The following is a 72,089-nucleotide window of genomic DNA, read 5'->3' on the forward strand; positions in this document are numbered from 1 at the left end:
AAATAACAATACTATAGATAAAACAGAAGTTCTTTTTGTTGTTCTCCACCTAAATGTATTCCCCATCCTCTACAAAAAGCAAATATTAAGGGTGCTTGTGTGGCTCAGTTGGTTAAGCATCTGACTTCAGCTCAGGTCATGATCTCACGGTTCATGAGTTCTAGCCCTGCATAGGGCTCTGGGCTGACAGCTCAGAGCCTGAAACCTGCTTTGGATTCTGTGTCTCCTTCTCGCTCTGCCCTTCACCCGCTCACGCTCTGTGTCTCTCTCTCAAAATAAATAAACATTTTTAAAAAATCTTTTTAAAAAAAGCACAAACATTACAGGAATTTATTTATAAAATATTGTACATACATATGCTCAAACAGCCTATACTATTATGTTTATTATCCAATACTTTAGCACAGATTTTTTTCTTCGCAAGAGAAGATAAAGATGACTACATCCTTGCAGTTTTGAAGGCTTTCTGGCTAAAATCGAATCATCTTATTTCTTCCCAACACAAATAAAACTTCATGAGGTGAGTAGTGATGATAATCACATGCGTGTTTATAGAAATTGTATATGTATGTATAATGTGTATACATTTATATTTATTCATATATAATATGTTATATGTTACATATTATAATAATACATTGTATTATATATTGTATATTATGTACATAAATTCAATACCCTTATTGGCTACTCATGTTTCCTGCTCCTGGAAGCACCATTTTCTCTTGTTGTCTCCATAGATCTTTGCACTTCAGGACTCCATGGCTACCTTTTGGAACTTTCCGTCCATTAAAGCAACTAGACTCCACTGCTCCTGACAGTTGAGCGCTGCATCTGGCCTCTGCTGGTCACGTATCCTTTTTCCCTCTTGCTTTTGGAGACTCTAATTCTGTGACCGTATCTCCTACCAGCAGCTCTGACCCACGTCTCCCTCTGAGCAGCTCAGCAGTGCTGGGGCTCCCGTTGAAGTCTTCATAAATCAGTCTCCTCGTCCTGCTGAGGGAGAGGTGGGACAGAATCGCAGACCCATCTAACGCACTCGGTTCTCTGGGTGTTGCTTCAGGGTCTGCCTTGGGACCTTCGTATATGTGTGCTTATTTCAAGAGGGCAATCACTTTTGGCAAGCTACCAACAGTCATATTAGAACTGGACCCAAGGAACATAGAAAAGATCTTTAAAAGGTTTCAGAGAGAGGGGTGCCTGGGTGGCTCAATCGGTTAAATGTCCGACTTCAGCTCAGGTCATGGTCTCGCTGTGAGTTCGAGCCAACATTGGGCTCTCTGTTGTCAGCACAGAACCCGCTTTGGATCCTTTGTCTCTCTCTCTCTCTCCTCCCTCTCTTTCTCTCAAAAATAAATAAACACATTTTTTTTTTAATTTTTTTTCCAACGTTTTTTTATTTATTTTTGGGACAGAGAGAGACAGAGCATGAACGGGGGAGGGGCAGAGAGAGAGGGAGACACACAATCGGAAACAGGCTCCAGGCTCCAAGCCATCAGCCCAGAGCCTGATGCGGGGCTCAAACTCACGGACCGCGAGATCGTGACCTGGCTGAAGTCGGACGCTCAACCGACTGCGCCACCCAGGTGCCCCTAAACACATTTTTTTTTAAAAGTTTTCAGACAGAAAAAACAGGCTATGTGCAGAACAGGAATCTGAATGACATCAGATTTTCCAACAGCCAAACTCTGAAAGTTAGATTACAAGCAATGCCTTTAAACTTATGAGGAAAAAAAAAAAAAATTAGTTTTTCAATATAGAATTCTAAACTCAGCAAAACCACCAGTTAAATGTGAAGACAGTTTCAGACATGGAAAATCCCAAAATTTGCCCCTTTTGAAGAAGTTACTACAATGAATTGAGTGTTAGTGTTCCACACCCAAAATTTATACGCGAAGCCCTAACTCCCCGATGCACCAGTACTTACAGGAGAGACCTTTGGGAGGTGATTAGGTTTAGATGAGATTATGAGGGTGGACCCCCCCACAATGGGATCAGTGGAAGAAGAAGAAAAAGAAGGCCAGAGTGCCCTCTCCCTTTTTCTCTGCCTCCTATGGAAGACACGGCAAGAAGGCAGCCATAGGCAAACCAAGGAGAGGACCCTCACCAAGAACCAAATTTGCCAGCCCCTTGATCTTGGACTTCCAACCTCCAGAATTGTGAGAAACGAATGTTTGTTGTTTAAGTCGCTCGGTCTGTGGTATTTTGTTACAGCAGCCTGAACTAAAACACGACCCTGGTATGCGCTCTACCATGATGAGAGACTCCCAAGAAGGAGGAAGATGTGTCATTCGCGAAACAAGGAATCCACCCCAGGAAATGAGGCAAGGAATTCCCAAAGAGCTTTGGGATCCTCCAGGAGGGACGTGTGCACAGGGTCGGACTATGTGAGAGGACTGACCATGTAGAAACTGTTTTTGAGAAGCATTTTGTTGAACTGCTCAAGCATACAGTAAGACTTAACCAAAGAGTCAAAGAAACACACGCAGTTTTTTTTAATCGACTCAATTATTAACTCCAAGAAAAACAAAAACTACATGAAAGGTTCGCTTGACTCAGACGAAATTGCCATTTTCATAGGTCAGAATGAACAGATATTGAAAGGCTTAACCTGACCTACTCAGAGGAGAATACTCAGCTAATCAGTGAGCAGGATTTACTTATTCAAAACTTGGGGGGGGAAATCAACATGTTGATTTAAACAAAAGTTGTGATATAAATGTGAAGGGGATAGAAGGGAATAGAAAAGGACTAAAATCTTCAACTATCATGATAGGAAGTCAAAGCAATGCATAATGTCTAAAATGTATGAATCAGGAAGGAAAGAGCAGAAAATAAATTCAGAGGACTCAACGTTTAAATACTATTTGACTTTTTTTTAAAGTTGATTTACTTATTTTGAAAGAGACAGAGACAGCACAAATTAGGGAAGGACAGAGAGAGGGGAAGATAGAGAATCCCAAGCAGGCTTCATTCTGCCAGCACAGAGCCCAATGTGGGGCTTGAAACCACAAAGCCATGAGATTGTGACCTGAACTGAAACCAAGAGTCAGACGCTTAACCAACTGAGCCACCCAGGTGTCCCTAATACTATTCACTTTTTAACTACGTGCAGGTATTGCTGTGATAAAAATAGACTTTCTGAAAAGACATAATCATCTCATAGTTGGGCTAAGATAAACACATCAGTTACCTCCCACCACAGGACAAAGAGCTTGCATCCCATGAACCGTGGGGCTCGTGCTGGAAGTTCAGAGCCGGGAAAGCACCCTGCAGCACCCCCACCCCACCCCGGGGCTCAGTTCCACAACAAGGTTCAAGGCTCAGCAGCTCTGCTCCCCGCGGCAGCCTGGACCCAGCAAAGTGGCTTTCTCTTGAACCGGCAGGGTTTCTCTGACACATCGGAAGGTTCGCACAAGAGCAGCATCCAATGGCAGAGGCCAAGTGATACTTAACTTTAATTCCATCTCTGCATGAAAAATGCTTCCAACCTTTGGGGGAGACCGTTTGCTGCGGTTCGGAAGATGGAAGGAGTTCATTAACACGGTAGATCCCACCCCCTGCTTGTTCATGGTTTCACTTTCCGCTGTTTCAGTTCCCGGTGGTCAACCACGGTCTGGGAGAGACGATCCTCCTTCTGGGGTGTGGTCAGAAGGTCAGTGGTAGCCTAACGCTACCTCTCCGTGCCCACGTGACTCCCCTCCCTGCACCTCATCACGTGGGCATTTTATCCGCTCGCTCCGTGGTGAGAAGGGAGGGTGTCATACACTAAGATATTTTGAGAGAGAGGGAGATGACGTTCACATGACATTTATTTCAGGGTATATTATAATTGCTCTATTTTAGTATTAGTTATGGCCGCCGATATCGGACTGTGACAAATTCATAAATTAAACTTGATCACGGGATATACGTATAGGTAAAAAACTCTCTATGGGGCTTAGTAGTATCGTCGGTTTCAGGCATCCACTGCGGGGGTTTTGGGAATGTATCCCCCACAGATAACGCGGGACTTTGGTAATGAATGATCTTCCTTTAAATAATTCATGTTGCCGGAGGCTTTGACCCTTGTATAGGAAACAAAGTTTCTGCTATTTCCTTCTGCTTCTTCTCTGAGTGTTTCACTCTCCCCGGGAGAGTTTGTAACACCGCGGCTTCAGGCTTTAGATTTTACCGGCCCTGAGTTTAGTTAGACCTACGAGAGCGAATCCCGTCATCTCCTGGAGCCTCAGTTTCCTCTTTGGTAAAAGAGGGTAAAGAAGTCGAGCTACATTTGGTTATTTCTGTTGAGCCATGTTAAGGACTGTATCCAGGAAGTGCTCCATAAACCGCAGCTGCTTTTTGTTAAAGTTTCTTCGCTTATTTTGAGAGAAAGAGAGAGACCGTGCGAGTGGGAAAGGGGCAGAGAGAGAAGGAGAGAGAGAGAATCCCACACAGGTTCTGCACTGTCAGTGCAGAGCCCGACGCGGGGCTCAAACTCACCAACTGAGATCAGGACCTGAGCGGAAACCAAGAGTCAGCCGCTTGACTGGCTGAGCCCCCCCGGGAGCCCCACGGCAGCGGCTTTTCAGCAAGTCGTACTTTATAGAATGTTGAGGGTGAGAACAAACCTTAGGGAGACCAACCTTCCTTTTGTAGATGAAGAAATTGAGGCCCAGAGGTTGAAATGATGATGGGCCCAGCACAGCCGGCCCTGGAGTCAGGTCCAATGGCACCCAGGGCAGCCTTTGCTTCTCACCAGGCTTGCAGTGCTGCTCCTTCTCCGTGAAGAAGGCTCTATTCCCTTCACGTCACAGGAGCATCCCTCCACTGAAATCTGAGGGTACCGACTACACCGTCCCGAGTAACCGAATTATTCTTCGTGTACACGTACGCGTCTTCCCAGATGGATCCAAGTTCCTTAGGACTATGATACGGCATCACGTGCACGTCTGATGTACTTTAGCATCCTCGCACAGTGCCTAGGTAAGGCTGGCAGTTAAAAGGAAACCAGTAAGTTCTTCCTGTTTCTGAGGAAGCAACGCTGTGAAGTCACTCTCAAGTTGGCTCGAGGTCAAGTCTAGGCCAACTTCTCCGTAACGGCGTGTGCCGTTTTGAAAGGTCTCTGTTCCCTCAGCACATGGGAAGCAACGTGGAGATAGTGTCTTTCTTTGGAAACTAATCTTGGTGGTTCTCTTACACGCTTTGTATTTACATTTCATGGAAGACGCCTCCGCCGCCATGATTCCTGTGTCTTTCTTCTGGCAATCGCAGTGCCGGTTATAATATTAAATCTTGCAGAGCTCGGTTTTTAGAAACTTACTGAATTCTAGTGCTACTTGTACGATGTGGGTCTCCTTATACCCACATCTTAAATTAAAAGGTTAGAAGCCTCAATAGGCATTTCCACATCTGTGCAGGAAGATAAAGCTTCAAAGGTAGGTTTGTGCCAAACACGTGCGGGCCCCATGAACAGAAACACTGTCATGGATGCTAGATAAGCTGTAGGTAATAAGCGCATGTATGCATGAGCTCCCGGTTTTACGTACTCTGTTAAAAGACAATTTTTCGGGGCACCTGGGTGGCTTGGTCAGTTAAGCGTCCGACTTTGGCTCAGGTCATGATCTCATGGTCCGTGAGTTCGAGCCCCGCGTCGGGCTCTGGGCTGACAGCTCAGAGCCTGGAGCCTGTTTCCGATTCTGTGTCTCCCTCTCTCTCTGCCCCTCTCCCGTTCATGCTCTGTCTCTCTCTGTCTCCAAAATAAATAAACGTTAAAAGAAAAAGACAATTTTTCAATAAAAATATTGAACCAGACAAAATATTCATTCCTTGACGCACACCTATAAATTTAGTCTAACGAGAGCATTACAAAGAAAATAGTTGAATGCATAAAACTATTTCCAGCCAGAGCATTTATAATCATGAAGAATTTGTAAGCAACACATAAACCCAATAATTGAAGAGGATTAAGGAAATTACAGAATATTATCCAATGGAATTGTATACAACCATGAAAATGATAAATATGAAGACTGCATAAAGGGTCACCTGGGTGGCTCAGTTGGTTAAGCATCCAACTCTTGATTTCTGTTCAAGTCATGATCTTATGGTCATGGGTTTGAGCCTGATGTTGGGCTCTGTGCTGACAGCATGGAGCCTGTTTAGGATTCCCTCTCTCTCTCTCCCTCTCTCTCTCTCTCAAAATAAATAAATAAATAGGGGCACCTGGGTGGCTCAGTCGGTTGAGCGGCCAACTTCAGCCAAGGTCATGATCTCTTGGTCCCTGAGTTCAAGCCCCGCGTTGGGCTCTGTGCTAACAGCTCAGAGCCTGGAGCCTGTTTCATATTCTGTGTCTCCCTCTCTCTGACACCCCCCCCCCCCGTTCATGCTCTGTCTCTCCCTGTCTCAAAAATAAATAAAACGTTAAAAAAATTTTTTTAAAAATAAATAAACTTTAAAAAAAGACTGCATATAAAATGGGATAGTCAGGATGCAAGATCAAGATACAAAAATCGATTGTATTTCTGTACACTTGCAATGAACAATCCAAAAATGAAACTTAAAAAAAGGAACTCCATTAGCAACAAAGAAAAAATGTCCCTTCTCACCACTCCTTTTCAACATCATATTGGAAGTCTGAGCTAAAGCAGTAAGATAAAAAAGAGAAATACAAGGTATACAGGTTAGGCAGGAAGAAATAAAACGTCCTTTGTTTGTAAATGACATGACAGTGTATATAGAAAATCCAGAAGAATCAATAGCCAAAACTCCTGAAACTCATAAATAATTATAGCAAGGTCGTAAGATATGAAAGTCAGTTGCTTTCCTTTATACCAGCAATGAACAAATGGAATTTGAAATTTAAAACAATACCATTTACATTAGCTTCCTAAAAATGAAATAATGAGATATAAATCTAACAACACATATAAGATCTACATGAGAAAAACTAGATAACTCTGATTAAGGATGTCAAAGAATAACTAAATAAATGGAGAGATGTTCCAAGTTCACGAACAAGACTCAATATTGTCAACACGTCTATTCTTTCCAACTTGATCTATCGAGTCAATGCCATCTCAGTCAAAATCTCAGTGAGTTATGTTGTGGATATTGATGAGCTGATTCTGACCTTTCTATGGACAGGCAAAAGATTCAGAATAGCCAACACAATACTGAAAGAGAACAAAGTTGGGAGATTGTCACTACCTGATTTCAAGGCTTACTAGAAAGCTACAATAATCAAGAGAGTCTAGTATTGGTGAAGGAATAGAAAAATAGATCAAGGGAACAGAAGAGAGAACCAAGAAATAGACCCATATAAATATAGTCGACTGTTCTTTGACAAAGGAGTACAGGCAATGCAATGGGGCAAGGATAGTCTTTTCAACAAATGACGCTGGACATTCAATGCAAAAAAAAAAGAGTCTAGATCTGTGACGCATCCTCACACCCTTCACAAAAACTACCTCAAAATGGATCATAGACCTAAACGTAAAATGCAAACGTGTCACACTAGGAAAAAAATCTTGGATATGGTGATGACTTTTTAGATACAACAACAAAGGCCCAGTCCATGAAAGAAATAATTCATAAGATAGACCTCATCAAAATTAAAAACCTCTTCTCTGGGAAAGACACTGTTGAGAGAATAAAAAGACAATCCACAGACTGGGAGAAAATATCTGCAAAAGACATATATGACAAAGTATATGAAAAGGTGCCCAACACCATAAGTCATCAACAAACTGGAAATTATAATAATGGTGAAACACACCTCTTAGAACAGCCAAAATTGAGAACACTAACACAAGATGCTGACAAGGATATGGAGCAACAGCAGCTCTCATTCATCGCTGATAGAAATGCAAAATGGTGCAGACACTTTGGGAGACAGCTAGGCAATTTCTTACAAAATTAAACATACTCTTACCGTACAATACAGCAGTTGAACTTCTTGGTATTCATCTAAAGGAGCAGAAAACGTATGTCTACACCAAAACCTTCACATGGATATTTCTACCACCTTTATTCATAATTTCCAAAATTTGCAAGAAATCAAGATGTCCTTCAGTTGCTGAATAAATAAACTGTGGTATATCCAAACAATAGAATATTATTTAGCAGTAAAAAGAAGTGAACTATCAAGCCCCGAAAAAGCACAGAGGAACCCTAAATGTACATTACTAAGTGAAAGAAGCTAATCTGTAACAGCTACATACCGTATGATCCTAACTCTCTGACATTCTGGAAAAGGAAAAACTAAGAAGACAGTAGAAATATCTATGGTTGCCAAGAAAGAAGGCTGGAGGGTGGGGGGGGTGGAATGCATAAGCAGAAAGAGGGCTGGGGGGCAGTGAAAATGCTCTGCATGATACTATAATGATGAATACAGGTCAGTATGTATCTGTCCAAACCCATAGAATGTGTAAGAGTGAGTCCTAATGTACTGGGCTTTGGATAATTGTGATGCATCAGTGTAGGTTCATAGATTGTAACAAATATACCACTCTGATGTGAAATGTTGTTAGTGGGGGAGGTTGTGCATATGGCAGAGTGTGGGGGGTATATTAGAACTCTCTCTATTTGTTGCTCAATTTTGTTGTGAACCTAAAAGTACTCTAAAATACAAAATCTATTCAAAACAATTTCTATGCACAATAGCACCACAAAGAATAAAATATTTAGGCATAAATCTAACAAAAGAAGTTAAAAACTTACACTCTGAAAACTGCAAAATGCCAGTGAAAGAAATTAAAGACAACCTAAATAAGTAGAAAGATGTTCCGTGTTCGTGGATTGGGAGACAATATTGTTAAGACAGCAATACTGGCCAAATTCACGTATACAATCAATGCAATTCCCAGATGCCCCCACCCCCTTTTTTTTTCAGAAACTGACAAAATGATTGATATGGAAATGGAAGGAACTCAAAAGAGCCAAAACAATTTTGAAAAAAAAGAACAAACTTGGAAGACTCATACTGCCCAATTTCAAAATTTACCACAAAGTTACAGTAATCAAGACAGCACAGGGGCGCCTGGGTGGCTCAGTCGGTTGAGCGTCTGACTTCGGCTCAGGTCATGATCTCACGGTCTGTGGGTTCGAGCCCCGTGTCGGGCTTTGTGCTGAGGCTCAGAGCCTGTGCTCAGAGCCTGGAGCCTGCTTCGGATTCTGTGTCTCCCTCTCTCTCTGACCCTCCCCTGTTCATGCTCTGTCTCTCTCTGTCTCAAAAATAACTAAACATTAAAAAAAAAAAAAAAGCACAGTACTGGAATAAGGACAGATATATAGATGACTGGAATAGAATTGAAAGTACGGGAATAACCCAAACATCTGTGGTCAACTGGTTTTTGATAAAAGCTCCAACACAATTCAATGGGGGAAGAAACAGTCTTTTAAACAAATAGCGCTTCAAACAAAAGAATGAAATCAGACTACTTCCTTATACCATACCCAAACTTAACTCCAATCAAATCATAAGCCTGGATATGAGAGCTAGAACTCTGAGACTCTAAGAGAAAACATAGCAGCAAATCTTCATGACCTTCTATCAAACAATGATTTCTAAAATAACAACACCAAAGAGGGGAGCCTGAGTGGCTCAACGGTTAAACATCCAACTCTTGATGTTAGCTCAGGTCATGTTTTCACAGTTGTGAGAATGAGTCCCGTGTGGGACTCACGTTGGGCTCAGATAGGCTCAGGATGGGTTTGTGTTGGGCTCCATGATGAAGCCTGCTTAAGATCCTCTCCGTCTCTCTCGCTTTGCCTCTCCTCCACTTGCCTGTGCTTGCTTATACATGCATGTGCACTTGCTTTCTCTTGTTCTCTCTCACTCTCTCTCTCTTTCTCAAAAAAAAAAAAAAAAAAAAAAAAGATACAGCACCAAAGAAAAAAATAGATAGATTAGACTTCATCAAAATTAAAAATTTTTGTGTTTCAAGGGATACCATCCAGAAAGTGCTAGGATAACCCAGAGAATGGGAGAAAATATTTGCAAATCCTACATCTGCTAAGGGACTTGTATCCAGAGCACCGGAAGAACTCTTAGAGCTCAATTACAAAAAAAAGATACACCTAATAAAAAATGAATATTGGGGCGCCTGGGTGGCTCAGTTGGTTAAGCGTCCGATTTTGGCTCAGGTCATGATCTCCCAGTTCCTGGGTTCGAGCCCCGCATCGGCTCTGTGCTGACAACTTAGAGCCTGAAGCCTGCTTTGGATTCTGTGTCTCCCTCTCTCTCTCTGCCCCTCCCCCCACTTTTGCTCTGTCTCTCTCTCTCTCTCTCTCTCAAAAATAAATGAACATAAATAAAATTTTTTAAATGAACAAAGACTCCAAACAGACATTTCTCCAAAGTAGATACACAAATGGCCAATAAGAACATAAAAAGAGACTCAACATCAGTAGCCATCAGGTAAATGCAAATCAAAACTACAGTGAAGTACCATTGCACACAGCTGGGATGACTAGACTCAAAAAGATAAGTAGTAACATGTGTTGGCAAAGATGTGGAGAAAGTGGGCCCCTCATACACTGCTGGTAGGGATAAAAATGGTGCAGTGGCTTTGGAAAACAGATTAAAAAGAGTTACTACGTGGCCCAGCAATTACATCACTAGGTGCGTACCCAACAGGAATGAAAACACATGTTCATATAAAAACGTGTGGGCCAGTATTCAGAAAGACGTTATTCATATTAGCCAAAAAGCGTGACGAACCCAAATGTCCATCAACTGATGAATGGATAATACATTGTGGTATATCCATGCAGTGGAATAGTATTCAACACTAACAAGAAATGAAGCACTGATACATGCTCCAACATGGATGAGGCTTACAAACTGGTGCCAGGTGAGAGAAGCCAGGCACAAAAGGCCATGGCGTGCATGACTCCATTTGTATGAAGTGTCCAGAAGAGGCAAATCTATAAGGACAGAAAGTAGATTCATGGTCACCTAGACCTGGAGGAACAGGGGAAAGTGGGAATGAATGCTAATGTAATGTGTACGGGGTTTCTTTTGGAGTGATGAAAATACTCTAAAATCGATTGTGGTGATGGCTGCACAACTCTGATGGTACAAAGAAACATTTAAAGTGTACATTTAAAACCACGTGAAATGGAATTGTACGCCAATAAAGCTGTTGTTAAATGAGCTGTATCACAAGTTTAAAAAATATATAAATTATACCAACAATACAACAATTATGTACAAATTCAGCCAAGCATGTAAGATAGACAAAGAATGGAACTCATGGTCAAATCTGACCATTTTATATTATTCAAGGGGAAGATTATGGGTGTAGTTACTTTCAAGATGTTGTAGGATTTTTTGTGGGTTTTTTTAAGGTTTATTTATTTTTGAGAGAGAGACAGAGCGCAAGTGGGGGAGGAGCCGAGAGAGAGCGGGGACAGAGGATCCGAAGCAGGCTCCACACTGAAGTAGTCAGTCTGATGCGGGGCTCGAACTCACAAACCAAGAGATCATGACCTGAGCTGGTCAGAAGCTCAACAGACTGGGCCACCCAGGCACCCCAAGGTGTTGTAGTTTTTTTTAATAAATGCTATCTTCAGATGGTCAAGGGGTGGGGGGAGATGGGATAATATTTCTTTCTTTTTATTGGTCCAGTAAAAATGGGGAGCACCGGGGAGGCAGAAAAAGGGCCACCTGCTGACCCACTTCCTGATTACTCCTTTCCGGTACTCATAACCCACCTGGGACATCTGTATACCAGACCTTGCTCAAGTGGGCCTTCCTTCTTCCTTCACTCCTTCTCCGTTCTTTTCTTTCTGCCTGCCTGCCTCCCCTCCTTCAAAAACCAATTATTGAGCCTCTGCCACTAGGCGGGCCCGGTGGAGTTGGACATTCCCAGACCCACACCCTCTACATGAACCCACAGCCAAATGCTACAACTATGCACAGTCATAACATGATCTCATTTGTGTGCTTTGGGTATGCCAGTGTCTTCGCTTGAGATGCACTTTTTTTCCTGTCTCAGTCTACCAAAGTCTTTCAAGGCATGGCTTACAACTCACCTCTTCCATGAAGTCTGCCCTGATTTCCCCGATCAAAATTACACCTTCCCGTGTTTACATTCCTCAGTCACGTTGCTGGTATCATTTGCTCTATCATTTTATTTTATTTTTTTGATGAATATGTGTTCACAAAACTTTATTAAGTCACATATATTTAGGTCCTAATTTTTCTGGTTTTGATTTTACCACGGTACACGTACCAAATTTCTTAAGCAATGTACAATCTTTTGAGATCTAGTCATCAGTTTGCTGTGACATATCCAAGTTTATTTTCTCAATTTGAGTGCGGAGTTTCTATGACCCAGAATATTGTCTATCTTGGTGAGTATTCCATGTACACCTTCATCTGATTTTTATCATTTATTTTATTCTTTTTGGTATCATAATTGGTCATTGTGCAAATGCCATCGACTCTCATTAGGTATTGAGTTCCTTGAGAGCAGTTACCTCATTTAATTCATTTATTTCCCAAAACCTAGCATAGGGCCAGACACACAGGAGCTGCCCAATAAATGTTTGTAGAATCGCCCTGCTGTTTAATCCTTAATACTTTTTGCATGATTATTAAACATGCCTAGTGTCAGCAGATTTATGCCTGTTAAAAGCTATATGAACTGTGCTCTTAGTTTTCAACTTTTTTAAAAAGTTGAGGGGTGTCTGGGTGTCTGGGTGGCTCAGTCGGTTGAGCATCTGACTCTTGATTTCAGCTGGGGTCATGATGCCAGGACCATGGGATCAAGCCCCGTGTAGGGCTCCACACTCAGCATGGAGCCTGCTTCAGATCCTCTCTCTCTCTCTTCCCCTGGGCCCCCTCTCCCGCTAGCAATCTCTCTCTTTCTTTCTCTCTAAAAAAAAAAAAAAAAAAAAAAAAAAGAACTTGACACATGAAAATGCCAAAAGGAAATTCTGATTTCTCAAAATTGTCTGCACATGAAAAAGAGTTATTTTCTTTAGCTCGGAAAACAATTGACAAAGACATGTGTTTGGGAATTAGGGGGAGGGGAAGATATTTGAATAATTACGATGAAGAAACAACCTAAGATAAATGAAAATACCCTCCAAGAATTTCTTGCAGGTAATTTCAGTGTATACTTAGCCAGGTATCATAGTCTGTAGTGAAGCATTATTACCAATTGGTTCTGATTTCCCCAGGGGAAGGAAAAAGAGCTGGAACATAGCTTTTCGTTTGGTCTCTGGACAAGTCGTTCGGCACGAGAGTGACAGAATTCTCTCTCTTCCTAGCGGCGGGCAGTCCTGGGCTAGGTCACTGGTCCCATAGATCTCCTGGGTGGCTCAGTACCCCATCACAGGTCCGCAGAGTGAAATCAGGGAAGTCCAAAGCTCCTGCTGAGTGAGCACACCGCCACCTCCTGGTCGGAAGAGATAATGCAGCCATCTGGCCCTGACCAAGGTCGCCAGGAAGAAATGCCAGAGCCCCAGGTGACTGCCTGTGGGTTAGGCCTCTTTCCAGTGCACACAGCCAGCAACCAACCGGGAAGCCTGGGCATGCAGCTCTGAGGGGAGTCTTACTAGCCACCCTTTGTGTGCTCTGAGGCACCATTCGAGACCCCGAGACTTAGCAGGGAACCAACCAGACCAAGTTTCCTGCCCCCAAGGAGCTTAAAGTGTAATGGGGAGACGGACAGCAAACAAAATATATGCAAATTATTTATAGGGAAGAAGGTACTAGCGCTTAGGGCAAAACAAAACCCGAGAAGGGGTAACAGGGGACGCTGGAGGTGCAGCAAGGAGGGCTGCAATTTTAGCAAGAGGTCAAAGGCCTCCCTGCAGCCTGCAGGAAGGTGTCCCCATCAGAGGTGCTGTGAAGAAAAGACCCTGCAGAAGAGCAAGGCCCGTGGGTGGCGTCCTCAGAGAACAGCCAGGAGCTTGGGGGGATGGGGGGGAGGGGCGGCACCGGGGAGACTTGGCTAGGTGAGATCCGCCTGGCATTACAGTAAGGATTTTTTACCTGGCTGAGTGAGTTGGGCCTCACTCAGTTGGAGGGTCTCCTAGAGAGGGGCACGGTCTGACCTGCCTTCTAAAGATTCACTCTGTGCGCTGAAAATAAACTCTGGAGGGAATTAAGAGTGCAAGCGGGAGGCGACTCTGGTAACACAGAGAAGGCATCATGGCGGCTTGGGCCTGGGTGCAGCAGCGGGTCAGGAGGAGGCCTGGAGGGTCGGGGAGCTGGTCCTCCAAGGCAGCCCCGGATGTCTCGTGGAGCTCCAGAAAGCCGTGAGCAGGGGAATCAGGACCCAGTTTAAGGCGGCAGTCCCCCAGACTGGGACAAGAGGCCCCGCTCGTGTTCTGACAAGCACATAATCTCGACAAGTACTGGGCCTCTCTAAGCTTCATTTTCTTTATCCTCAAAAAGGGATCAGAGTTCCCATCACCATGGTGTTTTTAAGATAAGTAGGTTAAATAAAAGCACATGGGTCCGTGCTCAGTCAATCATAGCTTTCTTTCGAGTGAAATCTCTATTCACCAAGCATGGCCTCATCGCGTTCTCTCTCCTTCTTCCAGGGAAGGCAGGTGAAGGCCACCTCTAGGATTCAAATCTTCAGATCGATGGGGACTCCAGAAACATCGGTTCACAGCCTTCCAGCTGCACAAGCTCGCAAGCCAGTTCCCCCCGGGGAAACTTCTGTGAAGGAAAGAGCCTACTAAATCAAACGTCCGTGCCAACCAGAAGCAGAAAGGATGCTGAGCTCTGGCTGGTGGGTGATCACACGAGATGTCGTGTGTGACTTGTGTTTGGGGCTCAGTCTTCCCGAGTCACACTCGGGGCCCACGCTTGTGGCCTGGCGGTCTGCTACACGTTCCCCACACTTACTTCAAATCGAGTTTCGCTAGCTTGTGTCTATTTTCCATTACGCATTCTACAGACGCTGACATAATTTCCTACTTCAGAGACACCGATTTTACACAGCTGGTGGCAACATTGGACTTCTTCTGTTCTGTGCTCCCTCGCACGGGCCGAGCGGTATTGTGACAAGCCACGGTGCCAAACCTCCTTCAGTAGGCTGCTCAAATCCAGTTCACAAGCCTCCTCTCAAGCAAGGGGAACTCTAGGTCTCACGTTTGCGTTGGTAAGGCACTCTGATGTCTCCTTCCTAAACAAAAAGACTCCCGCGTGGGTTTTGCTACTGTCCTCTTCACAGAAAGTTACAATGAGTTCTCACACTGAAATCGGAACTGCCGTCTCCCCGTTCGGATGCTCCGTTAACAGGAACAGGAGGCTGCATTATCTGATAATTTGGGGGAGAAAGGTCCACTCCAGGTGAATCTCCTTTAACACGAGATCAAAATGTCTTAGCGGCTCGGTCGGTTGAGCATCCAAGTGTTGACTTCGGCTCACGTCATGACCCCGGGGTTGTGGGATCAAGCCCCGCATCAGGCTCTACACCAATCGTGGAGCCTGCTTAAGATTCTCTCACTCTCTCCTGCTCCTCTCCCCAGATCACGCACTCTGTCTCTGTCTCTCTCTCTCTCTCTCTCTCTCTCTTAAAAAAAAAAAAAAAAAAAGTCCTAATAAAAATGGAGTAAAGCACAAGAGATCACTAGATCACTTAAAAAGGAATAAAACCTCAGTAGTCATTTCTTGAGGCTTCTAGGGAACTAACTCACTTTTATTTAACTATGAATAAAGGGAAATAATTGAGTATTGATTTTGTAGTCATCTATACTGTCCCCCGAGGTGACCAAACTGTTGATGAGGGAAGTTTCTCTTTCTAGAAGTATTGTGTCTATGTATGAATAAGCAATGACAACACACTGTCACATTGCAAACCCGTAATGACTCTAATGGATCTAAGCACTCAGTATCCATGGCTCACGAGAGTCACCCGGGCAGACGTGCTCATGAGGGTTTCACCCCACCTATGAAGTGTTCTTGCCGAAATATCAAACCTGAGTCTGATCAGACTTCTGGATCTAACTGTCAATTTACAGAATACACGGGAGACAAAAAGATGTGATAACCATGTCCCCAGCAAGCAGGGAGGAAAATCAGGCTCTGAGGAGTTCTGCAGGACAAATCCGGTTCCTTCATCCACGGCAAGTTTGCAGTGAGGGAGAGAGGGGAGGAGGAGGCGGGGGAGAAGGAGGAGGAGGAGGGCGAGGAGGTTTCCGGGGGCAGGGTGGGGGACAGGCAAAGACAGAAAGGGAGAGAGGAGGGAACCTACAGATTAAAAGAAGTTTAAGGCATCCTGTTATTTAGATCATGATTCAAACAACCTGCAAAATTTTAAACTTGTAAAACAGAGAAATGTATGCATGAAGCTATTTGCCGCACTCAGGCACTATAGCTAATTTTTAAAGTGTGATTATGGCATTATTATTTTTTTCATCTCTATCTTGTAGACTTACATTCTGAAATATTTTCAGATGCAATGATAGGCTATAGAGTTGAGGGAAGGGTGGGCATGGAGAAAACAGGCTGTGTGTGTCTAGTACGTGACGTTAAAAGCCAGGACGGTCACTACTTTGGGGAAAAATAGTGGCCTCAAGGGAGCTGGTGACACGGTATCTCTTGACCCCTCTGCTGACTAAATTGAATGTTTTATTTTAGTTTAGTTTATTTTTTTTTTTAGCTTATTTTTTGAGAGAGAGAGAGAGAGAGAACAGGGAGGAGCAGAGAGAGAGGGAGAGAGAGAATCCCAGGCAGGCTCCACACCGGCAGTGTAAAATCCAATGAGGGGCTCGAAATCCACAAACCTCGAGATCGTGACCTCAGCTGCAAACAGGAGTGGGACACTTAACCGACTGAGCCACCCAAGTGCCCCCAATTGATTTTTTAAATTTGAGAAAATTTACAGGCCGTATGTCTTATGACTTAATGCATTCTCCTATATATGTTTCTGTGTTTATTCAAAAAAGCTTGGCCAAAGTTAAAAAAAAAAAAAAAAGCTGGCCAAAAACTGACCCAAAAAATTGGCCATGAGTTGAGAAATTGTTCAAGCCTGGTAACAGATACAGAGGCGTTGATGAAAGAATTACCTATGTTTCTGTTTTGGATTTCCCATCATAAACCAAAATCGTTATAGTCAAGAGTCCAAACATAAGATTCAACTCAAGCTTTGTCTTGAGAAACCACACTAAGCAAGCCAAAGACAAGTTCGTTTGAAGTTTGACAGGATGCAGGTTAAAACTGTATCCACGCGCCAATTCTTAGAAGGAACAAAGTGAATCCTGGGCAGTGACATCTTTTGCAGCACTCAGTTTCACAATGAATCCAGTAAAGTGGGTGGTGTTTTGCTCCATGACGCTGCTTCTGCCATTTCCCCGGGGACCTCCCCTAGTCAGTCCTTTGATGGTAAAATCACACCCTGATCCAGCGTGTGGCATCGTTCTCGACGAGTTTCTCTCCTTCTCGCATGGACTGCTTGAATTCTGTCAGATCCTCACCCGTCCGTGACTCTGCAGATGTTCTGAGCCATTCTCAAGCACCTATTTCAACGCTTGCATGAAATCCCAACTCTTTTGCAAGATCTGAAACTCACTGCTCAGTAATATGCAGTCTTGTTTGGGCTGTGGCTATTCAGAGGCTTACAGGTCAGTCAACACAGACAGGGTGACCAAGAAAACAATGGCCAGAGACCAGTTCTGCTTCTTTGTGTCCCCCCACACGAAAGCGAGTGAGAGTGAGGGAGGGGCAGAGGTAGAGAGAGAATCTTAAGCAGACTCCACATCAGTGTGGCTTGATCTCATGACATTGAGATCATGGCCTGAGCCGAAATCAGGAGTCGGACGCTCAACCGACTGAGATACCCCAAGGCACCCCTTCATTTTAGATAAAGAGAAAAAGTCTACTTAAAACACAATACATAATATACTATAATTTAGGAGGAGGAAATAGAGATGATTTAGCAATGGCTGAGTTTGCATGTGGTCGGTGCATTCATGAATGTTTTCCTGCCAGTTGGCTTGGGCTTCCCTCAATTGGTTCCCTCAATAAATTCCTTCCTCAAATAAATAAATTCCCTCAATAAAACTGAGGGCAAGTGGGGGCTATCAGATAAGGAGTAGTCCGGCAGCAAGGACTTCTATGGCTAACGGGTGAGAATCTATCGCTCCTGACATTAGTGAGTGTTGAAAAATGTCCTGACAGTTTCTGAAGCATGACAGAAGACGCTTACCTCCATCACATACCCCCTCATTAAACAGAGTAAGAGGTCCTTCCCAGACCCTGCAGCCCCGAGAGTTATTATCACCCCCCTGTCCCTCATGCCATGTCCGCCTCTCTTGATCCCCTCCCCCATCCCCGGCTTAGCATCTCGCCTCTTCCCCAAATGAAACGCAAAACCCTCTCCCCTCTTTTATATAGAGGGGTTCAGCTTGGCCCCCGCCCTGGTCTTCAAACTGCCTTCCCATTTCTCACAACTCAAAGCACAAGAGGACTTCACAGCCACCGACGTGTCTCTCCTTCGAGGGTCATTCAGCAGACTGGACTTTTTATCTGAGTTTATCTTCTGGGGCCTCCGCTGACCAAACATCCGTACATTCCTTCCAGACGCAGAGAGTGCTCTGCTCATGACAGACTCTGGCCAATACCGTTCTCTTCACCCTGGGTGTAAGGAGAGAAAACGGAAAAGCTATTTTAACATGAGTTCTCTCAGAATGGCGTCATTGTGAGACCCTTGTACTTTATTCTCTTTTTGCTTATCTGCATTGTTAAGTGATCTGTAGTATAAACATCTATTTAAAACATTTCACCTTTTGTAAAAGATTGTATCGAGCATGAAAGGTTATCATGTGTGTCATGTCAGTGAAACTGACTTTTTACCTAAAAGTTATAGCTTATAGAGAAAGACGTATACTTTTTCTCTTTATCTCAAAGGGAAGAAGCATAAATGGTTTGATATTTATTTTGTTTTTCCCTATCTATCAACTATTGTGGCTCCATTGTTTGATTTTCTCACATCATTTATGGGAAAATGTGATTGAACAAGAATTCTGGTAAATGTAGCAGGATTGGCCAAGGGGCAGTTTGTAATCAGCCCATTGCTTATACAATCAGCAGGGTTTTAACCACTCAGGAAGGAACTTCCTGCCCTTTGTTTAATTAAGACAAGTTCTCTTGAAAAAAAAATTCCCTTTCCTGACTAGTATTTACATGAAGAATTGCCCACATTAAAAGCGGCCGCAGTCTATGAAGAGGCATCGTGAAGCCAGCTATGAGTTTTCACGGTGCCAATGACCACTGTCAACAGGGGGCATGAGAGGTATCTTAACCTTGAAAAAAATAGAAAAGCCTGTCTTGGCTACGATGATAAGGAAGTGAGGCTTAGATCTCCCCACAGTGTGATAACAGCTTCTGGGAAATTGACTCTGGGCTGTGTATCTATCGCTTGTTCCCGATCCACACATTTGCAAACGATCGTGTCACATTGCTGCTGTACCCGGCAAGGTTTGATTCTCTTCCTCATCCTCCAGCCCAAATCCTCACCTGGCACAAAGGGTTAAGAGGATAGGGCAAAGAAGGCAAGTTCTCATGAGATTAATTTCACCAGTCATAGGGGCACCTAGATGGCTCAGTGAGTTAAGCGTCCAGCTTCGGCTCAGGTCATGATCTCGTGGTCCGTGAGTTCGAGCCCTGCACGGGGCTCTGTGCTGACAGCTCAGAGCCTGGAGCCTGTTTTGGATTCTGTGTTTCCCTCTCTCTCTGTCCCTCCCCCTCCCACACTCAGTTTCTCTCTGTCTCTCCAAAATGAATAAACATTAAAAAAAAATTTTTTTTTTAAGTTTAACCAGTCATCTGTCCAGCAAACCTAGCCAAGGACTAATGGTTCTACTAATGGAAGTCCCTTCTGCTGCTGGTGGTTGCCTGTGTCTCTTCCTGAGCCCCAGCGTCAGGGCTCCACCAGCCACTCTCTCACCAAACCAGATGCCCAGAAGTTACCCTTGACTCTTTCTCCTTTACTTCCCACACCCAATTAATTGTAAGTCCTGCCAGCTTAGCCTACTAAACTTTTCTTAGGTGGTCTCTTCCTCCTGTCCTTGCCCCTTGGACATTACCACGCTTCAGTTTTTACTTATGGATAGTTCATTCTTTGCAGCTAGGTAAGCTGAAGAAACCCGGGAATAAAGTTTGAAACAAAGGTTAACCAAGTTCTTTGCCCAGTAACAAAACCAGAAAACTGGCATGCCCTATTTTAGTCCCTCATTCTCTGCTAGGCATATCCTCCACTGGTCTTACCCTTTCAAATCCGCCATCAGATCTTCAGCATTGTCCCCTTAATGAAATCTGCCGCTGGCTCACTGTGCATGACAAACGAAGTCGGCTCCTCGGTGGGGGGCTCGAGGGCCACCTGCCCCTGGCCAGGCACTCTGGCCGCCCCTCTTCTCCTTTCTGCCTCACACCTCATGCTCCCTATGTGCAGCTGCCCGGGGAGCTGTGTCTCAGCCCATGTGCCCCCCTCCAACACCCCATCCACATCCCACATGCTTCTCATGCGATTTACATGAGAACTCCTACCTGCAACTGACAACCAAACCCCAATATCTTCTCCTTTCTTTATTGCACACCTCCAAACACACTCACGGGCCTATGAATCCCTAGATGGCCTATGTGTGTCTACTATGATACTTAGCATATTGTATTCATGTTATTCTTCAGTCCTCATGCTTTTCCTTATGGGGTATTTAGTGATTAAATTCACAAGGGTCGAAGAAGAGCCACAGTGGTGTTAAAGTTTTGGCCAACGGGTTCAAGATCTTTCAGGTAGAAAAGATGAATCAGGGAGACGCTTCCAGATGGCAGCGTAGGGAGATCCTAAACTTACCTCCTCCCAAGACAAACCTACGGCCACATACGGAATAGTTTCCTCTGAAGCAGTCCTGAAAATTAGATGAACAGTGCCTCCACAACAAAGAATAAAGAGTCACACTGAGATGACTAAAAGGAGCAAAAATAGCCTCCTCTGTACGGTGACCCTCAGTTGGAGGTATCCTGAAACTATGAAGCTTTTCCCAAAGGAGCAAGGAGTTTGTGCCCCACATCAGGCACCCTAGCCTTGAGCCACCAAGGTGGGCCCCCGAAACGTACAACCAATGAGGATTAGGTCCAGAGGAACCGTAGAACTGTGGGGAACAGAGAACCCGTCCTGAAAGGGCTCGAGCACAGACCCAGAGCACCGCCCTGGGACCCAAGTTTGGAAAGCACCCAGGCCATTTGTGAAGAAGACTCACTTACTAATTACAGTGATTGCCAGAGAGGCAGGAACCTGCTAGGACTCCCTGCAGAGAAGGAAGTGTTACGAGGCGCCCCTTTTGCGATCTCACTCTACCCTGCTAATGTTGGGGATGGTAGGTGTCACTTGGAGATCTTCCTCTAACCTGCTAGTGCAGGTGGGCGTGCCTCACTTCTCCCACAGCCTGTGGCCACAGCCACAGCCGCATCACAGCCAGCCAGGCACGCGCCTCCCCTCCAACGCACCGCAGTCGCGCCACAGCCCGGCGATCGGCCTGTTCCGACACACACACCCCGCAGCTCTGGACCCACCACAGGCAGCAGGCGTGTCCAGCCCACACGGGGGACACCTTTGCAGTGCCTGGTGGCCAGGGGATTGTGACTCTGAGTCCCATGGGTCATCTTCTATACAAGGCCACTCTTTCAATCCAGGGAGAGGTAGCTGTTTCACTTAACACAGAGACTCGGGCAAAATGAGGACACAGTGGAATAAGTTCCTAACTAAAGATTAAGACAAAAACCTCAGAAAAAGACCTTAAGGGAATCGAGATAAGTAATCTACTTCATAGAGAGTTCAAAGTAATAATGCTGAGCTATGGAGAAGAATGGAGGAAAACACAGTAAGAACTCCAAGAAAAGGATAGAAAACATAAGAAAGTGCCCGACAGAAGTCACAGAGCTGAAGAATACAGTCGCTAAACTCAAAAATACACTAGAGGCTTTCAACAGCAGAATGGATGAAGCACAAGAACAGACCAATAAGCCGGAAGACAAAGCAAGGGAACTCATCCAAGGAGAGCAGAAAAAATAAAAAAATTAAAAAAGAAGAAAGATTTTAAAGTGCAGCTACCTTAAGGGACTTGTAGGACAACATCAAGCTGAATACCGTCTGCATTGTTGGGGCTGCAGAAGGAGAGAGAAAGAAGAGGCCGGAAAACTTATTTGAAGAAATAATGGTTGAACACCTATCTAATCTGGGCAAGGAAACAGACAAGCAGATCGAGGAATCCCAAAACACTCCAAACAAGATGAACCAAAAGGGACTCTCACCAACACACATTATCATTAAAATGTCAAAAGCTACAGACAGAATCTTAAAAGCAGCAAGAAAACAACCTGGTACGTACAAAGGAAGCCCCATAAGGCTATCAGCAGATTTTTTGGCAGAAACTTCGTAGGCCAGAGGGAGTGGCATGGTGCATTCAAAGTGCTGAAAGGAAAAAAAAGAAAACCAAAAACTTCCAACCAAGAACATTCTCCCCAGCAACATTAGCAAGCAAAATAGGAGAGATTAAAAATATTTTTTTTTGGATAAGCCAAAGCTAATGGACTTTACCACAACACTGACCTTACAAAAAAATGTTAAAGGGGTTCCTTTAAGCTGAAAAGAAATGGCTGTAATTAATGATGAGAAAATAGGGGCACCTGGTTGGCTCAGTCAGTCAAGCGTCTGACTCTTGGTTTCCACTCAGGTCATAATCTCAAGGTTCATGAGTTCAAGCCCCACGCGGGACTCTGCACTGATAGTGCACAGCCTGCTTGGGATTCTGCCCCTCCCACACGCTCTCTCTCAAAATAAATAAATAACCTTAAGAAAATGATGAGAAAATATGCATTAGTAAAAATCTCACTGGGAAAGGTAGATATATGGTACAGTTCATGGATGAATCACTTATAAAGCTAGTATAAAGATTGAAAGACAAAAGTAATAAAATTAAAACTGCAATAATCTGTTAAAAGAGACATAAAATAAAAAGATGTAAAATGTGACATCAAAAACCTAAAACATGGCCGCGGATTAATTTTTTTTAAAAAAAGAAAAGTTGAATCTTCCCTGAGGGATCCATTCTTATGATGACATTTAAAGGCTAATCAGGGGTTCCTGGGTCCTCAGTAGGTTAAGTGTCTGACTCTTGATTTCAGCTCAGGCCACGCTTTCACGGTTCATGGGATCGAGCCCCATGTCAGGCTGTATGTTGACAGCATGGAGGCTGCTTGGGATTCTCTCTCTCTCTCCCTCTACCCCTCCCCCACTTGTGCTCTCTCTCTCTCTCTCTCTCTCAAAGAAAAGGCTAATCAATGAGCAAGTTATAGCTACCAAATTTTCCTATCAGGCACTTCTGTGTTTTTTTTTTTTCCATATTGCCAATTCCTGTTATACAGAAGACAGGGATCGATGCAGAGATTTATATAAATGGTATTTATAATTTCAGACAATTATGATAAATATTATATATTTAATTCTTGGGAGGAAATCGGGATAAATATTAAGAAATCTAGAGAAGGTTCTTCTTTCCTAATTAAGGGATATCTTTAAGAAATTAAAAAGAAGAAGTCATAGAGATACATATGGAAGAACTACAAGAGTGTCCACAAAGCAAAGGAAATGTCAACATTCTGGTATTACCCCACGTGAAGAGAAGAAATTGTGCAGAGTTAAAATATCTAAGAAGTAGAAGTCACTGAAAGAGGAACTAAAAAGAAGAGAAGGGACAAAATGGACAGACAAGAAATGTTGGAAACCACACTGGAGGGACTAGAGTCCAAGCTCATCCAGTTTTATAAAAAAACAAATCCATGCGTTCAAACAGGATATTAGCATCTGCTCTGTTGAGTCTTTGAGCGTTTTGAGTGGATGGGGGGTTGGTTCTGATTCTACTGCTGATTTCTTCCACACGGGCACCAACTGTGATCTTCTCAACAGCAAGATGCCCCATTAGTCGTATCATGTATCTAGTGTCATGCAACAAAATACCCCAGAACTTAGTCGGTTATTGTCCAAGATTCTCTGGTTGTCAGTTTGGGCTGGGCTCAACGAGGCAGGTCTTCTGTTGGTCCCACATGGGGTCACGCGTGAGAGAGAATCCCAGGCAGGTTCCATGCTGTCAGTGCAGAGCCTGACTCAGGGCTCCAACTCAGGAACCATGAGATCATGACGTGAGCCGAAACCAAGAGCTGGTCACTTAACTGACTGAGCCACCCAGGTGCCCCAAGTGGGTGTATTATTAAAAGTACCGATTAACTTAACTAGATCATAAGGTCTTCCCAGGTAGGTGGATGCGATATTCACCATCGTACAGGGAATGCACAGCTTAGCGTCTAGATAAAGTACAAAATTGTTGAGCGAATGAATGTAGCTGTAGTTTCCAATGCAGGTCTTCAGGAAAATCATAACAGCTCCTCCTTTGGCTATGTTCCCAGTCAATGCTCTTCCAGACTATCTTGAGTCACCCTGTGGAGTGATCACGGAAGGGGTGAAACTACCATTTCTGCATGATGGCAAAATTATACCCGACACCTTTTCTTCGTGCTTTTTCATATCCGACAGACCCTAAAGATCTAGAAGAGAAGGGGAACTCTGTAATAGCCACACCATGGTTCAGTAGTGAGCCTGAGACCAGAGAACCACTTGACTTGTACTCATTCCCCCATCAAAAAAGAAGCAAAAATGGGGCACCTAGGTGGATCTCTCAGTTAGGCGTCCAACTCTTGGTTTCAACTCAGGTCATGATCTCACGGTTTCATGGGTTCAAGTCCCGCATTGTGCTCTGCGCTGACAGTGGGAGCCCGCCTGGAATTCTCTCTCTCTACCTCTCTCCCTGCCCCTCCCCTGCTCACGCGGTCTCTGTCTCTCTCAAAATGAATAAATACTTTTAAAAAAATTGTTTTAAAGAAGCAAAAATATGTACCTTCACTGATCTTGGATGAGACCTTGCAACAGAAGAGACATTGGGTAAAAACTAGGAACAGATGAATGAAGCACAACCTTTAGCGAATAATAATGTGTCAATGTTCATTCGTTAATTATAACAAATGTACCATATTAATGTAGGATGCTCACAACAGGGAAGATTTTGTACAGGGTGTATGGGAACTCTCGGTACTACCCTCTCAATTTTTCTGTAAATCTAAGACTGTTCTAAAGAATAAAGTGTAGAGGTATCTCATTGGTTAAGCGTCAGACTCTTGGTTTTGGCTCAGGTCATGATCTCGCGATTGTGAAATCAAGTCCCACATCTAGCTGACATTAGGGAGCCTGCTTGGGATTCTCTCTCTCCCTCTCTCTCTGCCCCTCCCCCACTCCCATTCTATTTCTCTCTCTCAAAATAAACAAATAAACACTAAAAATTGTTATGTTTATTTATTTTTGAAAGAGAGAGATAGAGAGACAGAACACGAGGGAGGAGGGGCAGAGAGAGAGGGAGACACAGGATCCGAAGCAGCTCCAGACTCTGAGCTGTCAGCACAGAGCCTGACACGGAGCTGGAACTCACAAGCCACGAGGTCATGACCTGAGCTGAAATCGGACACTTAACTCCCTGAGCCACCCAGACGCCCCTCAAAATAAATAAATAAATAAACTTAAAAAAATAAGAAATAAAGTCTATCTTTAAAAATGTATTGAGGCGCCTGGGTGGCTCAGTCAACTGAACGTCTGACTTCGGCTCAGGTCATGATCTCACGGTTCGTGAGTTCGAGCCCCGCATCGGGCTCTGTGCCGGACAGCCCAGAGCCTGGAGCCTGCTTCGGATTCTGTGTCTGCTTCTCTCTCTGCCCCTCTCCCCCCTCAAAAATAAATAATCGTTAAAACTATTTTTTAATAGAAATTCTAAAAATGTATTACAAACACGCAGAATGGCGCATAATTAATATGCAGTCTAATGTGTGGACTAAGGTCACATCTCTTTTAGTATTCAAATTCAGTGACTCCTAGTGTCCGTGGGGATAGCACAAAATGATCTTTTCCTTCCTTCTCTTCTCCTCCTAGAAAGAAACACCGGCAAAATCTGAGCAGCTCAGAGGGCCACGTCGGCTGAAGGGTCCTGCCGCAGCCACACGGGATCTTTGCTGGCGGGGGCTGGTGCCACGGCCCAGTGCCCTAAGCAATGTTGTCCTGGGCACCACCACCAGCAGCCCGCTGTGTGTGGATGTTACGGTTCCTGGGCTGCCTTCCTTGTGTGTGAAGAGGTTGTGGTGCAGCCGAGTAACGTTGGTAACGACAGTAATGATCATTGCTAACATGTCTTCAGTGCCAGGCACTGTTTTAAGCACTTTGTGTATATTAACTCACTTAATCCTCACAACCCTGCCGAGTAAAGTCCCGTTTTACTGCATGCCTGTTATGACGTTTGGCAGTTTCTTATAGCATTAAACCTACACTGTTGGACCCGGCATTCCTGCTCGGGCTTGTTTCCCCAAGGGAAATGAACATTTACGTTGACATCGAAACACGTGCGTGAATGCTTAAAACAGAATTATCCATCCTAGTGAGAAACCGGAGACAACCAAATTTCCTTCCAATTGGACAGATGGAAGGACATCACACAACGGAATACGCTCGGCAATACAGAGAAACCAACGAGATTTCACGTACCGTTTGCCCGCGATGTTGTTTCACGTGCTCCTCCGTGCCCCGTGTTTCCCAGAAACAGGTACTTCAATTCGTTGTTGAGACTTTGAAGAGATTCAAGTTCACTTTTTTTAACAAGACTACTTCAGAAGTTCTTCTGTTAGGAACATAACGTCCAGTGGTCTCTCTTTTGTGAGGTTAACGCCATCGACGATCGTTGCTTAGATATATTAATTCACTAAGGATTTGCAAAATGAGGAGATTCTAATTCTGTCATCCCTTCTGGCAGCCTTCTGCAAAGAGAAACTTCCCTTCATCCATGTCTGATTAACCACAGGCGTCTAACCTCCTCCCAAGGTAATTGACAAAAAAAAAATGTTTCGTCGCTATGAACTTGTAAATGGGAATATAGTTGCTGTGTTTCAGTGCCCTGCTATTGGTATTCTCACTGATGCTCGAATTGTGTGGTATTTGACCACAGGGAACCTCCTCGAGCTGTTTCCAAGGTCACTGTGACATGGCCATTGTGTGTGTGTGTGTGTGTGTGTGTGTGTGTGTTTCATTGAGAAATAATTGATGTGTAACCTCATGTTGGTTTCAGGTATACAATATAATGATTTGATATTTGGAGATTTTGTAAAATGATCACCACAATCAGTCTAGTTCCAGCGGTTTTCACGGCTTCCTTCCCTCAGTTAGAACAAGATGTCCCAGATTCATCGTGTGGATTTCCTGTTCCAGACTTGGGTTCCCTCATTTCTCCAAGGAGCTGTTATTCCTTTTAGTGGGAAAGAATATTCAGAGACCACAATCGGGGTGCTAAAAGTCATGTTTTATTTCTTAATATGACAGGGGTCTCAATAAACTGATGTGGCCTGGGCCTCTCAGTGCATTTAAGAGACCCTCTGCTGAGTGCTATACGCATGCGCGCGCGCGCGCACACACACACACACACACACACACACACACACCACAGAATAGAGATCTAGGGCCCGCAGTTTGGGGAAAAATTCTTTCTCTCATCCACTCAAGGTCTGTACTATTTTGTCTTACCTTGTCATAAGAATATTATGTAATCACACACAAAAAATGCTTTTAAGAAAATGGAAGAGTAAACTGTATATGGTGTAATCCCATTAACATAATATATAAATATGTGTGTGTGATTAAGTGAATATACAGAATACAAGACTAAAAATATGTTGCCATTTGAAACTCTGAACTTTAGTCCTATGAAGCCACATGTTGTCCAGCTTCTCCCCACCATTCCACCTTCATTTTCCTCATTTTCTTCTCTCTTGCCTGAGAACCTTGAGCCACACTGACTTTCTTCCGGTTCCCAGAATGCACTATGTCTCCATGCTTTGGTCTCCCTTCCTAGATGCTGCTTCTCCTTCCGGCCTAATCCTTCCAGTTCCTGCTCCTGTGCCGTGTCCCTCCCAGTGATGCCCTGAGAAGGTAGGTGGCTCTTTTCTGCCAAAGCACCTTGTTTCTTCGTAGAGCTCAACATTTTGTAATTATGTATTTGTTCATCTATTTATCACCTGATTCCCCCATTAATCCCTTAGCTTCTTGAGGGCAGAGGCCATGCTTCCCTCACTATTCTATACTCTGCAAGTATTTTTTGATACATGAAATAGTGAATATATATATAGTATATACATAGTGTATTGTATCTAGAAAGAGCTATCAAACTAGTAGTAGTAATTCTGTCTGAACAGGGATAACATTTGTCTTCTGTTTGCTTTCCAGTACTTTCCAAAATAAATTTGAGCGCAAATATACATTGCTTTCGTAGTAAGAGGAACAACGCATATTTTTTTGACTTTTGCTTTTTGAGAGAGAGAGCGCGAGCACGCACGTGCGTGCACTCAAGTTGGGGAGGGGCAGAGGGAGAGGGAGAGAGAGAATCTCAAGCGGATGCCACGTCCAGCGCCGAGCCCAACTGTAACACCGTGAGATCGTGACCTTGGTACCAGTGGCCGTGAGATCATGACCTGAGCTGAAATCGAGAGTGGGACGCTTAACCAACTAACTCATTCAGGAGCCCTAATAATGCATATATGTTTAAACCCTGAAGGCAGAAATGATGCTTCAACACTTTCTTGAAGGTAAGGCCTTGCGCCAGACTGGGTATCCCAGCCTCCATCCTGGGCCCCTAGCGTGATGTGAACTGCTACATCACCAGGCCGGGTCTCCAGGCTGGCACATGTGACAAAGTGCCTCCTTGTTGATGATGGACGCTTGGTCCCATTTGCGGTCCAGGGGGAATATCAGGCAGGGCTGCTCAAGGCACGACATTCAGCCGCCATCATCCCTGCTGTCCCTCCCAAGCCCCCGATCATTAAAAGCCTGTGGACTTCTCCACCAGGCTCCCGGTCTTTTTCAGAGGACCAAGCTCTCCTGCCTGTCCCAGAAGCCTGACCACCATGAGGCCTACTGTTTCTGGAGCCACACGTCTGAATAAAGGAGGAGTATTCTGTAGGTGGTCCCACTTCCACGAGTAGGACGTGGCAGTTGAGATTCTTTTCCACAGAAGGAACAGAGAAGAGGCTGGTGAGTTTTCCAGACGTCCATGCTGGTCACAGCAGGTTTGCACCAGGAGGGTCACTAAATTCCGGTGCTCATTCTGGGAGCTGGGGCACGCTGCTTCCTGCCCACGCAGAGCTGGCAACAAACTCAGGAAAGGGCCCACACTCGTGAAGCTTTGTAAAACCCCCAACTAGGGCTCTGTGAGGTGATGTGTTTTCCCAAACAGTCCATGAGAGACACCCAGAAGTGGAGAGAAGAGCCATCCTTGGGAAGGACTGCAAAGAGTTTCATTCTGAGTTCCAGCTGGAAAACTCAAAAGGCAGTGAGGTCACCCGTGAAACTCCTGGGATTTTTTTCTAGAACTGGAGACACGGATGTTTCACCTGAAACTATCTGTGTGTTTTCCTTAGTTCACAATTTCAAAATGCCTTGGAGAACTCAAAGGGGAAGTTCCTGCAGCTCTCTGGGTCAGAAATGGAAATGTGCTAGGGGTGACTAATAACTCTCTGTGGCCTGACCTCTGGGACACGAAAATGTCTAAAAATCGTGGAAAGGCAGCAACAGGGAAAGTGTCCATAGGCTGACTGCAGTCTAGGGCAAAGGCCACAGCTCGCTCCAAAACTGCACCAAGGGAACATTCATGTTGGCTTGCCAGAGAGAAGACAGTGACTCACCAGCTTTTCAGATGAGCGCAGACACTTCCTAAGCTGATGCAGTTCGAACTTACTCACCAGGCTGAACCTAGCAGTCCATGCCGTGGCATCTGATGTAATACTCAAGACATGGAGAAGCACAGAACTGCAGAGAGCCGACAGAGCATCGCTTCTGTCTGGGGCTGTTTGTTCAGCTGGCAATGGGTGCATACAATGACCGACGTCATGGGTGGCTCAGGTAGCAAGCAAACGAAAAAGCAATGAAATGACTGTGGCAGAACATGAGGATGTCATGTACAGCGAGGCCTGGTAAACACACACAGGCACACCAAAAGGTGGGAATGGAGAGGAACAGTATATTTTTGTGCGTGTGGTTTGGACCTGAACCGGTCCTAGGACACCCAGAACTAGATTCTCTTTGTGTCCAAAGGAAAATGAGCGGTAGGCCAGGGCTTGAAATGCCAAGAAGGATGAGACCAATGTTCAGTCTGGAGAAAAGAAGACTGAGAAAGACAGAAGTCCTCAAGTGTTTGAAGAGCCATCGCGAGAAAGAGAATTTGACCGTGCTCAGAGGAGGGAGCAGGGACCACTGTGAAATGAGAGCTCCCTAAATTTTCTAATAATTAGATCTCTCTGAAGTGGAAGGAGCTGCCTGGAGAATAGAGCTTTTCTGCCAGTGGGTGTGTGTAGCAGAAGCTGGACGCACGTTACGATGACTGCAAAGGCCCCATTCAACCGCATCTGAAGTCCGGATCGAGAATTTGGCCTCGTGCCTTCCTGGATGCCAGACGTCAGACTAAGGCCTTTGGTTACATAAATTGAACCCTCACAGAGCAGGTGTCATCATTCCCCCATATTACAGATGAAGAAACCGAGGTTCAGAGAGGCAGAATAGTCTGCCTAAAGTTGCCCAACTATTACTCAAATATCGCATGCTCCCCATCACACTAAATGAGCCATTCGTCTCTAGGCCCTTAAGGCAGAAAAGGTCTTCTTTTTAAATGTTACCCAAATCCTACATTCCTGAAGTCATAAATGAAATTCTGTCAAGTGTAGAACCTAATGATTCCCCAAGCGTCCGGTGGCATGCCAATGGACCCCTCTGCTGGAAGTCCTTTGGTTTCGTAATTAACAAGAAGAAATAGAATGAACAGGCCCCTTCTGAAACTTCTACTAGGAGTCTCAGAAATTAAGTTTGTGTTCTTCATACCATAAAATCAATGCAACACTATTTCTTAAACTAGTGGTTCATATGTTTTTGTCACTACCACGCTTGTTTTGTCTTGTGACTGCGGGGGCTCTACGTCAGTCGTTTTCAAAGTGTGGTCTAGGGACTCTTGGGGTCCTCAAGATCCTTTTAGAGGGTCCACAAGCTCAAAGCTATTTTCAAACAAAGATAAGTACCTTGTTTACCCTTTTTGACTCTCGTTCTTTTCTCTCCGTGATGGTTTTTGCAGAGGTTATATGACCTAAGACACCACAACAGATTGCATAGAGAAGCAGATATGAAAATCCACACATCTTCAATGAAGCCAGATATTAAAGAGATTTGCAAAATCATAAAGCAATACCATTTTATGCAGTAGTTTTTTTTTTGTTTTGGAAAATAGTTATTTTCCGAAAAGTTACTTATGCTAACATGTAATTGTTTTATTATTTTAAATAAGTGAATAAATAAATATTTTTTTTTAATTTCTCAGTTTTAAGTTCTAATATCATGAGTATCAATAGACACAACGGCCATACACAAGAGCTTTCTGTGATCCTCAACAAATTTTTAAGAGCATAAATGTATATGTGACATGGTTTATAAACTAAGAATTAGTTTAATTAATAGCAATTTGACTTACTTTGCTTTGAATTTCACACACCGTAAAAGGTGTTTACGTGGCCTCCATTTCTAACTATTGATATCCACCCTATAGTCATGCCTCTAGTGGCTTCCGGGAATCTGAATTCTCCCTGTCTCCTGCCGGATAGGCTCAGCCAAGCACCCCAACAGAATGATAAACCAAAGGTCTGGTGGTCTAGTAACTGTACTTGTACTTCTGTTTCACAGATGATGCTAACATTTGAAGGTTGTAAGGTTGTAAGTTTATTACTTAAGAATGTATCCATCTCATCTCATTGGTGCCTCCCTCTGACTTAACTTCTTGGCCATCTGAAAAATATGTCATTTGAATCACCATGTCACTGAGTCCCTGATGTTTCTTGTTATTTTATATGCTATATTCAAGAACTTGAACAATTTGAGATTTTACCCTATTTGCAAACTAACAATTTCGTATGACCCAATTTCATGGATGCTGACAGAAGACATGAAACTCCTGAATCAGAAACAAATGACTTTATTACTCACAGTAATAGCAATAGTCTTCTCCAGGTCCAAATTCCCACAAGGCAATGAAAAAAGGCCAGGTGATGCCTGCACACACACTGAGTTGAGATACAGGAGAGGAACACTGAGCTGAAGGAACCCAAATCTTTTATAATGGGCAGTAAACCAGCCTGATTTTTGTCCCAGAAGAAGACATTATCTTTATTATACTGGATACACCCTCAATCGTCTGACACTGTTTACTATATAAACATCCTTGAATAGATAATATAAAACAGAAGCCGTTAGTACCTCTGCAGATAAGACATAGAGAAACACAAGAGGAAGTGGAGAATTGTCTCTAACAAGCACTGCTTCCATTAACGCACAGTGACCAGTCTTGAGCCCAAATTTGCATCATTTTCATTTTTATTTTTTTCTTTTCCCCAATCTTATGAACAGGCCATAAGTCCTTCTTCTCCTGTACTTATTCAGGTATGATTATCTTTTTGAAGAGTTTTCTAGTTTTTTTTTTTTCCATTTCCACCCAATTAAGGTAGATATTTGGACACCTTCTCCATGCCCACAACAAAATTCAGAAACAAATCTATAGAGATATCAAAATAAGAACTAAAAAGGGGAGGGGAAATTGCAAAGTAAACACCAAATGAGAAACTCATTCTAGAGGGGCTTGGAAGGATGTGGATAAAATGATTCCCTGCCCTTTTCAAAATGGGCATTCTTAATTTTGTGTAAAGAAACTTTTTCCTACACCAAAAAAATACGATGTTCACTCCAACATTCACCTTTTAAAATCTGCTTAAATTTCTGGTAGCATACCCAAGGAACTGTCAGTAACAACTTCTTCTGGAAAGAACAACTCTGGACCAAGGAGGAGAGAGCACTTTCACTTTATTGCATTCTACTCTGTTGACTTATATGATAATAATTTAGCATTTTTATTTGGTGTTTGCTTTATTGACCCCATTGCATAGGCTATCTGGCCATGGGCTTCCCAAACTGAAGCTGTTCTTTCTCTGCATCTTGACCCAGCAACCTGTTCCACATCTTCTACCTAGCTTAGCAATAAGCAAAGGAGATATCATAAATGTTTAGTATGAAGAACCCTAACACAACAAATCCATTGGAGCAAGCCTGCTACTCAAAGTAGGCTGAGAATTGTTTCAAACCAATTTGTCCTGGATACTTTTCTTAAACCATCTCAAAAATGCAGACAGACCTCACCAAGACCAGGGGAATGGAACGTGACAACACTGGACAAAAGTCTTTGTATTCAAGACAGAAATACTATGAATTTCACATTACCTCTTAGAACAAAGACAACAGGTACTCTAACAATCCTTGAAAGTTTCAGGAGACACTTCTCATGAAAGTCAAGACTTATCTATCTTTGTTATCTCCTGGAAATTAGCAATACATTATCATGGAAAGAAGCTAAAGTGAGGGATCATTAACAGCTGGATTTGCAACCCCAATTCACCATTAATCAGTTGTGTAACCAGGAGCAAGTTACTTGAACTCTCTGAGTTTCTATTTCTGTTCTGCAAAAATGGGAATAAACACTTCCACCTTTAGATAAAGAGCTTGGCACAGAGCCTGGCACACAGTGGGTGTTCAGTAAGGTGTTGTTGTGTTGACAGGCGAGGATTATAACTCATTTGTTCTCCACAGTGTCAGTCGCATTGTGAGTCATCAGCTCATGTTTGTTGATGACAGTTTGTGCCCTGAATCAGAGCTCAGTGTCCACTTAGAACAGGAAGCAAAGTTGGGTGTTAAGAATGTAGATTCTGAAAAAAAAAAAAACAAAAAACAAAAAAAGAATGTGGATTCTGCAGTCACGCCGCCCAGGGTCAAATCCCAAGTCCACCATTTCCTAGTTGATAATCCTGAACACGTCCGTAACCTCTCTGCTTTAGTTTCCTTGTCTACGAAGTAGGGGAAAACCAGCCTCACACAGTAAAATGTTGGCTTGCTTGCTACTCAGACAACACTAATTAATAGTACAAATAACACTACGAATTTGTATTATTAGAAGGGCAAGTCCAGGAGTAAAGCAGAATCATTCCCCAAACCTGAAATTCAAAATGAATCAGGAAATGCAGAGGTCACTTTTGGAAACAGAAGGGTCTCGATGACTCGGGTATTTAGAACTTTCTGAGAAGAGGCAGCTGCCGGAACGGAAGGGTTGAACTCCAAAAATTTCCTGTGTTCTTTTTGTGTGTGTGGGAAAAGAAACTGATTATCTTTACAGTACGTTTTCTAATAGTACCGCATATGAGCCTCACGTTTATATAGCAGGTCCTAAACAATCAAATTTGTTGATCTGCTTTTCGAAACACATCACGAGAAGAGTTTAAACCATTACCTGGTAATGCGAAGAAGCCCTTGGAAGACCTCAGTAACTTCAATTGAATCTCTCATAAAAATACTCCAGGACACCCTTGCCATTCATGAGTAATATAAGACCCACAAATCCTCAAACTGTTAACAACACAAACGACACCGGAGCAGACGATGAGCTTTTTCATGCGTCACGTTTCTTTGAGGGTCACGTTTTCTTTGCAGATCCCCAAACCACTTGTTACCTGTAATTTAGCTTGAAGTAAGTCTTGCCACATTCAGTGGAGATTTTTCACAAAGAAACATCCTTTTTCAATTCATAGAGCTACTGAATGCACCGTGAACCTGCAGCCCCGCTCCCCGCGTTCAATTCCTGCTCATACTTCTGCCGGAGGGACTGTGGGCATGCTACTCAGAGTCTCAGGACCTCAGGTCCCACATCCCACCGTAAAATAACAGCCCCTACTTCTCACGCTGGTTGTGGGATCAAAGCACATAGACCTGTGGTCACAGCCCCACCTGTGTAAAACCTGAGCCTTGGACTTAGTTTACTACATGATGCAAATGTTCTGTCAGCTCATAAAAATAAAAAGGTATCGTAAATCTGCAAATGTCATGGTCCAACCAATAGCTAGTGGAGTAGCTCATATGTTCCAGGTGCTGTGTTATTAGTTCTAATCTCTGCAGCGCTGCCCTAAGATTGTTACCTTCATGTCACAGAAAAGGCAATTGAGGTGCGGAAAGATTAATTACCTGCAAAAGGTCACCCAACCAGCAACAGCTGAAGCCGTACCGCCCCACTTCCACAGCCTGATGCCCTTTTGTTAGACCAGGTGGTCTTTCCAATAACCCTCATTCCGCAACCTGCATGGAATACCTACTTTGTAGCAGACAGACCCTGGTACCACACAGCTGCACAGACCCGGGCCCTGACCTGAAGGAGCCCCGTCCCCTCGGTCACCGTTTACTTCCCTTTCCTAATAATTCACGGAGGGCGCAGGTGACAGAGTTTTTCATACCCTTGATTCGTATGCTCTACAATTTGCCTCGTTCGCTGTTGCCATGCAAGATACGTCGCCACCCGCCTGGATGAATTCACAATGGCGTAGGGTGTCTGATAAGGAATAAGCTTTATTGGGGAAAGGGAAAATTAAACAGGTCAAGGGTCAACAAGAGAGAAGGCATGAGAGTTTACTTCAAGAAATAGGCACCAAACAAAAATAGAACCAACACAAGCAGATTTCACAGAGAATATAAGAAAGCCAAGGGTTTTGGAGGTTGGGATTTCCAAGAGCTTGTTAAACAACACAGATTATTAAGTCCAGTCACCTCCACATCAACTCTCTTCCCCAGAAGTGCTCCAAATCAGTGATTTTTGCCAAGGGATCCAAGAACAAAGAATTCACACTGGCAGGGTTTGATATTCGCAAAACAATCAACATGACACGTCACATCAATAAGAGAAAGGACAAGAACATCAGATCATTTCAATAGATGCAGAAAAAGCATCTGACAAGGTACAACATTCATTCATGATAAAAAAAAAACCCTCTGCAAAGTAGGTCTAGAGGGAGCACACCTGAAGACAGCGGAAGCCTTCTATAAAAAACGCACAGCCAGCATCATCCTCAATGGGGAAAAGCTGAGAACTTTCTCCCTCAGGTCAGGACCATGACAGGAATGACCACTCTCACCACTCTTATTCAACATAGTATTGGAAGTCCGGGACACAACAATCAGACAACAAAAAGAAACAGAAGGCATCCAAATCAGTAAGACATCGGGCTCTGTGCAGACAGTGCGCAGTCTGCTTGGGATTCTCTCTCTCCCTCTCTCTCTGCCCCTCCCCTGCTTGTGCTCTGCCTTTCTCTCTCTCGCTCTCACAAATAAACAAATAAGTCAAAGAGAAGGCAAATTTCACCCCTACGTGGATCAAAACTGGGTTTGGGGGGCAAATTCTTTTTTGTTTCATCCGGTACAGTAAAAATGAAGAAATAAAACTCGATGTTGGTCTTCCACTCTCCATTACCTTCCCATTCGCCCACTTCCCCAAAAGAGTTTTGGGTGGAGAATTAGGATACCCAAGGCTAATAATCACAACATTCACCCATCTCAAAACAGAGTATATCGATCAACTTGTTAAGGTGCCAAGTAGAACACAAAACAAATTAAGACTTCCAAGTAAAACTATCACGGACGCTCTGTGCTTGGGTTGGTCACGATGTGCTCAGGCCATGAGACAGAGGGGAGTGCGCCGCATGGCTTCTTCAGAAGCTTCTGGTTCTATGAGGTTCTGTAGCACAAGTTCTGCCTAGCCAGGGTGGCTCCTTATATTCCTAGCCTTTCCAGGATTGTGTTGGAGAGAAAGACCTGGAAAGTCTGACAGTGAGCCTGAGTTTTGAACACTCAGCACTAGATGGCACCAAATATTTGTCGAGGACCTGGTTTTTCTATGTTTGTAACTCATCTCTAACCAGCAAGATGCCATTGAACTTTTTGGCGCAATATTTTTTTTAACTCGTTGGTATCCCATCGTGACTTTTTTTTTTTAAGGGTAATTCTATCATCGGCACCATCTAAGCCTGAAGCGGATGCAGGAGAAGGCTGTGAGAGCCCAGTGTGGAAACACGATCTCCAGGTATGTGACCTGGCTGAGGAGCAGCTCTCCGTAAACCCTGGTTATCAAATGTACAAATAACCCAGTTTCATACTTCAGACTTCAAAGGCCAAGAGCAGAAGGATGTATACAAGTAAAAGAAGCAACACAATTCAGTTCAGAGTAACACCGTTCTGTGTTCAGAATTTGTGAAATTTCCAAGGTTGAGTCTACGCCTTTCTGACGATAGAAGAAAGTCAGGTTTTAACTGGATCACAATATGATGCACGGGTTATTGCTTCTCTTGTGTTTTCTCCTCCTCCTCCCCAAAGACCTTTTCTGAACGGCCAGTTACAAGTGCATGAGTCAAGCCTAAACACATGGGGCCCTGGTGGCCAACCAAACTTGGCCTCTTTCATTTACTTTGGGTGCTAAGAATGACACTCGCCAGATAAGTGTGCGGCCAAAACTATCTATAACTCTCCAAGTCTCTTGCCTGAGCCCAAATGCCCTCCACGCGAAAAATAGTAACAGCTAACATTTCCTGAACACCTTACTGCATGCCGGGTGATGTGTTAAGTCCTCTGAACGCGCGCTTCATCCTATAAGAAGCCTTTGAAGAAGGTAATATCACACCCATTTTATGGTAAGTGAAGAGAGGCTTATTTACATAACTTTCCCAAACTCACACGGCCAGGACGTAGAGGGTCTGGGTTCAAATCCAGGTTTAATGACCGCTCCCCCCCACCCCAGACCAATAAACTGCCAAGAATTTTTTTAAATTCTTCATGGAATTTTCCAGCAACACAGCAAGTGAGGTTAATAAGGGCTAACGCTCAGGGCTGATCTTGGACTTTTTCTATAGTCTGTCTGCTCTGTGGCCTCCAAGGGGCCCAATCATGTGGCCCTTTATAAAGACCGTTATAGTACCTTAGATAAGCTGTTCCCAGAGAGCTGGGAAATGGAATATTTGCTGTTGGGATGTGGGGCCCCTTCCACATGCGTGTGCATCACATGAAGCCTATGTGAGCACATGATTCCTATGTGAGAAAGTAGACTTGAGTAATGGAGTGCCTTAGTAACTGAAATGGTTGCCAATTTGCTCTTTGAATTTGCGTGTTGTGAGGGGAGTCTGGCAAGATGGTGGAACCTGGGCTCCGGTTGGAGTCTCCCCCACAGTCCTGCCCCCTGCTGGCTCCTTGCCTCCAGGTCCTTGGCTGCCACTTCTCCCTGCTGTCCCAGCCCCCCACCCCCCCCCCCCCACGGTGGAGGCCTGGCAGGGGCAAAGGCGGAAGATATACGTGATTTATGCGCCTAGTCACACAGCGGGGCCCTGGGCGTCTGGGAGGGCCTGTGTTCACCCTGCAAGTATCCAGTGCCTGAGGGAATGAGATATTAAAGAGAAAATAAAAAGCACCATGACAGGTTGAGAGAAAGACTACAGAAGGAAGGAAACCACTCCCCCCCACACATTTATTTTGTAATGTTTATTTATTTTTGAGAGGGGGGCGGTTAGAGGCAGAAAGAGAGGGAGACACAGAATCCCAAGCAGGCTGTCAGCACAGAGCCCAACGCGGGGCTCAAACTCACGAACCATGAGATCATGACCTGAGTTGAAGTTGGATGCTTCACCGACTGAGCCACCCAGGCGCCCCTCCCCTCCCTGCTCTTAGGCCAAGAGGCCCCGCATTTTCATTTTGCACCTCACCCCGTCTCCTTGAGTTGCTCAAGTTTCCAAAAGCAGCGCAGAGCCAGATGGGCCTTTGAACGGGGCCATTGCACCAGGCCAGGAAAGAGCTGTTGTCTTACAACAGAATTCAGTCAGGCTTCCTCAAGCAACAGCCTCCCTTGGGGCATTTAGGAACGGGGTCTGGTTAAGAAACACATTTGTGCCCATCTAGAACGAACGTTTCTCATGACCGGGATCTCAGCCTCTTTTAGTCACTGCTGTATCCCCAGTGCCCACAGCAGTGCCTGGCACATAGTTGGTGCTCAAAAAAATACTTGTGGAAGAAATGAATGAATGACTGCTCAGGAATCGCTCTATGGAGAGGTGTTCTTCCAGAAGGCAAGGCCCATATCTTTGTTCCTATTCCCCTTCGAGCTGAGCGCTTGGCTGAGCACCGGGGAGGGAACCAGGTTCGTCCTCGCTGGTGGCTCAGCTGGCCCTCTGATCAAACAGGCAAAAGTCAGCCATCTTTTCACCCAGGGAAGTCTCACGCACTGGATCTTTATGGGCACCCCCTGCACATCCGGTGGGTGCAGAGGGCCCCACACAGTGCTGTGATTGTCGTGCAGATGCTCACTGATGAATGACCAGGAAATAAGTTGCGGGGGCGGGGAGCCTCCTCCAGAAGGAACGAGAATTGCTGGCTCTTCCCTCCACCTCTGTGTGGCCAAGTTCCTATTCGCCCTGGGGGGAGGAGTTGGGGGGCCAGGCGCGCCCAGCCACGTGAGGCCTCCAAGAAGAGCAGCCAAGGGCAGGAAGGGAGGAAGTTACAGTGGTGAGCCACAGGAGTCACAGATTTCACAGAACATGGATGCAGCTCTCGTCAAGGGCTGACCACAGAGCCATGGGGGCTTGTGCTCTTTGCCCAGGTTACCTGAAATGTTGTGCCCAGAGGGCAGTGACGCACGGAGGAGTTTCAGCAAGCGTGTCTGGGGGGCCAGCCACCTGTCGGACTAATCCATTTCTATTGGAATAACGTTCAGTTACCTAGAACTGTCAGCACAAAGCCTTAACTGTGCCACCCCCAACTTCATACAGAACTAGATTTCCCTACCGCTGGGGGGATGAGTCCGCCTGCTCTGGAAGACAGATAGGAAGGCCCCGTGCTAATGCCATTTAGGTGTCCACAAACTTAATCATTTTCCAAATGAGAACATGCCCATCAATTGTTCTCCATATTCACTGGGGGGCAAAACAGAAGGAAATAGGTTAACAATTTTGAAAAGAGACCTTTTTAACGTAAGAGACCTTTTTTTAAAAATTTTTTTTTTCAACATTTTTATTTATTTTTGGGACAGAGAGAGACAGAGCGTGAACGGGGGAGGGGCAGAGAGAGAGGGAGACACAGAATCGGAAACAGGCTCCAGGCTCCGAGCCGTCGGCCCAGAGCCCGACGCGGGGCTCGAACTCCCGGACCGCGAGATCGTGACCTGGCTGAAGTCGGACGCTTAACCGACTGCGCCACCCAGGCGCCCCGTAAGAGACCTTTTTTTAACGTAAAGATGACTAATACATGGAACAGGTTTCCAAGAAAATTACAAAACCCCCCTCACGAGACAGACAAGGCAAGGCGCTTGTCTATTCATTCAACAAGCCCCTAACAAGTGCATAGCGCCAAGCTAGGTGCTAGGGCAGACATAAAGGAGTGTGAAACAGGGACAAAAGGAGAGATGGAATTCACAGGCGACACCGTGGAGAAAAGCAATCACGCCTTCACTCAACGTACGTGTAAGTGCATGCCATGCAAAATATACATGCAAGGCTCGAGAGCAGGTTATGAAATTGAGTAAGAGTCCTGCTTCTAGGTGGACTGGAAGTCCTGAAACCCTTGTGCTACAAAACCTAGAAATTTTAGATAAAATACAAAGTCTAAAATTTTAAATGAGTGGATAAGCTCGTAAGAAAACTAAGGGAGCTCACACAAGAACAAGATAGGAGAAGCACAAGTTCAAGGAGGCAAGACGACAATGCCGCTGGCTGATCCAGCCTAACCTCTAAACAGTTTCGTTTCGGGACGCAGGAGACAAGCCTTGTGCACCACTGAAAAGGAGTCAAATGCTCACTGATGAATGACCAGGAAATAAGTTGCGGGGGCGGGGAGCCTCCTCCAGAAGGAACGAGAATTGCTGGCTCTTCCCTCCACCTCTGTGTGGCCAAGTTCCTATTCGCCCTGGGGGGAGGAGTTGGGGGGTAATGAACACCCCCCGCCCAAACCTGAACACACACATGCACGCACACACACACACAGCCCACACCCAGGGAAAGGCCGGATCCTCAGGAAAGGGTGAAGTGAGAAAAAAGGAAATCTACCTCCCAGAAGCACAAAGCAGAGACTAGGTCGATCTCTGCATTGGTTCTAGGGTAAGGTTTTAAAATTCTCCCTGGGTACTCATAGCCACTGGTAAGCCTTCAGGTCAGAAGGGTTTGCACAGCCTGGAAAAGCCACAGATGGAGACTTTTTTTAATTGAAGGACAGTTGGCACGCAAGCTCGTATTAGTTTCAGGTGCACAGCATAGCGATTGGGCAACTCCATTCATTACTCAATGCTCGTCACGGTAAGTGTAGTCACCATCTGTCACCATACAACATGATTACAATATTGTTGACCATATTCCCTATGCTTTTCATCTCTGTGACTTATTTATTTTATCACTGGAAGTTTGTACCCCTTAAGCCCCTTCGCCTATGTCGCCCATCCCCCCCCCCCACTCTCTGGCAACAATCAATTCTCTGTATTTAAGATTCTTTGTTTTGTTTTTTAGATTTCGCATATAAGTGAAATGATATGGTATCTGTGTTCGATTGACGTATTTCGCTTAGCATAACAACCTCTAGGCCCATCCATGTTGTCAAAAATGGTGAGAGACTTCTGATTTATTTTATTTTATACTGTTTATTTATTTTTGAGAGGGAGACAGAGTGCAAGCTGGGGAGGCGCAGAGAGAGAGAGGAGACACAGAATCCGAAGCAGGCTCCAGACTCTGAGCTGTCAGCACAGAGCCCGATGTGGGGCTTGAACTCGTGAACCTTGAGATCATGACCTGAGCCCAAGTTGGATGCTCAACTGACTGAGCTACCCAGGGGCCCCAAGACTACTGATTTTAAGTGGACATAATTTGAAAAAGTCTTCAGTGCCAGGAAGATACAAACACAAATCCTTTCTGATAATGAATTTACTCAAATTAATTAGGCATTAAGTAACTCCCATAGTGCAATGACAAATATCATGGGCTCACACTCAAAAATGATGACATACCCGAGGAAACAAGACACCATGAGTAAGAATGAGCAGAAAGAAGAACAGAACATCTCCAAAAGCACTTTAACATTGCAGTTAACTAAAAATACTAATTGCCATAATGAAAAATTGAACAGCAAACACCAGACTAGACACAAATAAACTGGAAGATAGTTCTAAATAAAATACCCACAATATACCTTAGAGGGACAAAAAATGAAAAAAGAAAAATATTAAAAAAAGACTAAGTGACATAGCAGAGTGAAAGGGCAGTCTGTAGAGTCAGGATTTAGAAAGCAAAATAGAAAAGAAAAGAAAAGAAAAGAAAAGAAAAGAAAAGAAAAGAAAAGAAAAGAAAAGAAAAGAAAAGAAAAGAAAAGAAAAGAAAAGAAAAGAAAAGGAGAAAAAGAAAAAAAAGAGAAAGAAAAAGAAAAAAAGCAAAAATAAAGAAAGTAGGAGTGAAGCGATCTTGGAAAAGTTAAGTCTGAGAATTTCAAAAATTGATATCACATATTCAATAAATCCAGCAAATCCCAAGCAGAATAATTTTTAAATGCATGCCTGTAGAGATTTTATGCTAAACAAAACGAAAACGAAAAGGCCTTAGAAGAAGCCAGAGAGAAAAGACAGATAATGTACAAGGGAATGAAAATAAAATGAATAGCTGTTTCTCAATAGCAAAAGTAGAAGCCAGAAAACTGTACGTTAATATCCTCAGTATTAATGCTCAAAAAAGTGAATATCAACTGAGAATTGCCTGCCCAGTGAAACGATCTTTCAAGAAAAAGAGTGAAAAAAAAAAAAAAGTCAAATGGAGACATTTTCAGAAAAAAACAAAACAAAACAAAACAAAACAAAAAAACCACACCTGAGAATGATTACCATTAACAGATCCTCAAAACCAGCTCTTAAATAGACTTTAAGAAAAAAGGTATGATTACAGAGAGAAGGTCTGATATACAAAATTTTTGTGAGTAAATAAAGTGTAGGGAAATTAAGTGGGGAAATGTTACACAAGCATAGACTATATGAACCAATACGATATTTAATATGCAAAGTCCAAAATGACTGAATAGCTTTGGCATGTGAACTAGGAGTAAATAGACTGGTGTTAAAGCATGCCAAGGTTCTTTGATTTGGGAGGAGAATAAAGTTGGTTAACTAACTTTGGGTTCTGTAAGGTATTCATGTTAAATCATCAAAGGCGACCAATAAAAGCAAAGATAACTTACCAATGGAGGGGAGAAATGAATGAAAAAATGCCCTACTCCACACGGACGAGTCTCAAAAACATAATTCTGCACCAAACCAAGCTCATACAGTAGAAGCTGATTTATATAAAGTTAAAAAAATAAAGTAATACATTTCTTGTTTAGGGATACATGAAAATTGGGAAAATTACAAAGAGAGGCAAAGAAGTGGTTAACAAAAATTAGGATTATAGTTAGCTCTGGGAAAGGAATGTGGAACGATATTTGGTAATGTTTATTTCTTAACTTGGGGTAATACATGCATGTTCTTTTTTTTATGGATTCGTAGTATTATTTAAAACAGTTTAAATAATTTAAACAATTAAATATTTATTTATTAAATATTTATTAAATATTTAAATATTTAAATAATTAAACAGTTTAAATAATTTATTATTTAAAACAGTTTAAAACACAGGCATTCTAGATCTGGTTCTAAAATTCAAAATGTGTTCCCACTTCAATGAGCTTGCCAACTGCTGAAAGCCACACCACACCAAAACTCAATGGTTTTAAACACGAATCATTTATAATTGCTCTCATGCATCTGCAGATTCTAGGGGCTCAGCTAAACCCTTGGGTTTGACAAGGGACAGAGAAATATGCCCTGTTGCTTGGCAGGAACTGTAAAGTCAGATGACAAAAGTTATTAATAAAGATGGAAGTGAAAACTTGAGGTCAATAACGCACCGTATCACAGCTCTTAAGAAATTAAGAAGTTCAATAACTCAACACATTTATGTCCTTCTTTACTGTGGTAAAATACACATAAAATTACCACCGTTCACCATTTTTAAGTGTGCGGTTCAGCGTATTAAGCGCACTTACACTGTTGTGTGGCCATCACCACCAACCATCTCCAGGAGTCCTTCCAACTTGAAAAACGGAAACTCTCTACCCATCATACACGAATTCCTCATTCGTCCAGCCCTCCGGTCCCTGGAGACCACCATTCCACTTTGTGTCTTCACCAACTGGATTACACTAGCAAGGCACGTCCTATAAGCGGGATCATACGTTTGTGTGAGTTTTTTGTCTTTTTGTGACTGGCTCACTTCACTTAGCATAATGTCTTCCAGATTGATCTACGTTGGAGAGTGTGTTGGCATTTACTTCATTTTTTAGGTCCACATTTCATTCCATTCACCTGTCAGTGGACATTTAGGTTGCTTCTATCTTTTGGCTACCATGCTGCTCTGAATGAGGATGTACAAATATTTCTTCAAATCCCTAATTGTATTTCTTGGGGACATATACCCAGAAGTGGAACTGCTGGATCAGATAGTACTTCTATTTTTAATTTTTGGAGGAATCCCCGTTTTGTTTCCCATTGTAGCTGCACCATTTTACATTCCAACCAAGGGGGCACAAAGGTTCCAATTTCTCCCCATGCTCACCAACACCTGTTAACTCTTTGTTTGTTTGTTGGTGGTGGTGTTTTTATAGTTGCCATATAATGAGTGTGAGGTAATATCTCACCGTGGCTTTAATTTTCCCGTATCCAGTGATTAGTGATTTTGAGCATTTTTTTATTTGTTTCTTGGACATTTGTATATTTTCTTTGGAGAAATGTCTATTCACATCCTTTGTGCATTTTTAAATCAGGCTTGGGGTTTTTTGTTGTTGTTGAATGGTAAGAGTTCTTTATATATGCTGGATATTAGTCCCTTATCAAATAAATGATTTCCAAATATTGCCTCCCATTTTGTGGGTTGCCTTTTCATTGTGTTGTGTTCTTTGATGCACAGAAGTTCTTAGTTATGTGGTTAACTTGACAAAATTATTGCCGAATCTAATGCTGTGAAGATTTTCCACTATTTTCTTCTAAGAGTTTTATAGTTTTAATTCTTATGTTCAGGTCTTACATTTAGGTTTTTATTTTTTGTATATGGCATAAAGATCCAATTTTATTCTTTTGAATGTAGATATCCAGTTTTCCCAACATCATTTGTTGAAAAGACTGTCCTTTCACCCCTTGAATGGTCTTGGTATCCTTGTTAAAAGTAATTTGACCGTATGTAAGGGTTTATTTCTAGGATCTCTATTCTATTCCATTGATCTATATAACTTTCTGTAAGCCAATACCAGTTTACTTTTAATGTTCTGATTCCTGTATTTTTGTAGTAAGTTTTCAAATCAGGAAGTGTAGGCCTCAAACTCTGTTTTGTTTCTTTTTTTTCCCAAACCTGTTTTGGCTATTCAGGGATTAGCCAAAATCTCTCTTGAGATTCCATATGAAGTTTAGGATATAGTTTTTTTCTTTTTCTGCAAAAATGTCGTTAGAGTTTTGATATAGATTGCATTGAATAAGTAGGTCTCTTTGGGTACTATTGAACTCTTAACAATATTTTGTCTTCTGATTCATGAATATCGCATGTCTTTCCATATACTGGTATCTTTCATTTCTTTCAGCAATATTTTGTAGTTTTTAGTGTACAAGCATTTTGCCTCCTTGGTTAAGTTAATTCCTAAGTATTTTATCCTTTTTGATGCTGTTGTAAACGAAACTGTTTTCTTAACTTCCTTTTTGGTTTGTTCATTGATACGTTTACTTCCTTTTTTTTTTTTAAGCATGGTGACTTAAACATATGCCCAAGTGGGTCATTCACCCATGTACCAATTATTTCTTAAGTAAAAAAAAATGTTAATATTGAAAGTAGATATATTGTATAGCTATAGACCACTTGAAGAAAAATAATCTATAATTAGGTATCTTAACCACAATGAAAATTCAGGCCCCCAAATTTTACAGGCACGTTTTACCAATTATTCAATTATTCAAGGATTCAAAAGGTTGAACATACCAATTGTTTCAGAGAATATAAAATCAGGAAAACTCCCTAACATATTCTATGAGTTTAGTATAACCTCATCATTACCAAATCACACATAAGAAAGAAAATATGACTCCTGAACACAGATGCAAATTTGTATGCAAAATATGTGCAAAATGAATACAAGAGCATATTTTTTTTTTGAGAGAGAGAGAGGGAGAGAGAGAAGGGAGAGGGGAGGGGCAGAGGAAGAGAGAATAGTAAGTAGATTCCACACCCAGTGGGGAGCCCAACGAGGGGCTCAATTCCACAGCCACGGGATCATGAACTGAGCCCAAATCAAGAGTCAGACACTTAACTGACTGAGCCATGCAGGTGCCCATAATATATTTTTAAAACATACCATGACCACTGAGTTTATTCCAGGAATGCAGCAAGATGGCTTAATTTTTAAAAAACATTCAAATCGCTTCTCGGCCTTTTGGCTAAGATCAAGTGTAATTTTTAAAAAACATTCATATATTTCACTACGAAATACATTAAAGGAAAAAATTGTATGTTTATCTCATAAAAAGCCTTTGATCTTATAAAAACGTTTGATAAAATTCACCAGCAATGCATTAAAAAAAAAAGTCTTAGCAAATATATTAGGATCCCTGCACACTCAAATGGGGTAATTTGAGAAAAATTTAATGACTTGCAATGGCGAGGGCATAATAAAGAAAAATCAGTTGAGATATTGTATCTTTTTTTAAGTGTATTTATTTTGAGAGAGAGAAAGAGAGCGTGGAGGAGGGGCAGAGAGAGAGGGAGAGAGAGAGAATCCCAAGCAGGCTCCACGCTGTTAGCACAGAGCCTGATGCAGGGCTCAATCTCACAAACCATGAGATCATGACCTGAGCTGAAGTCAAGAGTCGGATGCTGAACCAACTGAGCCACCCAGGTTCCCCGAGATACTGTATCTTTTAGGTCAAGTTCCCTTAAAAGGCTTGAGACAGGAGTTCAGGTACATGTATTTACTGAGAGTGTTCTCAGGATGAAAGGAGTGAGGGAAGCAGGGAAAGAAGGTAGAAAAGGTGTGATTTACCTAGACTCTGGCTTCAGTCTAATCCCATAAGAAGTTCTGCAGCATCAATTGCACTGCAGTTGGTCCCACCTTTAGGCAGCCCAGGGAGTCAGATTTTTGTGCCCCTGTTTTACTCGATCTTTGGCTATAGGCTGCTCCAGCAGGGGAAGGTGGGAGTGAGAGTTTATTACATCTCTGGCAAGGCAGTTTTTCTTAGGCCAAAAGTAATTCTACCTGTTGAGGACATAAGAGTCATTGGTTGAAGGTATATCATGCATCCTGCAGCGTAGTAATCTAGCCTCACAGAGGTCCACTCCAAGTTGGAACCTTAGCTACAGCTTCAAGAGGATGGGGTGCCTGGGTGGCTCAGTCAGTTGAGCATCCGACTTCGGCTCAGGTCATGATCTCACAGTCTGTGAGTTCAAGCCCTGCATCGGGGTCTGTGCTGATGGCTCAGAGCCTGGAGCCTGCTCGGATTCTGTGTCTCCCTCTCTCTCTGCCCCTCCCCTGCACATGCTCTGTCTCTCTCTGTCTCAAAAATAAGTAAAAACATTAAGGAAAAAAAATTTTTTTAATTAAAAAAAGAGGTTATTCCATCACCCTTTTGGGCTAGCCACTTCTGAATGGTACAGAATACAGTAGGACCTAAAGTCATGTGCCCATGATCTGTGCCCGTCATCACACCTACTTTGCTGTCAAATGAATCCCTTAGTCCAAGACAATATCAAAAAGAATCCCATATCTATAGACCAGACATTCTGTGAAATATTGGATAATGGTTCTGTTCAAAGTTCTATAGACAAGGAAGGCAACCCGATGCCCCCGAAACATGACGCTCTCAGTCAGGGAGAATTATTGTCCTTTCTGGGATTAAAGGGGGTTGATTAATCAACTTGCCACCAGGGACTGGTGGTGTCTCCAAAAGCTGTTAGTATATAAGAGGCTCAGCACTGGTCTCTGTCTCTGTGAATGGCAGATCAGACACTCACCAGTGGTAGTGGCTGGGTCATCCTTGGTGACAGGGAGTCTAGGCTGCTGTACTAACGTGTAGCCTGCGTCTGTCTACCAGCTGTAGTCTGAGCCTATTTCACCACATCATTATATTGAGGACAGGAACTAGTTGGCATTTACTGGCCAGGCAATTCTGTTCACTTGGTAATTTAGTGCCTCTGCTATGGTGAATGCTCTTTTGAGACCATTAACAAATGATGCAAAGATTCTCACATTTGGTGCCCCCAACCACACATTCATCCACATTCCTCCTCTCCAGACCTGCATATCTTCAGTCTTCTAACCATGCTTCTCCAAAGCCCCTGACCAATCGGCAAAGCGCTTCAGTTCATATACATCATTTCCTCTTCGTTTTGCTCTCCTCACAGAATAGATGCCCAGGTGGACTGCTTGAAGCTCTGTCTATTCAGTGGATTTTTCCTCACCATTCTTCAGCTCCACTCCTGAGTGCTACTCCAGAACAGCAGCGGCCCACTCTCCAAGTACCCCATCCTACTGTGCCAATCCATCTATGAACTGAACCTAAGCCTTTTACTATAAGGTGAGCACAGGGAACGTCCACCCTGTGGACCACTCCCAGTGAATGCCACAGGTGTGAGCTGAGAAGAAGGTGTTTGGACCAGCCCTTAGAAAGAATGAGTATCTTTCAATTGCAATGATTAATAATAAACATGTTTCCTATAAAAAAATTTTTGAGTGGTAGATGACATGAAACTTACATGTGCCTCTGGACTTTCTCCACCTCAATACCAGATGTACCTACGCCATTTTACAAAGGATTCCTGTTGGCCTATCTGACATTAAGACTTGGTGGGTCTGACTATGCCCAACTCGGGATGGAAAGTTTTGGCTTCACGATCATTTGGGGTCACATTGTTGGACTCTGTCTTTACCAGGACCCAGAAGCACATCAGGGAGCCCCTTTTCAAATAAGTAGAAATGTCCTCTGCTCTAGATAGCGCGTGCTTGCTGCAGAATCTTAGGAATCTCTAACCTCCTTCTAAGACTTGTTAAAGGCTCCAAAAGATATCTTTATCAGTGACAAAGACTTCTGGCATACTGAAGATCTTCTGAGTCATATGTCCTAAATTTCAGGGCTGCTTATAATACATCCTAGACCTGCTACGGATTGCTTTTTGAATCTGGACTCTATTCGAAACCAGCAACATTCCACATCGTGTGGGTCAGAACAGTTTTCTCAAACGTGGAAGATGCTGACTCTAAAATTGAAGAGAACTACCAAGCACCGTGCTTCTTCTCAGTGGTAGGAAGCACAAGGCACAACAGCCTGTCCTGTCATGTTCTGGACCACAGAACCACTGAAAACTGCACCAATGTGGCTGGTCCTTGAATTTTTTGTAGGATTTTTCTTCCACCCTCTGGAGCCCATATGCCTTACCAAAGCACCCTGATTACCTACCACTCCTTGCTCATCTGATTAGCATGATGTCATCGAAGCAATGAACCAGTGAGGTTTCCTGTGCAATGTCCAAATAGTCCAGTTTCCTTGGGACAGAAAGCAGAGAAACTGATGTAGCCCTAGGGCAAGACCATGAATGAATATATCCTGTTGTCCATTCTTAAGTGGATGCAAAGTATTCCTGATCCTATTTTCCAACAAATATCAGGAAGGATGCATTTGCCAGATCAATAACTGGTATACCAGAATCTGTCCATCTGGTTTAATAGATTCCACATCTGTCCCAACAACTGCAGCTGGGATTTAAACTTGGTGAAGTTTGCATTAGGTCACTGTCATCCATGCTAACCCAACTATTTTTGTAGGGACTAGAGTGGCAAAGGAGAGGATATGATGAGGATCACTAGTCCTGCATTCTCTGTATCTGAGGATGGCAGGGATCGTCATTCCCCTCATGATGTTAGGGGATACTCATTAGCTTTTTTGGCTACAATAACTCTTCCTCTAAAATTCAAGAGACAAGTGTGAGTTCCAAATACTAGTAGGTGCTTCGTTCCTATCATACATTCAGGAGTCCAGGAAGTAACCACTAGGTGAGTCTGTGCACTTTGTGGACCCACTGTGAGATGGACCTAAACTAGGACTCCATTTACCACCTAATCTCAAGCTGCCCCTACTCTAACACAGGCCCAGGAAGGCAGGAAACAACTCAACTCGGTCTTGTCTCCAATAGTCTTCAAAAGAGGTGAGTGTGTCACTTTCCTCAGCATACGATTACCCAAGTAAATGCTTTAAGGGAAGGACTAGGCAAATCATTACTTTATTCAGATACCATGATGTTTCGGGATCCTTTAAGGAAACGTGGCTTCCCTGTCAGCTGATATTTTTTTTAAGTCTAAGGGCATTTCAAGTCCAGAAACAGAGAAAGGGGCTCTGACTTACCATTGTGGCGACTGACCTCAGCCTTCTTTTCACTTATTGTTGAGGTCCTTTGATTATATATATTGAATAACATCTATCTCTCTTGTCCTAGGACCAACATCCTCTATTAAACATCTTTATAGACCTCTGTGGATGAAGGCCATTCCAACTCTGCTCCCTTCTGGTCATTACATTCACCTGGCTTCTGAGAGTTAAATGTTGCCAGTTGGCATCACTTTGGCTCCTAGGGACCCCTATTCTAGAACAACATCTCCTCCCATCAGCCCTGGCCCAAGAAGATAACCTCCACTGAGCTTCTCAGCCATGTCTGTGCTCCCCTAACCAGCACACTCCTTATTATCTTGGTAAACAGGGTCTCCTACAGGGCCCCTCAAGAAACAGCATCAGCTGGTGGTTTCCCTGTCTTAGCAAATCTCAGCAGGAGGGCCCATGTCTCCAGGTCTTTTGGTCCCCTTCCTTCATAGTCTCTACTTCAGTTATCATGACCCAACACTTTTCCTGAGCAAAGTCATCCAGCCAAGTCTTTGCTTTTGGGCCCTCAGCAGTGTTTTCACTCCTGTATAACAGGAGAGTGTCTTCATATTGGCAAACACTCCCTTTTCCAGTCTTACACTGATCCACCTTGACCCTGCACCCTCAAGAACCCTTCCACAGGTGCACCGAGAAACATGAAAAGACATAAAAGCAAAAAGACCAGAGGCAACCCAACTGTCCCTGAGTGGGGGAATAGATAATGAAATGACAGTCTTTTCTTTTTCTTTTTTTTTAAAGACAGTATTTTCTTATAATGAACTGCCTACCCGTTACCAAGACCAATAATGAAAATGAACGAAGTGCAGATACGTCAGTATGAATGAATCCTCAAAGCTTTAAAAGCAAATCGCTGAAGAATACATACAGTATGACCTTGTTTTTATAAAGTTCAAAATCAAGCAAAAGAAACAATGCTTACAGTTTGATGTAAACATGATAAAATCTAGAAGGAAGCAAGGAAATTCAGGAAGATAGCGCTGGTAGAGGGAAGGACGTGGGGTCAGAGAGGAGCCTCATTAATAATATCAACCTCATTAGGGGCACCTGGGTGGCTCAATAGGTTGAGCATCCGACTTCGGTTCGGGTCATGATCTCGCGGTTTGTGAGTTCGAGTCCCGCGTCGGGCTCTGTGCTGACAGCTCAGAGCCTGGAGCCTGCTTCGGATTCTGTGTCTCCCCTTCTCTCTGCCCCGCCCCCGCTCATACTCTGCCTCTCTCTGTCTCTCAAAAATAATTAAATGTTAAAAAAAGTTTAAACAATATCAACCTCATTAATAACATGTGTATTAGATTTTTTCTACATATATATTAGTTCATAACTTTTAAATAAAAAATAAGACTTATTAGACACAATCCTTTGCCTCAAGCTGCTCACAGTCTCGGAAGAGAAGTCAGACTTATAAAAACAAACCCTAATACAAAATATAGAAGAAAATTGCATCAGGGAAAAAAAGTAACTAATTATAACTGGGAAGATCAGAAGAAACTGGCGGCACTTGAGGTAAGCTTTGAGTACATTTCTAAGGAGTAGAGGGAGAGAAGAAAGTTCTCTCCGAGGTATGAGCATATTAGGATAACCTGCAGAGAATGCCAGGAAATGAGGGACATGGTCCACGATTCCATCTATTTGCTACTCCTTCCACCTTCACCCCTTAGAATAACTTCTACAACCCCCAGTGTGTACTCATTTTCTCCAGTGAAACAGAAAAAGCACAACTTTGAGCACAGAGAAAGGTGGTTTGAATTACCTTCCCACCATTCACCAACTCTTGGACTCTCCCCCGTTCTCCTGTGCAAAATGGAGACATCATAGTTACCGAAGAGTTATCTCGAGGGATGAAAAACGTAAGGAAAGGTTAGCTCCTGTTCTCAAGACACATTTCTGTCAGAGGCTTGATTTCTATCACTGGCTGGATTTTATCTTTCAATTCTATGCAGAACAGACATTGTTTCCTTGACCTCAGAGAGAAGGTGGCCTCAAAGCCAACCCAGCCATGACGTATAGCACCGGAGGAGAGTTTATTTGACCTCCCTGAGCCTCGGTCTCCTTCCTTGAAAAGCAGGAGGAAAACTGAACCAGGGGTAGATAAATCGATTTCATCCCACTCAGGGGTAGATAAAGCGATCACGTCTCACTTGCCATCAGTAGACAGTGGCTATCTGGTCTGAGCGAGGAAGGCTTCTGAATCTGCCTTTAGCTTCCGTGAAAGAGAAAGTCGCGGCCAGTTCGTGTCTGATCAACGGGCCTTGAGCAAGAAAGAGAGCAAGTCTGCCCTCCTTCTAAATTGCTGTGGAGTCAGAGGCAAAGTGAAACCGCTAGTCGGCTGGCCAGACAGTCTGAGTGATAAAGGTTATGATGAATTCCCTGCTCCCCCGGCATTTCTTGAATCTAAGTAAACAAGTCAATTTATGGTGTAGGCTGATTTCATCCCCAAAATGAGTGTCACAAAAAAGCTGAGTGTACTTTTAGGAAACGGCCCCTTTTTAGAGAGTTCATATCTAAGGTGATGTCATGCCGAGGCTTCCAGATGAAGAGGAATCTTTTCTGGAGGAAACTTCTGACCTTTAACCAGGGGTATTCGATAGCCTATCCTCATTTCAACCGGGGCCTCCGGGTTCCAGCTTTGATAATCAATGCCCATAACAGTTCGATGTGAAACTCTGATTTGGTATATGAGTCACCATAGGCCAGTGTGGGGCAGGGGAATACCCTGTCCACTAGAAAGAAAAGTCACTGCGGCACGGGGCGGGGGGGGGGGGTGAGTCAGACCACAGCTACTCTTGAGAACCTTCATGCTGATAATTCACCCACTTATCTCAAGGAACCGAGGGGCTTTTTCCTTTAAAACAAAACAAAACAAGAAAAGTTGCCAACACCCCAACTGGGATTTCAGAAGCTAATTTCCAAATTGCTCCATTCCACATTACTTTGAGGGAATCTTTGGTTTCTTGGTATTAACATCTTGTTACGGGACAGTTTTAAGTGCTATGGAATCAGAGGGAATAAGAACACAAACTGCCTGTACTGATCCCTCAGCTTTGGCCGTTTTGAATCCATGGACGGTCTGGCTTTATCTCTTCCCCCACCTGCTGCCCACCCCATCCTCTGGGTTATTTCGAAGTAAATCCCGCATATATCATTTTATCGGTAAATTCAGTGGGGTTTTTATACTTGTGCTTCGCAAGTTGAAAAAGCTCTACCAAAACTTATCCCCCATCTGTTACCATACCGTCTTACAGACCTGGCTGCAACCTGTCCCAGGTCACAGGGATAGTAAGTGACAGAGCCAGAGGTTAAACCCCAGGGAGCTCCAGCTCAGACCAGCAGATAAATTATTTAAACTCAGAGCCCTTATCTAATTACAAGCGACTCTTTCATAAAAAATACTGAGGGGCACCTGGGTGGCTCAGTCGGTCGAGCTTCTGACGACGGCTCGTGTCATGATCTGGCAGTTCATGAGTTCAAGCCCCGAGTGGGGCTCTGTGCCGACAGCTCGGAGCCCTGAACCTGCTTCGGATTCTGTCTCCCTCTCTCTCTGCCCCTGCCCCGCTCTCTCTCTCTCTCTCTCTCTCAAAAATAAATAAAACATTAAAAAAAATAAATAGTGAACGTGGAGAGTAGCTGCTAGCTTGCATAATACAGTCAACCAATATTTCTAAGCACCTACTAGGTTCACAATAAACACTTATACATAAATAGTGTTTTGCAATGTACAAAGCCATTTATTTTTTTAATGTTTGTTTTTGAGAGAGAGAGACAGAGAGACAGAGAGCATGCATGAGCGGGGGAGGGGCAGAGAGAGAGGGAGACCCAGGATCCGAAGCAGGCTCCAGGCTCTGAGCCGTCAGCACAGAATCCAATCCGGGGCTCGAACTCATGACCCATGAGATCATGACCTGAGCCAAAGCTGGACGCTTAACCGACTAAGCCATCCAGGCGCCCCTGTTAAAAGCCCTTCAAACTTCCAGATGGCCCCTGAGAACTATTACAGTGTGTATCTTATGAGGTAATAAAGTTCTGAACAGCCAGCTCAAGCTCTCTAAGTTTTGCTGGTAAGCGGTCTCAAACTCTGACTTCAAGGGCAACTCCCCTTCCAATATATAGGTCATGTGTTGCTGTCAGCAAAAGTAAAGCTTGGAAAAGCAAAAAGCATTGTACAAATGTAAGTGACGTGTCTCCTTCGCTACCAACAACGATCTACCGAACAGAATACATGAACGGTGAGCAGTGTTTCCCAAAGGAGGGCAAACAGAGTATCAACTCCTGAACTCACTACAAATTATTTGTGAGTATCTATCTGAAGGCCTCATCTTGTGGCTGACTACACCAGCAATTCAGACTGTGGTAACACGCTGAAGTCTGAAAAGACGAGATGTACTCTAGCGAAAATGAGAGCCCCCACAGGAAATTCTGCATTACTGAAAACCACGCATCTCCAGCGTGGCTCTGCCCCCCACCCCAAGCCCCGCGGCCTGGTCCCGCCCCTGGGAGGAATGGGTTGATTGGGAAGTTAGACATTACACCAAGCCACACGGACAAAGCCTGTCTGAGAAGCAGCCTCAAGAGGGAAGAAAAAAATGCATTAGATAAAGGAAACTCAAGAGGCCACAGGAAAAAAAAAATACGAGCACTGAAATGGCATTTCCTGTAGTTTCAGGGAAACATGCACTGTCGTCATTCTGTGAAACCTCATCCACTATTCTGCTTGCGGGCAGGGAATACGAGGAGAAGCCTGCCGGTGTTTCCTGCCTCCTCCACTCCTGCGAGCTCACAAAACTACCCATCAGAATCTTCTACCATGAGGCCTCTTGACCCAAACATTCAAGCCACTCTTTCAACAGAGTGCTCTTTCTGCACACCAAAAAACAATGCGTGCGTTAATTGTTCAGTGGACCCAAAGGAAAAAAATGTTTGCTTTATTGATGTACTTGAGACGTGTTGCCTTGAATTACTTTTGCACGGAATACTTAAAATATATTTCCAAACGGTCAAACGTCAACCATGCGCACATTTTCAAGCAATTTAGGGTTTAGTATGTTCTAGTGAACGAATTCCTATATTGCAGATTTAACCAAAAAGAGCTCTTTGAAAAGTCTTAGTTATTTTTTCAAATAAGAGCTAAATAGTCAGTCCACTTGGTAAGTATCTTTGGCTGTGATTTTTAATTTTCTTTTTTATTTTGACCTAATTTTCCGCAGATACAAGCCAGAAAAATCTGCTTACTTGAAGATGGTTTTAAGGTGACAGTAAAATTACCAATTCCAATGGGGCAGATAGGACATCGTGTCTCCTACGAGAAGGGTCTAAGGTATGATATGCATCTTCCAGGAAGAGACCATGGGGTGGACGGGGTGATCAAAGCAAAAGACATTGCCGGAAAGTCTACACGGATAATGAATCTTGTTTATGAGTGGCATGACCTTGTTTGCATCATTGGTTTTTGCTTCCAGTCCTTAGTGGTCATTTCCTGCTGGTTTCTTAAAATGAAATGACCAAACCATCCCAACCTCATTCCTGCCCCCCAAAAACTAACAGCCTCAATTCAGTTTTGTGGTTACTGTTATCCCATAGGTTCTAATCAGACATTTTTTCCCCCTCACCTGAGCTTAGCAAACTTGCTCATTCCTGAGCTGTGGAACCAGCTGGGGACCTCTTGCCTCATGGATACATGAAGGACCAATAAACATTTAATGAGTATTTGGAGTTTAGGCTCTATCCTGAAGTTGATTTTTTTTTTTTTTTATGGTGGAAAAAAAAATGTATATTTAGATTTAGCCAGCTGGACTCCATCTCAATGAAGCCAATTTTGTTGGCGGAATCCAAAGTGTCATAGTCGGGACTCAGCCGAACGTATGCCTTCTTCTCTCCGTTGGGCCCGACCCGGGTGTTGACCTTGGCCACGTCAACGTCATAGAGCTTCTGCACAGCCTGTCTGATCAGGCGTTTGCTGGCCTTGGCATTGGCAATGGATACAAGTGTGTTGTTGTCTTCTATTTTCTTCAGGGCTGACTCGGTGGTCACAGAGAACTCGACGATGGCACAGGGCAACTTGTGTCTCTGGAGGCGCTCTTTTAAGGATATTTGGGCTGCCTTTGGAGACGCCATCAGAATGGCCATCAGAATGTAGGTGATAGGCTGCTCTTCCTTTTTTGTGACCTTGGATGCCTTTCAGCACCACTTTCTTGGCCTTCAAAGCCTTTGCTTTGGCTTCGGCTTTGGGAGGGGTTGGGGCTTCCTTCTTTGCCTTCGGCGTCATCTTTGCAAAAGGTATCCTGTAGTTTAGACGCTGCTGACCACAAATTTATTTTTTAAATGCACTCTTCAGTAACAATCTAGATCTTGTTTGTTTTGAAGAACAGAGCTCTAGTGACTAAACAAAAATACATATACCAGAGGCGCTTCTCTGTTCCAAAGGAACCAGAATGAATTTTCCAACCACATCTCCTTAAATCTCCAAACAAGGGAATGAGTGGATGTCCTGGTATCTTCATTTTCCATGTAAGAGTCTGATGATCCAAGTTGGCTCAGAGAGTTCAGTCAATTTCTGAAGCCACATCTATCCCTTTATAAAACCTGGCTCTTAACCGAAATGTAGATGGCTACACACTTACACACACTGAGTTTGTGTACTTTAAGCATTTGGGTAACTTAACACCATGCACATAGAATCTGATACTGACATTTGTCCCATATACTTACAAATAAAAACAAGAACAGACAGCATACGATGAAGAAGGAATATGGAACTTTTGCTTTTTCACAGCCATTAAGAAGGATTCCAGGCTGAGGATTAAACTGTCACGAAGAATTATCTGCTGAATTACCTGTGTGTTCAGCAACGCTTATCATGAGGAGTAATCATTCAGTGGCAGAGCACAGATAGTAAATATAGCACGTTCTACTTACTATAATTCAGTAGTTCTCCACCTTCCACCAAATGCCTCCTTTACTGTTACGAAGTGAACCTGATAGAAAATAAAACCTACACGCATTAAAAAAAAAAAATTTAATTAGAGGGGCGCCTGGGTGGCTCAGTCGGTTGAGCGCCCGACTTCGGCTCCGGTCATGATCTCATAGCTCGTGAGTTCGAGCCCCCCATCAAGCTCTGTGCTGACAGATCGGAGCGTGGAATGTGCTTCGGATTCTGTGTCTCCCTCTGTCTCTGCCCTTAACCCACTCGCATTCTGTCTCTGTCTCTCTCAAAAATAAATAAACATTTATATATATATAATTATTATATTAATATAATATATATATTTATATATATATATATATTTAATGTAGAAAGATTGGGGGGACTTAAGAGAAGTTATAAATAGAGTTTTAATGTTATTACAACGGAGAGGTTAACTGTGCTGGAGGAGGGCCTCGATGACTTCCAGTTAAAGATGGTGAGTTGAGCACATGTCGTCGTCCCCATGCTCTCCTGAAGTACCACTATTGTAACAGCAAAGGGTTTTTTAAAGACATAAGCCATAGAAAACGACAACAACAACAAAAAGTGGGGGGACTGGAAAGTTATATGTAACAGACTTTGTAGAACCAAGCAATTGAACACTAACCCAGTATTGGGGGAAAGTTAAGAAAGAATCCGATATAAATTGCAGACCTCCAAAATGCTGAAGAAATGGCATCATCGGATACTTCCAGAAAAACTAACCAGAGACTTGGTTAAAAGTCTGTTTCAGTAGCAGTAAAGTCTCCATATCTACTCCCTTACTCCTGAGACTGTCCCTCCTTTCCCTGGTGCAAGGTTTATTCTCTGGACAGAGTAGAACAGAGGGCATCTGGGCTGGGGGACACCAAGCATAATTTAAGGTGATGCTTAGGTTTCAAGAAAAGAAGGATTAAGTGAAGACATCCTGAAAGTTGAGACCCTGAGCACCCTCCACACTCGGCTCCCAGAGGCTGACAGCCAGACTTAAATCACCCACCAGCAGACCAGACAATGCAGAATCCACTTCAAAAGGAAAGATCTAGAGACGCAAATACTGATACTAATAGTGACTTTTTCCCGATGAAACAGCACGTCCAGATCATGCTAAAGTGCACCCCACGGGTAGAAATCAGGCCCCTATGTCCAGCACCATTAATCAGCTCTGAGCTCCGGATTGTTAACTATGAATGGATAGCCAAGGAGCAGCAGACATTTGGAGAAACCTTTGCATAGGAAGAAGAAAAGTCAAAGCAAAATTAATCAACAATAAAAATGTTGGGGGGGGGGAAGTAAGAAAAAAAGAGAAGAAAACTTTAAAAAGAAACGATCATCAATTTCTTGAGAATAAAATAAGACAAGATATTCTTTCCATGAAATAAGAACAATGTTTTCAAAGAGGTTTTCCTGAGAACAACAATGTGCTTTAAAGTTAAAATATCGGGATGCCTGGGTGGCTTAGCCAATGAAGTATCCGACTCTGGATTTCGGCTTAGGTGATGATCTCACGGTTCATGAGATCAAGACCCCCATCAGGCTCTGAGCTGACAGCGTGGAGCCTGCTTGGGATTCTCTCTGTCTCTGTCTCTGTCTCTGTCTCTGTCTCTCTCTCTCTCTCTGCTCCTCCCCTGCTTACACTCTCTCTCTGTCTGTCTCTCTCTCTCTCAAAATAAATAAACATTGAAAAATAAAATTAAATAAAATTAAAAGATAATCAGAGAAAAAAATGTAATCTCTGGAAAGTTTTGAAGTTAAAACTGAGGAAATATCCCAGAAATGAAAAAGGAAAAATAGAAGGAAATACACACACACACACACACACACACACACACACACACACAAATTAAAAGATCTAATTAAGAGTCCAGAAAAAGCTAACTGAAAAAAATGAATACGAGAATAACATTAAAGAAATGACGTGTATAAATTTCCTAAATCTGAACATTAGTTTCCAAATTAAGAGTCCAGAACTCCAGAATAATGTGCTAAGGGTCATTGCCCTGAAGTTTCAGAATGCTTCAGTCAAGGATCAGGAACCCGAATGACTTTAACATTGTCAAGAAGCACACCAGAAGGTAGAATAAAATAGAACAAAATACTTGCAACACGTTGAAGGGAAATTACCTCTTATCTAGGCTTCTATACTCAGCCAACTATCAATGAAGCACGAGAATGGAATAAAGACATTTTCCAAAACACAGGTTCTTAAAACTTCGCTTCCCGTGCACTGTCTCTCAGGAGGCAATGACGAAAGTACTCTAATGAAATGAAAAAGTCAGCGGGTCAGCAAGCGGCGTGGAAGCCTCTCGATGGTGAAAGGAACTCCCAAGATCTCCAGCCTCTTGTCATGGCTCCGTGGAGCAGAAGGCTCCAAGTTGAGCAGAGGACCTCGAGACCAACAGTCTGGGATGACAAGGGTGAGCCCCTCAGCAATTCCTTCAGCAGAGCACCTGTTGGAAAAGGGAGCTGTCAGGGACAGCCTCCAGCTACCACGCCTGGCCATGCTGTCACCAGGCTGTTCCCGGCCAACACCCCAGCGCTTCCGTCCAACATGCGATTCCTCCGGTGAGGCTCTCAGCCAGCCGTGCGGAGAATTCCTCAGAGCTGTACTGCAGTTGAGGCTCTCTCTTCCCCCTTCCCGTATCAGCCCCGCATCCTGGTCCGAAGGCTCTCCCTGCCTCTCCTGCTTTCACCCTCTATCTTTCCACAGTCCTTTCCCCCCCAAATTCTCTCACCCTTCAGATACCATTTTCATGTCTACTTCCTGGAGGACCCAAACCAACCCAAATCCAGGACGCAGGTTAGAAACTCCTGGAAAAGAGCCTTCAAGAAGACACAATCGGGGCGCCGGGGCGACTCTGTTGGTTAAGCGCCTGACTCTTGATTTAGGCTCAGGTCATGATCTCAGGGTCCTGAGTTGGAGGCCCGAGTTGGACTCTGCACTGGGTATGGAGACTGCTTAGGATTCTCTCTCTCCCTTTCTCCCCCACCCGGCTCGCTCTCTCTCACGCTCACTCTCTCTCTCTCTCTCTCTCTCTCAAAAAAAGAGATCATAGTATTGGAATACCCAATGTATTTGATTTCAGTGAACAACGTTAATGCAAACGAAGATCTGGGAATAATCAAAGATAAGTACATCGACGATTAGCCTCTTTCCCACCCCACAAAAAGCAGTAGTTAACTCCACTGAGTAAAAGCCTAGTTGGCTGCATGACACAGCTCAGAACAGAATAAGAATGTAAGCACCGCACAGTAATCTACCTGAAGTTACAACTTACGTTGGAAAAACAGAGCGACAGGAAATTTCCAAAAACGCGGTAGGGATTAGTTGTGAAAGAGAACTAAACCTTCAGCTTGAATATTAAGAAATCAATAGCTAATGCCTACAGCAGGAAAATGAAGAAGCAACAAGTATGTTACACAATGAAATGAGGTGAATGGTACCAAAAGAATCAGAATTGTTGGAGGTAGTTGCCCCTGGAGAATGGATAATGAAAGGGGGCAGTTTAGGAAACTGGGGTGTTTTTTTGTTTTTGCATTAAAAACCATAAAGAACAATTTAACTTTTAAACTATGCCCAACTATAACTTTCATGAAAAAAATGCATTGCTGGGGCACCTGGGTGGCTCAGTCAGTTGACCATCTGGCTCTTGATTTTGGCTCAGATCATGATCTCATAGCTCATGAGATTGAGCCCTGTGTTAGCCCCACTAACTTGGGGCTCACAGCCTGGGATTCTTGGGATTCTCTCTCTCTCTCTCTCTCTCTCTCTCTCTCTCTCTCTCCAAAAAAATAAATAAAGAAATATTAAAGAAATAATACATTGCAAAACAAAAGAATGCACTGTAGGGAAGCTCAGTGTGAAGTAAGAGGAAGGCCCTAAGCAGACCGTGAAAGAGAGGGAAGCATCAGCCATGACGAGGTGGGTGAGAGAGGCCTGGGAGCGAGAACCAACAGCTTATGCTGTGTCCGAAATAGAGTGAACAATAAGTCGGTGTGGCTGAAGTGTGGTGAGCAGTGAGGAGAACAGCACACGATGACCCTGGACACACAGGTGGGGACACACAGGGCCTTGTCAGCCACATTATCACAGGACCTTATCTTAGGAGCCACGGGAAGACTTTTGAAAAGATTTCTGTGGGAGGATGTCTCACATTACTGTTTAAGATCACCAATGAGGGGGGCGCCTGGGTGGGTTCTTGGTTAAGCGTCCGACTTCGGCTCAGGTCATGATCTCATGGTTAGTGGGTTTAAGCCCACTAAGTCTGGCTCTGTGCTGATAGCTAAGAGTCTGGAGCCTGCCTCAGACTCTGTGTCTCCCTCTCTCTGCCTCTCCCCTACTCGCTCTCTCTCTCTCTCTAAAAAAAAAAAAAAAAAAAAAAAAAAACCTAAACAATAAAAAAAAAAAAAATCACTGGCAAGGGTGCTGAGAATGTGTTGGAGGGAGACACGAGTCCGGGAGGGTGAGGAAGAGGGGGCTGTCCCAAATGATGGCCGGTTGTCTTCCTTGAGGCCCTGGGGGGATTGGCGGTGAATTACTGGTAAAGCACACAAGGCCTATGCTGAGGAGCAGCAGATGTGGGACCAAAGATAAATTCGGTTTTAGTTATGATGGGTTGAAGGTATCGGAATCTAAGTCAAGAGGTCAAGTAAGCAATTGGAATCACAGGTCACGGGCTTAACGAAAGATCTGGCCTACACGTGCGGATTTGAAGGTCATCGACGTACAGAGTGATGGTGATTAAAATCCGTGGGAGAGGGGAAATGCTTAAGGAAGAAAGCTGGGAGTGAAACCCTGAGTGGAGCCCTGTGTTGTGCCATGATAGAAAGGTTGAGTGCTGGAGGAGCCGCCAAAGGAGACAGAGAAAGAAAAACTGGCGGGGAAGAAGGGAACCATTGGAGGGTTCGCTGGAAGCATGGGAAGATCCTCTGGGTCCACCACACACACAATTCAGACAGCCAGATGGAACTCTCAGGGCTGGAGTTCAGCCACGGAGAGAGAACAGCCTCAGGAGTAGACAAACATTGAAAAAAAAAAAATGGCGGGAGGACAGAGTCCCCCACCAGGTGTGTGTCCCAAAAGCGTGATACTGGTCACAAAGGCTGGGGCACAAGAAGAAGGTTCAAATGATGCAGAAAAATAAAAAGAACAAGAGAGAGAGAAAAAAAAAAAAAAAGAGGTTGTGACCAACTAGAAACTCACTCAACTTCTGAGCGTTTCGACACCCAACTTCATAGGTGAAAAACTGTGGTAGCCAGCGGGTTTATAAGAAACCGTTTGATGCATAGAAACTAATTTGTGTGTGAGTTCTTTGGCTCTTTGTCATTCATTTGGTCAGAGTGATGCAAATTCTCACATTGCTTTACCCTTGCCACTGACGTGTGTCATTTCTGGAGAGTTCCTCCCACCAGTGGGTGGCCTGGCGTAAGTATTGTCAGAGCCTCCGGTTCTGCCCCGTGTGCCTTATCACACTCGGTGACTGAGGTCTTTCCAACTGCTGAAACCACTTCCTAAGGCTGAGAAATGAGATGTTTTTCTATTCAGGTAAAAACATAAACACAAGCCCTCTTGAAAGGGTAACCGAATAATATTATGCCCCATTGGAATACCTACTTTAAAAGTGTGAAAATAATAAGCTCTTTGTTGAAAAAGTCTGATCAACTGCTGTTTTTTCTACACACTGTCTTAATAAAACAACATCAAAAAACCTGATTGGAAGGTATGATAATATTTTCCTTTAGGAAAAAAAAAAAAAATTAAGCACAGCTCAGTGCACACAAATTTCTGCTCTCTGGAAGGACTATATGGATATATTCTGCATATTGTCTTGATTGTCGTGGATCGTAAATGAAGAGTAAATGCCTCAGGGGAAAGCTGCTTCATACTAACTCGTATGCTAACTCGTAGGAGTAAAAATAGGGTATCAGAAAAATCAGAGAACAGTGGTTTTGACCACATTGGCCACAGTTTCTATGGTCGTGTGCTGCAATTCGAAGGAAATGCTTCCTTCTTTTCTTTTTCCTTCCCAAAACAATGCTTGTTAAATAACGCTTTGGGGAAAAAAAAGAAAGCAATATATATTGTTCTCTTCTCATCGATTTCTTGGCTTCTTCGTTTGCATTTCATTATTTCCATGGCTTGAAAATGTAGGCTGAGGGAATGGGTGAATCACATCCAAAGTTCAGCTCCCTGGAAAGAACTGTGTGTTTTGATCACGGTTCTTGGTGGCGAACGATGAAAAGTGACTCCGGTAAATTTATGCAAAACTTATTGGAAACATAGCGAATGGCTCTCGGCATCAGAAAACAGCTAGCAGCCAAAGGAGGCCAGGCAGCTGAGCAAACCACAGGGTCAGGCTGCTTAGAATTCTGCCATTGGCCTTTGCTACCAGATCCCAGTCACTTTCCACCTTTGACTGGCCATCCTCCCACCACTCAACCGCATCCTGCCACTCTGGTAATCTCCAACTGCCCTGAGTCTCCGCTTCAACCCCTCAAGATCCCAAGTTTCAGGTAAGAACATCCACTTGTGCTAACCTTGCTAATGATTTCATACTCTGGACTCCAGGAAGACAGGCTATAGAATATTCTCTTCCATTTTGGATTCTGTAGTTTTGGATTCTAATTGTTCCTCAACACCAGAAAGGGTTTTCCAACGTCGGGCGACCAAAAAATGACGTGATCACCATAACATGTTTCAAAGTTTTCTGACTATGATTCCTAAGAAGAAACACATTTACATCACACATCAGCACTCACACACACACTCATACCCATGCATATAAATGAAAGTTTCATATGACATTTATCATTCCTTATCAGACCACCACCTTATGACCTTTGGGTGATACACAAAAAACACAGGGGGTGTCATCCACATGAACTAAAATGCAAATGACATTCTTAAAATGTGCAGTGCACAACCTACAAAACCGTACCTAGCTGCCTTATCTACAGTGCACCTTATTGTCTTTTTTTAATTTAAATTTTTGCAAATACGAATCGCAAACCACCAAATGGACTTCATAACTCACGCAATGAACTGAATTGTGTCCCCCACCGCCACCACCAGAATTCAGATGTTGAAGCCCTAACCCCCAATGTGACTGTATTCAGGCATAGGGTACTTGGGTGGTAATTAAAGTTAAATGAGGTCATCAGAGTGGGGCCCGAATTCAATAGGACTGGTGGCCTTACAAGAAGAGAACTCTCCCCCACCTCTCACCCAACAGACACACACGTAGGAAAGGCCATGTGACCATACAGCTAGAAGGTGAGAAGGCACACTTCTGCAAGTCAGGAAGAAAACTCTCACCAGCTACCAACCCCTGCCGGCACCCTGACCTCACCTCCAACCTCCAAAACAGTGAGAAAATAAATTTGTGCTGTTTAAACCACCCCGTCTATGGTATTTCGGTACAGTTGCCCTGGCCGACTAAGACAACCCCGCAGTATGAAAAACATGACATTACGCGGTACTTAGGGCAATGTATCAGAAACACGCAGACTCCCTTAGCAGTCCATTTCTAGCTTCAAAGACTCCTTGATAATTCCAGGCTGCAGTTGTTCCAGAAGAAAGCCTTCCTATTCTGCACTCCCATGTCCCTTTTCTCTCCCTCTGGGTCTTTTCTTCCATTTGGTTCCCATTTGACCCCTTCGTTAACTCTCTATATGCGCAAATTACACAGATCTTCCTTCTTTCCTTGTTTGCTTATTTCTTTTCCTTCCTTTCTTTTCTTTACTCCTTCCTCCTCCTTTGCTTCCTTTGATGAACAGATCCTTTAAGATCTCAACACTTCCTTAAGCTACAATATCTGTTGGGAGCACTTTCATGAACTCACTCAATGGATTTCATGTGCATAAGGATCACTATTGGATACCTGGCTTTGAAAGCTTTGTCAAACTTCTAGTCATTAGCATTCTCTTATCATTACGAGCAGAATTATAGCTTCTACCAATAAAGAAAGGCCAATTTTTTTTTCCCATCTTGAAAGCAAGCCTGGTCGCACCCACCTTATCGAATCAAATCTAACGTGGTCTCGATTAGAACATAGCCAAGACTGGTCTCTATCAAAGGCAATAACAAATTAAGGGAAACTACCCTAAAAATTGTGTTATCTCCCCTGGACTCTGTTCTTGCTTGTCTTATTTCAACTCCTTTCAGCACTCAGTATTGGTTTGCATTCCAGAAAGAAGGTGTTTTCAATTGCCTCCTTCATTCAGTCTCTCCCTTGATGGCTTCTATGCCTTAAGATGTTAAAAGGGTGGCGAATGATCTCACCTTGACATGTACTGTGTCTCAGTTACTTTGTATGCATCATCTCACCTGATCTTCACATGCATGGGGTAAATACTCTTAACATCACCTTTTCAGGTAAGGACCTGGGGAGTCAGACCATCCGGGTTCACACTGGTGTAAGTTACGGATCCGTGTTTGTCCAATTCCAAAGTTCACAATCCTTTTCTGTATACAACATTGTCTTCCGATTGCATCATTTTATTCAGATTCAACCAGAGTACTGTCTTTCAAAAAGTCTGTATTTGGACATTGGAGTGTCGGAGGTGGGGATACCACACCTTACTTGATCTTAGCCAAAAGGCTGAGAAGCAAATGCCTACTTCTCTTCCAGAGCTCACAAGTCCAAGTTCTGATGGTGGATACTGCACGCAACACCCTTGGATGACAGGGTTTGTCCCCTAAGAATCTCTCCAGCCAAATGGGCCTCCATTGAAGATTCTATTAAATTGTTTAAGAAAAACTCACCAGGCTGAAAGCTTTGTGGTTTTCCTATCACTGATCCAATTATATTTCTTATATCTCCCTTTCAAAAATATCTATAATTTGAATCCATCCGGCCTCATCCTCCCATTGTAAACTATGACATAAGAGGCTTCTCTTCAGTGTCTTTTGGACCATGTTGCTGTACAAATAGGACAGAACCAGTCAGAAAAACCTAAGCCTTCATTCTGGTTTTGACTCCTGGCAGCTGATGGTCTGTCTTTTAGACCATCTTGGAAGATTGTCCCAGCGGCTCTGAATTAACAGAATTCTACTAAATCCTTCCTAAGGTCTCTTTTTTGCTTTGAAAGTCAGTGATCTTTTCCCCCTTATTTGCTTTTCAAGGGTTTTGTAGCCTTAGACTTTTTTCAAAATGGCGCTAAAGCGTTCTCTTTAGTTCTGAATCCCGATATTAGTCCTGACTAGCTAATTCTAAATGCAGCAATTTAGAATCAACACTGTTTTTCAGACTAGGAAAACTCATTTCTCCAAAGACTTAGATGCCAATGCTATCATGTTTCTAGATGGGCAGGGAAAGAAAGAAAAGGCGTGGGAAGGAAGTGGTGAGGGCAAGTTACCGGTAGTATACTCAACAAGGTAAACAGTGGTCAGTGAAGTCCAGGGGAATTTCTCTCTCGGGCCCTGCAAACAGGACAGCACGCTAGAGTGATTCCCCTAGACACCTCTTCCAGAAGTGTCCCCGGTGCCCTCCACTGAGACCTGGCTGTGGGCCTTGACTGACCAGCTGGTTCCCATCAAGTGGCCGGGGGAGCGACTCTCGCTCTTTCTCCCCTACTCTCCTTTTGAAATGGAATTTCAGCTTTGCGAGCAGTAAGGCTTTGAACGAAATTTGGTACAAATCCAGAAGCTCGTGTACTTACAAACCTGCAACTTCATAAAAATGCAAACAGATCAGTCGTCCAGAGCAACAGGGCATCAATGTGCTTGCAAGTCTTGGCGTAGCAGAGCCACTCAGAGTTCAGCTGCTTCAGGGACCTTTTTATGTGCTTGGCTAATCAAACAAACTATTTCCAAGGTACACCCAAGCTCAATATTTAACATTTTAGGGAAACTTGAAGATATAGACCAGTGAGGAAGACGAAGACAGGGGAAATCCACAGAACTCTGGGCAGCGGCACGGACCCAGCAGAGTCCTGGACCCCAATGGAAGCCTAGAGTTGCCTAGAAATCCTATAGGTGCCGGGTGGAGATCTGAGACCCCCCCACCTCCTTCAGCGTGGACCGACCTTGCAGATGCGTGGGGATACGGTTGCCAACCTAGTGTGCTGCGAAGGGCTTGAGAAGGATAATCATTCCTCTGTTCTTCCTGCAGGACAGTCTTCCCTACAATGCCTGCAATGTTGCTGCCCGTCATTTGTTCTCCTTCGTCAAGCATTGCCCTCTCTCCAATTTTCATTCGAATTATAAATACTCTCGGAAAATAGATCACACTCACTCCCTGGTACTTTACTATGAATAAGTCTACCACGTGGTACCAAAAAGCAGGGAAGGCTGTGGGGACAGAGATCAGATAGAAGGGGGAGGTATCGTCTCACTAGGAGCAAGCCTTCTGCCCACATCACAGATTTGCCCGGAACCAGCCCCATCCCTATGCCGCACACTTTACTCCCACTGCAAAGGAAAGCCTGAGATCGTGGGTGTGTTTTCTTGAATCATTAAAGCATCTCGCAAAGATGGCCTCGATTTGGAAACAATCTGGCAAAGGAAAGACACCAAATAGAAAAACAGAGGAGCATCTCGCGTGGTACCTGTGGCTTCACGGGCGTTCAGTGACTACATGTTCCTTCCTTCTTTCTCTGGTGCTTCAGTGTCTCTGCTGTATTAATTCCTTCTCACAGAGTTAGATTCCTTCTGAGTGTAGCTTTCATGTCGGAGATGACCAGAAATTCCAAATAAAGCTCCTAAGAAATCGACCTTTGGGAAGGAACCGTCACCATGAAAATCAGGAACTCACACCTGTTCAACGTAGGCTTGGCTGCTTCCAGCTTCCAGTTTCACTGGAGGTGGGAGTGAAAGCCAGCAAAACAAGGAGGTCAAAACATTCTCGAGTGGCGGGGAAGGCACTGCGATGGAGCTCGCTCCTCTCTACGTTATTTATTCCTGCAGATATCTCCATTGCCCTTTCATTTATAAGCGCTCTCACCATGCAAGGCTGATTACATAACTCAATGTGATCCTAGCTCCTCGGCTTTCCATAGTAGTTGGTACATTTAAAGGAAACAGATCTTTGTTTCCTTCCATGCATGTGGAATGGAGAAGCCATCTTCACTAACCCCGCGAAAGTCTTCTCCAACGGATTCATTCCAATTCCCGTGACCGAATACGTGACCATGCTCCGTCTTTCCCGTCTCACATCTCCATCCCTGCAGCCTGTGCCTCTGGCCTTCACAGTGCATTTACAGCCCTCGTTCCTCTTTCACCATTTCTTCGCAGTTAATTTTTTTTAGGCCCTTGCTTGATTTTTCTGTTCTCTCTTTTCCACACTTTCATGCCACTTCCTGTGTTTCTACTCCTTACCCTTGCTTTTCTCCCTTAGTACGGAGACATTCATTTCTTAATGAATTCCCAGAACACACAGTAGTACATTCAGGGGAAACAGAAATGAAAGGCGCAGCCTTCCTCTAAGGGACTCACAGTTCAGGGTAACGGATGGGTGGACCAGTCTTTGTCACACAGCACAAAGAACACAAGCCACAGAGGAGAGACAGAAGGTGGCAGGGACCCTTCCTAGAGAAGTTGACGCTTGAGCGGTTTCCTAAGAACCCAAATGCGTGGTGGTTAACCAGGCAGAGGAGGGGCTGGCGGGTGGGAAGGACATTCAGCGCAGAGAAATGAGTCTTGGTCAAGGCAGGACACAAGAGAAAGCGTGCACAGAGCTGGTTGCCATGAGTCTCGCTGGAATGGGAAGGGCACGAGGGGGAGGGTGTTAGGAAACAAGCCTGGAGAAGTGCCAAGGCAAGGTCATTGTGCATTACATGCAGGGTTAAGGAATTTTAATTTTATGTGGAAAGGATGGAGAGCCATCATGCTTAAGTACAGAGGGGCTCGCTGAGAAGGACCATGGCCGGCAAGGCCTGCCAGGAGTCCCCAGGCGGGAGGAGGGAAGCAGAGGGGAGTCTGATACAGGTTCAAAGGCTGCAGTGCAGGGGTGGGTGACACAATTCAGACACAGAAGATACAGCATTTGTGGGAGGAGTTGTGGCCAAGGAGAAAAGAAGAAAAGTTTCCTTCTGATCCATCCATGACTCACACACGACGATCCGGGTGGGGGTGAACAGAGCTTGGAAGGGAGTCTGGGCTGGAGGGACCCAGTTAGGTCCCCGAGATGGGGTGATGGCAGGTGGGTGCAGAGAAGGTAAACCAAGGGCTCCTCTCCCCAGAGCTGGCGGCCCTCTGTGACCTGGCCCCCACCCCCCCTAACTCCCCCGAGCAGGACCGCCCCAGGAGCCGCTGCCATTTCTTACCAGCCCAGGGTGGCCAACAGTACCAGGCCCTGATGCGCCCCAACTCAACCCAGCACGTGTTTGCCACCAGGAGCGTGATGGCCGCCTATGACCCTGGCCCCCTGGCTGCCCCCTGACCGTGGCCTTTGTGTCAGGGGCCACATGCCCGTGAGGGAGGTAGATGAGCAGATGCTTAACGTCCAAAACAGGAACAGCAGCTATTTTGCTGAGTGAGTCCCCAGTAAAGTGAAAACAACTGTCTGTGACATCCTGCCCCTGGGGGCTAAAAATGTCCCCCACCTTCATGAGCAATAGCGCGGGCATCCAGGAGCAGTTCCCGTGCATCTGGAGCACTGGCACGTGGGCAGGGGCGTGGACCACATGGACTTCACGAGGCCAAGAGCCTCACGGGCCTCCTGGTGGCCGAGTCCCAGTAGGACAGGACTCCCCGCGGAGGAGGGAGAGCGTGCGGAGGAGGCCGGGGAGGAGGTGGCCTGGAGCCTCCTGGTACCCGGCAAAGCACGGAAGCCACGCGAAGGCTCCGTCACTCACAACCTGTTCGCTGACGGCCACGTGACACTGTGTGGACACTTGCTCCCCTTCCCTCTGGGCCTCACACGCTGGACAGATGCTAAGCATCTGCTTAGCGAAAACAAAACAAAACAAAACAAAACAACACGTCAAACACACCAAGCTCTGTCCCACCCGAGGCCCCGCTGATCGCTATTTCGTCCGCCTGGAAAATTCTCTGGCTTGCCACTTACCTCGTTCTTCTGGTCTTTGCAGAGAGGACTTCCCCGACCTTCCTGACAAGATAGGGGTAGCTGTTATTCTCGGTGCCAGCACCCTGCCTGTTTCCTTCCTCGTACTCAGGACGATATGCGGTTTAGTCACTGACTGACTTCTCGGTTTTCTCTCCCTCATTTCGCTTCATGCGGGCAGGGATCCGCTCTGTCTTGCTCACCAGTGTATCCCTGTGCCCAGCACAGCGCCTGGCACACTGCAGGCCCCAACTGCCATCTGCCAAAGAAACGAACGAATAATGAACCCAAAGTCTCCACGAAAGAGGACTGCAGTCGCAAGGCCCCCGCTGGAAGCAATGACAAACTGACATGAAGGGAAGTTTAACGAAGTCACCGCTTTTCAAGACGTGGAAAGAGGGTAGAGAAACCAGAAGGTGTAGTGCAGTCTGTCGGGTGAGGAGAAGTGGGTGCTCCATTACCATCTGAAGGCCCAAGGGACGCGGAGGAAGTGGTCACCAGAGCCTGGAGAGAGAGCAAGCTAGGAGAAAAGGGCCACATGGCAGCACCTGGGATCTTAGTACGAGCAGAACCAAGGAACTAAGAGCCTGAGCTTATTCTTTTCCTCGTCTCCCACTGGCCCTCTTCATCCAAATGCAACTAGGAGCCAGGAAGGAGGGTGACAAGGGAGGCCACACATGCTAATGTGGTTGTACAGGTCGGTCCTCTCAGTAGAGGGCACTCACTGGAGTGGCACCTGGAGAATGCATGGTATAAGGACCATAGGACCCAAACACACACACACACACACACACACACACACACACACACACCCTGGGATTCCCTACTAGAGACTCTTATTAACCAAAAGAGCATGGCCGTATGTTCACACCCCTATTTCACAGGCTTCTAGAAGCAAAGGCAAAGAGGCACCCTCAACCCCAGAGAAAGTGGGTGTGTTCTAAGCAGCCAAAGACTAGATAGATTGCATTTCCAAAGCATTTTCTTAGATGTCCATCACAAAAAGTTCTGCGTCGCCTAGGAAACGGGTACCGTAGTCAAGTAAGTTCAGAAAGTCCTGGGTTACATTCATTTTTCACTTCGAGATCTGTGAAGCCCTTTACTATCCTAGTGTACATGGTTAATTTCCAAAATAGAGGGCTTCTCAGCAGCCTTGCATGGGCCAGTGTTTTGTTTTGTTTTGTTTTAATGTCTATTTTTGAGAAAGAGGAAGCAGGAGAGGGGGCAGAGAGAGGGAGACGGAGGATCCAAAATGGGGTCCTCACTGAGAGTGGAGAGGCCAATGCGGGGCTTGAACCCATGAACCACGAGATCACGACCTGAGCCGAAGTGAGACGCCCAACCGACTGAGCCACCCAGGCGCCCCTGGAGCAGTGTGTTCTTTAAAATACACCTGAGCACCGCCTTGAGAATCGGGCCACTGCAGTTCTAGCTCTTGAACTCAACCCCGCGTGGACACGGCCAGCTGCTTAACTCCCTTGGATCTCCTTCGCACTGCCTGCCCAAGTTAAGGAGTTGCTCCTAGATGGTCATCTTTTCAGGATTCAATGGCTATCCCCGAGCCGAGTTGACCGGCACCCCTGGATTTCTCAGAGTACAAAGCATGAATCCTTCAGAGAACCTCAGAGCAACAGCCCCCTTGGGTGTCTGTCTTCTCCCCTTGACCTTGG

General features: G+C 44.2%; 1 pseudogene; it reads right to left on the reverse strand.

Annotated features, from left to right (window-relative positions):
* Positions 1-28,902: 28,902 nt before the first annotated feature.
* Positions 28,903-56,737, reverse strand: LOC115518622 (annotated as a pseudogene).
* Positions 56,738-72,089: the final 15,352 nt, after the last annotated feature.

This window comes from Lynx canadensis, chromosome B4, assembly GCF_007474595.2.
Source record: "Lynx canadensis isolate LIC74 chromosome B4, mLynCan4.pri.v2, whole genome shotgun sequence".
Lineage (NCBI taxonomy): Eukaryota > Metazoa > Chordata > Mammalia > Carnivora > Felidae > Lynx > Lynx canadensis.